Source organism: Paramormyrops kingsleyae, chromosome 25 (assembly GCF_048594095.1).
Source record: "Paramormyrops kingsleyae isolate MSU_618 chromosome 25, PKINGS_0.4, whole genome shotgun sequence".
NCBI lineage: Eukaryota > Metazoa > Chordata > Actinopteri > Osteoglossiformes > Mormyridae > Paramormyrops > Paramormyrops kingsleyae.
The window spans coordinates 26,312,251-26,381,480 of NC_132821.1; the positions used below are offsets into that span (position 1 = coordinate 26,312,251).

At 43.2% G+C, this 69,230-nt stretch overlaps 1 protein-coding gene and 1 long non-coding RNA gene across 3 annotated transcripts; one reads left to right on the forward strand and one right to left on the reverse strand.

The window, feature by feature from the left end:
* The first annotated feature begins 2,454 nt into the window (after positions 1 to 2,454).
* Positions 2,455 to 56,915, forward strand: tll1 (tolloid-like 1). 2 transcript variants are annotated; one of them, XM_072706931.1, is made up of 22 exons: positions 2,455 to 3,093; positions 3,268 to 3,714; positions 19,208 to 19,312; positions 20,552 to 20,632; positions 21,021 to 21,173; positions 23,137 to 23,254; positions 26,400 to 26,578; positions 27,279 to 27,384; positions 27,662 to 27,786; positions 32,717 to 32,832; positions 35,145 to 35,247; positions 35,465 to 35,581; positions 35,824 to 35,969; positions 37,561 to 37,756; positions 38,440 to 38,565; positions 39,304 to 39,464; positions 40,140 to 40,320; positions 45,212 to 45,337; positions 49,266 to 49,393; positions 52,216 to 52,429; positions 54,413 to 54,663; positions 54,792 to 56,915. In XM_072706931.1, the coding sequence occupies exons 2-22, from the start codon at positions 3,570 to 3,572 to the stop codon at positions 54,924 to 54,926; spliced, it is 3,012 nt and encodes a 1,003-aa protein (XP_072563032.1). In that variant the 5' UTR covers positions 2,455 to 3,093; positions 3,268 to 3,569; the 3' UTR covers positions 54,927 to 56,915. The 2 variants fall into 2 exon arrangements, with proteins under 2 accessions (XP_072563032.1, XP_072563033.1); XM_072706932.1 differs by lacking the exons at positions 2,455 to 3,093; positions 3,268 to 3,714 and adding an exon at positions 16,721 to 16,926.
* LOC111837396 (uncharacterized) lies at positions 15,083 to 16,611 on the reverse strand. The gene is made up of 3 exons (XR_002836649.2): positions 16,357 to 16,611; positions 15,362 to 15,507; positions 15,083 to 15,239 (listed from the first exon to the last, which is right to left on the reverse strand). It is a non-coding gene; the product is annotated as an uncharacterized lncRNA (long non-coding RNA).
* Positions 56,916 to 69,230: the final 12,315 nt, after the last annotated feature.

The following is a 69,230-nucleotide window of genomic DNA, read 5'->3' on the forward strand; positions in this document are numbered from 1 at the left end:
GTGAGGAAAGAACAAAATTTGGAAGACTTTAAGTTTAAATAACACAATAGAAATGGTTATTATGATTAACCAAACAAAGGCAAAATAGCCTGACCAGTCACTCAAAACAAAGTGCTACTATTTAGTGTAGTGATTTCTCAGCAAGCATGTTGCATTTTCTTTCCACCTTTTGTTCACCTTTCTTAATCGCTTGTACAGTACAGGGTCGTGGTGAGCCTATCCCAGAATGCACTGCGCACCCAGCGCTTCCAGAGTCTCAACCTCGTATTATCAGAGATGCTGACAGAGATTGTTGCTCAGAATATATAACATGTATTCAAAAGATAAACACATTCTTGAGAAAAATAACAAATAAACAGTCACGCTGCCTTAATATTAAAGTGATAGCAAGTTTCAACTGGCTCACTGATAGGAGCTGAGGAATTTCAAGCATTTCAGGGTAATTGTATTAGTTCATGAAGAGATCAAGAGTGAGCGTGTTAATTAAGCTAAACCAATCAACTAGCGAGTTTAATTTGCTGAGAGGTGGCAAATATGGCACTTTCATATCTATTAGGCCCGGGGGGCTGATAGTGGAAAAAAAAAGTAACAGAAAACTAATTACGTATAGTAATTTATATTCTAAACAGATATACATTTTCAGGCATGTTTTCATAATTAGTGCTAACCCTAATTCATTCCCTTATTCGTACAATTTCTAGTAATTTAAACAACTCAGTATTTTACAGGAATAATTCAGGTTAAGTGCATTTTCTTTAACAGCATTTATATATACTGTGTGTGTATATATGTATATGTGTGTGTGTGTGTGTGTGTATGTAGGCCTATATGTGTATGTGTGGGGTATGTGTGTATACATATACACACACACTTATTTTCACACAGGGGAAAGTACGATTTTGATAACAAACTAATTCATTATTTCATTGGGCCACAAACCCCTTAAAGGAAATTCAACTTCTTAGCGAACGGTTTATGTTTTAAGTACTATTTACTCACGAATTATTTCCGGACGCAGTTTTAGTGTATTTCAAAACCTGAAACACTTGCCTCTGAAACGTATACAAGCCGGAGAAATGGTATCACATCATTCAAATAGCTAATTAATGCAATGTTTATCTGTTTTTTTCTTCTTCTAAGAATCTAGTATAGGATATATATTCAACTGATGACCCTTTAACAAAGACAATCGCCTTTAATTTGTTTCATCATTTTCCACAGAAAGATAATCTCACTCTGAGGATTCGGAACCAACGCACTTTTAAATAAGGACGCCCGATCTCTCTTGCAAACTGTAAAGCTCTAACTAGTGGAGTAATGTAGCCATGATACTTCTCCATTGTCAGCTCTGTCTAACCCCGAAGAAACCAGTCGGAATTTACATTTGCATTCGTGTTTTCACTGAATGAAGCTGGTCTGTATGAATACCGCTGCCTGATCTCCCGCGGTAGATTTACTCAGCAGGTTAAAGTCGATGAAGTTTGGGGCGGCTTGATGGATGGATGGATGGATGGATGGATGGAGTGGCGCAAGCGCGTGCCTTGCCTAGGGAATTAATCTCTGCGGAAGGGGAGCTTATAATCTCACATGGGAAATGGTCACGTTTGGAATAACATGTACGAGTCAGCAACTGCGTACAAATATACAAATATTATCATTTCGAACTATAGTTAAAGGTTTGAAAAAAATGCGGCCGCTTAAATTCAAGATAATATTCTGTGAAAAAGTATAAAGCCTTATAGGCACATGGAAGGTATGTGCATTCAATTGTATACTGGATTTTAAGCGAATAACGATGCATATAATTTTATGTACAACTGTTCCGTTAAATGTACTTTATTATTTCAAAATATTTGGATTTTCGATGTCCCGCAAATATAATTTTTGGTCATGGGTCTTCCTTGGAACCCCGTATTGTCTATCTTTTAGGAGCTGTTGTCCAACAGCGTTCATTGGGACGCTGAGCAAGTATTTATATATAAAGCCGGCAGATTAGGAAGGCCGTGCTTAGCGAAACTAACCTATCTATGTAGGGATGGACAGTTCCGTCGATATAAAGAAAGCAAATGAAAATCCAAGGACATATCTTCACACATGCATAGCTACAATCGCAGCCGATCACGCAACTTTAAACTGCCCTATATATCAGTTAAATATTGTACCTATTCTGTAGGCTGTAATTATTTAAGTTAAAATGAATTTATACCGTTCCATGCTGCGACTTTACCGGGAACCAATCCAGCGTAAACCGCACTGTATTTCTGCAAAATAAACACGAATTCGCGTATCTAATAAAGAAATGCGGTGATATTTAGTTGAATTGATACTTTCTGTACCGGGATGGTATTACAGTTCACTGTTACTTATCCTTTGTCCCGCCCACAACATGAGGCTACTACGCCTGTTTAAAGGTACACTATTTATTGTTCACCGGCACTTACCTCGGAAAATTATTGTCTTGGTCTTCTTATAGTGACTAGGGGGAATTACACAGTAAAGTGCGCCTATAGCACTGTTATAGCCTACTCTCGAACCCCACCTCTCTATAAATTTCATTTAAGAAAAAAAGGCAGTAGGAGCGCAGTTTCATTTTATTGCCAAAATCTCACCTACATGGAAGAAGCCTTTTAAAAACCCAACATCCTGCATCTCTTCACTAGCAGTTTTTTTTTCTTAATTTTTAACGATTATATCCCCCAGCCAATTTTAGCAACTGTGTTACTTTTATAACCACCGGCTTCGGTTTTTTATTCATTTCACAGGATTGCCCCAAACGCAGGAGCGCAACTACGCAACTGATCGTTATATCCTTTCAATAATATACCAAAACGTGCTCTCATTTTCTATTTTATTTTTCTCCCACAGTTCTGATCATTTCCAAGAACAAAATAGCAGTTATATTACGAGGCTTGTGTGGGATACAGTTTCTGAGGGTCGTCCGATTGCCGCTGTAAACAGAGAATAGCGTCGCTTCTGTGAAGTTACTGAATCTATTATCAAGAGAGTAGATCACAGGCGTCCCGGATCCTGACCCCTGATTGTATGAATAAGTAAGCAGGATGCTGACGATGACAGGATGCCTACAGGATTTTAGTAAGTTAGCAGAAAAAAAAGTGCTAGTCCTCGCTCACTGCCCCTACTGGGCTGCCTGTCATCAGAGACTCGCAGCCCTTTACTGCGTGTTGTTTTAAAACATTAACGTCCTGTTGTACTCCCAGGGAAGAAGCTTTTTCTAATGTTACTCTGGATCCTTTATTTTCCCGACAGGGGATTGCGTCTGTTGAAGAGAACAATCCACTGGATCCCAAAGTAGCAGGGAAGCCCCTGACGCAAGCAGGAGACAAGGGATCGCCGCCGCTACATTATAGTTGGTGAACTTGTAACGCTGTCATCAGTCAGATGAAACACGCTGCGAGCGGCAGGGACTTGGCAATGAACCTCTGAAATTTTTAGTTGCAAATACGGCTGAGACTTTCCAACGAGAATCATCTCCTTAAAGCGGCAGATGTACTTTTTCATTCATTTATAACTTCGGCTGGGAGGGCAGCGAAGCGGCACTGACACCTAAAATGCATTGGATCGCAGTCTTACTATCTGCATTGACTTTATACGGGAGACTGTTACTACGAAATTGTTTAGATTACGACGGTAGATATGATTATTATGAAGAGGAAAGAACGGAGTCTATTGACTACAAAGACCCGTGTAAAGCCGGTGAGTACTCTCAAGTTTACTTTCAGTTGCTCTAGCATTAAAATGTTTAATAATTTCACCTGCTTTATATCGTTTACATTGACAACGAAATAGGCATTAGTTTGCTTATAAATGTGTATTTCGCAGTGCGAATGACGTAGATCGAGCCCTAACGTCAGTCATATTACTTGTTTAGGCTGAAGTATTACGCACAATTAATTTTATCCAATAAAAGATACGGCGGCATTGAGAATTGCATTTATCTCGGCCATAGCGATAAACTTGCGTACAACGACTCTGAAGACTGTAGTCGATTTCGCCGTTTGAAAGGCCTGAAGTGGCAGAATATAGCTGTATTTACATCCAGGGGATACCTGCCTTGCGTAGGACGCCTCCCTCACAGATCCTCCAATGGACCAGTTTCGGTCCAGACATTAAACAGTTACTTCCGAGGGATCCATTAATGCGCAAAAGCACGTGCATTTTGCAGCTGCACTTCTGTATTTTGGTCTGCACATGGCGACTGCATTGCTGCTCTCCGGCAGCACCAAACGCGTGACTGAATTAAAATTTATGCGAAGGAATGCAACGTGGTCACGTGGTCCGCCGCGCATTTCTCTGGATATTTGAGGTCATCGGTATTTTGGAAATGCTCGTGTGTTTTTTTTTTTAAATAAATAAATATTCACAAATCCCATTATCATAAGACTGCTTGAAGCATTTGCTTTGTATTCTAACATTGCGGTCCCATTCCCACGTTGCTGACCCTAACATTTTGCATTTACTATAAAAAGAAATAAAATAGTGGTGAACTACGGTGCAAAATGCTGGTTTGTATAGCTAAATTGATAGAATGTCATCACATTCGTGGTTTAGAGAAGAGATTGGGAAGTGGGTTTAGAATAATGGAAGTATAGTCGGATTGTAGGGTTTTCTGTGTGTTTCAACGGTAGGTCGAGCCACTTACCATGGCCCAGTGCCAGTCATTACTCCTGGCAGACCGAAAGGGCACCGGTTCATTGTACCTCCCCTTCACACGTTAATCAGACAAGTCCTCTGTTTTACGAGTTTCACCAGTATATTATGAACCGTAAATGCTTTCACCTGAAGCATTAAAATTAAAGTGATATCGGTGCTTCAGACTTCCTCATTCATTAAGTCTTAGTATATGAGAATATACCGCTTTCGTGTAAAAAAATATCCGACACTCTTCAAATATTTTGTGAAACAATAGGAATGTAATTCCTACATTTTAAATCAATTCCTTCTCAACAGAGACTGCAGTAATGGGTGTAAGCAGTTCTTAATAAATCATCACGATATTATTGTTTTTTCTGTTGCTGTCATATAAAAAGTTACTTGACGGTGTCTCACATGCTGTGACTTGCCTAGGAATTTGAGAGTCTTGACCTCAGAGGCCTGAGTGCTTAACTCCAATACAACTTGTGAAATATTTATTGTGGTGTTAAGTGAATGGATAGATATTGGTTACTTTGCTTAAAAGGCTTTGTCTCCTGAGTTGTTTTTTAAAGTGACCGGCAACCCCCAACTTGTCAGTCCTTATCTGTATCTTTTGTCATTTAGATGAAGAAAGATAGTTCAACATCAGTTCTGTCATCAACAGATGTCATGATAGCAGACGTTCCCTTCAGCTCTGTGGAATATTTCTTCATTACTGGCTACTGAAGGAAGGCCAGATTTGTCTTAGCTATATACTGTATACGGATCGCCATCATCTACAATGTCTTTCAGCAGTAACTTGATATAATAAAATATATATAGTAAAAATTTTGATTAAGTTTTTTGCTTCCAAAAAAAATGCACCTACCAAGCTCCGACGGGCAGCTGTCATTTTATTGTAATGTCATCGAGTAAAATAGAAAAATTCAAAACAGTTCTATAATCAGAAAAGGTCCTGTTGTGCCTGATTTCAATAGGACAAGAACATTATGTAATGACAAATTTACTCACAGCCAGTCAATGTAACATCTGCACAAAATTGGCTTGTTCTTTTGTTTCGACGACTACAATTCTGCATGCAGATCATAATAAATACTTGACTCTTTACCAACTGTCAAGTGAGGAAAGAATATTGGATATCATCCAATCAGAGGCCAAGAAATGGGTGGACTCACTCGCATATGAAATATCTTCATATCGGACCTTTATATTTGGTCTGAGGTACAAGGCTAGTATGATATGCATAGATTGTTTATTTTTGAGGTAGGTATGTTTTTGAAAGTGCAGTTTTGTCTGCTGCATGGCTGCTTTAGCCGGCTTGCGTGTTTCCAAGGTCATGCGATGTTTTTATCCTCCTTTAGCCCAGCTGCCACGTGTCTCCACAGCGCTAACCACCTCCACCTCACAGCCAGTCATTTGGCCGGACGCTGCAGACCACAACTGTTATTGCACGTCCATTTAACTGTACAATTTCAGGCCAGCTTCCCCCTTATTATCTTATCCGCACCTGGCTTACTTCGGTGTTTGTGTGTGCTGAGCATCTGCAGCTGACACGTAAATACAAGTTAAACGCAAGTCTGTATCTAGCTCCATGTGAAAAGTGTCATGATAAATGCTCAGATGTAGCCTGTAGGCCTTGAGGAAACCTCTCCTCACGTTTTCATAAATTCACACCAGATCATTTTTGACCCAGTGCGCTGCGGAGGGGGATCTATTTACACGATATCTCCTGCAGCGTATCTCCTTGCGTTTGTTTACGTTTTGCTTTTGTGTGCGATGATATAATTTGCGGTAAGCTTTAGCCATGGTACGTCATTATTATACGCGCACACCTGGAACGCTAAGCTACGCAATTAGCACGGAGTACTGTGGACCTACCTGCCTGTTAGCAGTATACTTACCATTTATCACTTTCAACACCACATGATACTATGATTCTGCCTACGAATTATCATTAGCTAGCTTATTCTGTATTGGCGATGAATGTTTTTGTCGTTAAAGTTAACGATAATTTTTGTAAAAGTAAAACTTTTCTTAGGGTTTGAAGTCAACCAGAAGTCCAAAAAGGACTGAATGGCTATTAACAAAAAATGCTTCATAACACATGACTTGCATCGCTTCATCCTCATTGGTTTGGTGCTAATACAACGCTTAATGCAGCATTGGATGATGTGTGTGTGTGTAGGATTACTGTAAATGTTTCTGTTAAACTGAATGAGGTGACAGAATTCGTTTAGAGGATACTCCGATCCATCTTCCATGGGTGGGTTTATTTTTCAGTTTTTTTTCCCCCTTTATTTTCAAAGTCTGTTTAGTATTTCACAAAGGAACCCATTTGGGACTGGGCAGGAATTCTTTACACGGCTTAATCTGTCATGAAATATAAGATGACATCACTTTTCAGCACTATCTGCACAACTCTCTTTTTAACTAAGATGTAAAAAGAACGGCCAGGAATCAGACCTCTGACATGAAGTGTTCTTACATATCGTTTCCTCTTCCATACCGTCTCCTCTTACAATGTGACACATACAGCCATAAATGAAACATATGAAAAATTATTTTGAAAAGCACCAGTTTTGCTTCCTCCATAGTGGAATCAGTATAAATGCCATGGAAGTAGACTGTTGGATCCTTATTGTTTCTTTCATTCGCCTCCTCTGTCCCGTGTTTTTACATTCCCATCAAAGTGAGCCCTTCAGAGAGATAAAGTTGAGTGACAGAGAGGATTAGGATTTAATGGGTTTATAAACACGGCTTTATCTCTTTTGCCTGATAAAGTTCCCGCTCCTCGTCGCATGGCGAGAGGCTGCAGCACCTCTGCTCTGGCGGTTAGCGAGGTCCCACGCTACCTGCTTGCTTACCATTTTTAACGGTCACGTAATTGCCAGATCGATCGGGGTTCTCTTTGGGCGCTTTCAAGGTCCTGGTTTAAGCGATTTAAATACTCCTTTAGGGCTGTGTCAGCAGGTAATCCTGAGCGGCTTCCTGACGGCGCAATCTGAATTTCAAATGATACCAGGTAGCACATGGCCTCGGCCCGGAGTAATAGATACCATCGATTTATTGGCGTCACCCAGAATCTCATTATTACTATTCTTATTTCTCAAGAATGACCCCACTTGCATCATTTCGCCTCGCCACGTTCCAGCATCTAGCTATTGATGTCACGTGTACGTGCCGCTACATAGTTTGAAATGTACAGATGCAGACTTGAGCAGAGTCGCACACCCTCATCTCTGTGAGAGAACGTGAACTGGCAGATTCCTGGGTTCAACTTTCGGAAAAGTGCTCACTGTGCTCTTGCTCAACGTCAAATCCCGGGGCTTTACAAACCGTCAGAGAAACATTAAAGAGGAATCATTGCTGCTGAAGGGTCTGTCCAGCAAATAAATTGAAATGTTTCGTAAATGTGTAAATGCAGTATCTTTCATAAGGTCATAAACATTAACCTAACGCCACGCCAACACGCTGGATGTATGACAAACGCTCGTTTATGTGATTGTGTTTTACGAAATACTTTATACCTTCAGAGCATTGAATTATAACTTCAGAAATGCGTTAATGCAAGAATTCCCAGCCCCCTCGTACAGGCAGATATTGGACACATATATGGTGTGCTTTACATAAAGATGGATTTGCAAAGGTATGAGGATTAAATGACAGAAGGTGGGGTATAACTGTGAGGCCCACCCAAATCTGTTTATCTTTGTGTGAGGTATGAGGTGGTCTTGCTTGTTTTGTTGTTACCTCGCACATGTCGTTACCTGACAAGTGGTCTTGGTTGTGTTCATCTTGGATAATTTCACTTCCATGTTCTTCTTCTGAAGATGAAAGACATGGCTGGTACTATACAAAAATGCTTTTCCCCCCCATAATAACAATAACAACAAAATCATATTTAATAAATCTGTCTTCTGACTTTGTACTGTATAATACTTGTATTGTTTTGAGTCGATGCATATTCGTAAATCATAGGGTCATTCTTTGAGTTTGTCAATGAGATCGATTGACGTCAGCATAGTTTTATCATATTAAGTTTCCATCTATATTTTTGCAATGGATAAATTGAATACTTCTGTAGACTGTGATTATTGGCCTAAGGAAAATACAAACCTACGCAGTGTTTTTGTTGATGAGTTGAAACGTGCGTAACTTCATTTTTGGGGAGGTTACTGCCAAAACAAACGGCAAAAGCACATTAAACATGTGTAGCTTTATGAAAGATAAGAATCTGTAGACATAAATTTCCGAAAGATTATTTTTTTGGGGGTGGTAGTATTCCAGGAATGTTAACGATCTTATATTTTAAAGATTTAACCCAATTCGATTTCGTGGATTGTTAACAGTTCACAGGAATTAGGAAAACAAATTACTTACCTTCTGTTTACACCTTTTGTTTTGCATAATAGTGTTAACATAATGCAATTTACCTAATAATAAGCAAAGAATGATTGATTAAGTGTCTTTTTTAAATGAATATACCTCTTTGGTGGCAGACATATTTTAGGAAAAAAAGCCTCATTTGGGCCGAGTTCTTTCCTAAAAGCTTTCCAGACGTTCCAGGCGGCGTTGAAAAGAGTACATTTGCCATCCTTTTGTTCTCACAGTGCGATTGCTAAAAACCCGAAGGATTAAGCCTCACCCCATTCACCGCCCTCTTTTGCTCTGAGGATTACACAGGAGGGTCAAAGCTTCTATCTAAATCAGACTGTGGACTATATGTTGACACAAAAAAAAAAATCACAGAAAACTTTCCTGAGATGTCATTTTGTCTGTGATTGCACCCCCCCCCCCCACCATGCGCACACACACACACACACACAAACTATTCTTATGTTTGTGGGGACATCCATTGGCAAAACTCTAATCCCAACACGATGACCTTAACCCCTACCCAGCCCTAACCTTAACCCTTAGTAACCAAACAAAATATGAGACTTTTGGCATTTTTAGTTTTTTGATTGCAGTCACAGATTTTAATAAAATTGAGCTTCTCCTTGCGGTGAACATAGACACACATGTGCACACACACACACACACGAACACACACACAGTGTAGTAAGCTTTGCTGGAATGTGCAACATGTTATGAAGAAATTAAGAAGATTGTGAATTTCCCTTAGAAAATGTCAGGTGCAAGATAGCAACCCTGCGCATGTTTTATAAAATAACACACCTTCAAGGGAGTTTGCTCAAATAAAGTCTGAAACTCAACAGGCTGATGTCACTAGTTATCAAAAAATAAACATCATCATGCTACAACTACCATGACGTTACCTGACGTCATACAGGTACATCGTATCAGCACTTTAACAGCAAAAAATGTTATGGCTTTAGTTTTACATATTTTTGAGCCTCTTGCAGTTTCCAAATCTGCAGTCGCCGAGCCGGTTCAATAGTTTTAAAGGAGCAAATAAAATGTTTCACATTAGTCAACGTCATCAGGAACCATAAATCACTCCATCACTGTCCAGTTTAGGTCAATGGGAACCACTTAGCTAATGTAATGTTGATTAAACTTGTCTGTGATTTAAGGCATCCAATGCAAACTGGGAGTTGACGGCGCATTTCCCATCACAACTTGTAGGTGAGCTACTGAGACGGAGTGATGGATTTTAGAGATCTTACGTCCCTATGGTCAACGGAGTCAGGGACCTCTGAAGGAGGAGCAGGACTTTGTTCTGGAGCTACCAAACAGATGTGGCCCAGATTTAGCTAAACGTCTGTAGGCTGCTAACCACAGTGCCTTCGTAAGCTTACTGCGTTCCAGCACTCACTGGTGAAAAATGGTGGGGTTTGATTTAATTAGGTGCTCAGTGGTTATGTGGTTCACATGCAAAGAATCCTTCTGGAAGGACAAGATCTTTGCAAACTCAGTAACAATTCGACAGGATGCAGCAGCCGTTGCAATACATACCTGCAGTTCAAATGGGGCTTTAAATGTTAGAATCGACCCCCCTCCCCCACCCTCACCCTCAATATTCATCACCTTGTCATTTATGTGGTGTGGTAAAAACAAAGTAATGAAACACTTTCAGGAATTAAAGCTTGTTTTTTAGTAGCTGTTACCTCATTAGAAGGGACATCGGCTGAATACACACGTGCTCTTCAGGCCTATGCTGAAATATTGACAAATACCATGTTTTACTGTGCCGGTGCATATTTACAGTGTATTTCTTCAGGAATTCTAGAACTCAGGTGGCGTGTTAATATATGCATTCATGAGGACCTGTGTGCTCTTACAGTTAATAGAGTTTGCTCGGTGAGGTCACGCTGTGTGATTTTCTTTCGGCTTAGGTTTGGGTCTGTGAGGTACTTTGTAGGACTATATAGAGAGGGTGAACTTGTGGAGTCTCACGCTGAATGGATGTATACAGGAGCATTAGCAGGAAAAAATAAGATTCCAGCGGTTAGGGTTTGAGAACACAGAAGTCGTTGACTTCAGGAAGCATTTGAACATAAAAATAACTCAGTTGGCACACAGGAGGACGAACATAAGGATATCTAGCGTCCAGCCCCTAAATTTCATCTCAGGAGAGAAGAATTTGGTACAATATTTAATCCATGGCCTACTTGTTAAGGATGAGAGACCAGGTGCAGCCATTAACATGTAACGTTTCCTGGCTATCGAAGCTGACCACTGCCAAGTGAGTCATTTATGACTAATGGAGATGGCGCTCATTGATGTCAGGCAAATATGGAGTGTCTCCTTAGATCTCGGCCTAGTTACCTGGCTTCGCCCAATCTTATCCACAGAATGTTGTTTTTATGATGTTTGGCATAAATGTTCGACTTTCAGCTGTTGGATATTTGATAACATGTCGAAAGACTTGGCAAGACTGCAGATGTTTTGAGTGCTGGTGAATTTGAATGAATTGGATTTAAAGCTTTCTGTGTGAATCCAGTAGGGAGAGTGCGCTTTATGAAGTGTGTCTTGCGGCTGTAGTTTTCTACGAGCGACTGAAATCGATAATAATCTGTAAAAATCTGAAATGTATTTTGGAGGGAAAATTGTCTGGTGACACAATGTGGCGCAGGCTTTTGTTTATATAGACTGAGTGAGAGCACTATCGCCTCGCTAAGGAATTACGGGCAGTTTGACTCTCTCGCTTCGTAACCGTTCACCTGGGACTGAAATCACGAGCTCTTGTTTAGTTATTTGATGTGCTTGTGAAGCGTAGTACAAACACGACCCCGTGGAAACGCAGAGGGACAGGTAGTCCAGTGAATGTTATTGTTTGCAAAAACGTTACAGGGATATTTGGCCGGCTGCTTATCTGATACTATCTCGTCTTCTATTAGAGAGCAGAATGCACATTTCCAACCTTTGTAATCTAATTTCCCGGCTCGTATTCAGCGTCGGTCCATGCCAAGCTCCTTGGGGTTTGTCCTGCACCTCACCATGCACTCAGTTATCTCTTCCTGGTCGTCTGCATCCTGCCACTTAGCTGGGAATGTCACACATTCTCGCTCATTCATACTTCCTACAAATAACTGTTTTCATAACTGTGTACGCGAAGCTTAGCAAAAGGCAAGGTTATTTCCTATACATGACAGTGTGAAACTCGGCCATTTAAACAAAAGTGACTAACACACGCCTCTGAATTTTGATAAAAGGCAGCCTGATTCATAAAGGTTTACCTCATTAAGGTAAACGTAGTTAAAATATAGTATGGTCATATGAAATAAACAGCACCGTGCAAAAGTCTTAGGCAGTCAAAGAAAATGTTTCAGGCTACTTATGTTAGAGGAAAGTGTATTTTCTCAGGAAAAAAACACACACAATTTCACATTAGAACATATGCAAATTAACAGCAAAAAAATCTGCCGTTCTACATAAAGTCACTGATATACTCTTGGATGGCTATATGAACGCTGCTTTGGATCCCAAACCTCAGCCATTCCTGGTATTTCTTAAATTTCGCGGCCAGCTCAATTTATTAACTAACTTAATTGGTTAAATAACTCAATGAGGTTTTGATTAGCCAAACAATGCGTACTAGTGGTTGAGTCATAAAAGATGTGGTTGTATTGGACAGTTGCTGCAAATACTGGGGTGACTTTAGGTGAGGTTTTGAAATGGCTAAGCTGACATGCTTTAACCAAAAGGATCATAGTTATACACCAACATGAAGATCATTTAGACATCATTTTCTGTGACTGCCGAAGACATTTGCCCAGTACACTCTATAAGTGCAAGACCGTTGAAAGTAAACCAATAAATGGCATGAACTCTCACTAACAGACCAGGGGTCCACTGGGGAAAGTTAAAAACCAGCTTATTTCCTGGTAGAAAGGTATTGTTGAATGACACGCATTAGTTGTGAATTGCTCTAAAGCGTGAATTTAGTATTTTATCCACTTGCCACTGAGTATTGTACAAGCTGACATATTTGGATGTATGATGGCAGAATTACAACATTAGAGTTGTGGTAAAACTTGTATTTTTTAATGGGGAAAAGCGCAATTTTGTGCACAAGTAACATAAAAATGTAAAGAACAGTACTCTGTATAGTTTCTGTTTTTGTTCTTTACCATGAAGCACCTTCTTACAATGGTATTTATTTAACAGCACAAGGACTGTGTGATAATATTTTTGTTTGTCTAACAGCAACACTTTCCAATGGGAAAATATTATTTTAACACATGTCTTCATAGCTTAAAAGGTAATTATCTTGGTAATAATACATATTCACATATTTCTCTTTGACTGCATTGGGTGCATGGAAGAACTGAAGTAAAAATAGGAAAAAAGTGACACTTTGAACAATTTGGAGTGAATATATTTTTTCATTATAATTTGATGTTGTTTTTATTGAAAAAAATCCAGAAGTTTGTCCTTTAAATATACTGTGGTAGTACTTGAATATTTTACTTCAGAAAGGTCTTGGACTGTGGCCCTAGATATATAAAACAAAACGAAGTCACATTATCATTGTATCATATTAAACAGGATTTTCCAGGAGCACAGTTGCTTGACAGGGTGCTTCCGAGATATTATCCGAAATTCCAAGCTCAGCAAGAAAACCGCAAAAGGGAATGTTTGTTTTGGACTCTGCCGACGACCCCGAGAGTCCACCGCTCAGCACCGCTGTCACGTCCTCTGATAGCACTTTTGAATTATTAAGCAATCATTGGCCACACTGAGTGACGGTCTAATCGGAACCAACGGGGCGTCAGGGGTACGTTCTGAGGCGTCCTGTGCTGAGTAAATTGTAACAAGAAAACGCAAGGTGTGCTTTTTCTCTGCGATGGGTTCGCTCCCCATCCCGGGTTACTCCCTACTTTGTACTTGCTGTCGGGGTTAGGCTCCAAACCCCCCCTGCAACCCTGAATAGGACAATTGGGTACAGCAAATGGATGGACGGATGGCTTTTTGTAAATCTTCTGGAACAGCTGTGTCTGAATCTTTATTCTTACGTTGGAACACTGGAATATGAGTAATACTGACTTTCTTGGAAATATGTTGGAAAGCCTGTAGAGAAAATGACGATAAAAAAACCTCTAAAGAAACGTACATAATAGTTGAAGCAGAGGGAACTGGGCCAGAACTGCACCGGCATCCACTTACCTGCTGATTGTTGTACATCCAAGTGAACTCTTGTGCTCAGGAGGGTTGGTGAGGAGCCAGCTGACCCTGGACCTCCAGAGGTTTATTATTCTCCTTTAGTCCAAGCTAAGAGATTTTTGGTCTCCTTCCCCACGATGTTCTGGCATTTTTCTGCTTGCACAGCATGTCATGCATTTTTTTTTTTTTTACATATATGTGAAGCGATACGTGTTGAGAAGGGCATTTTATAAAAACGAATCCATTTGAACGACACTAAATTCTCCACCTTAACGTGACTTTAAGCCCATTTCTGTCGCAACGAGGTGGAAAATGTTACATAATATGCCCTCGAAGAGTGACTAACGCCTTTGAGTAAGACGTCACCCCGGGATCATGGGATCTCTGTCCGTCTGTGGAGACGTGGCCTTATGCCACAGAGCCTCCATCCGCGGGGACCCGCGAGCATCGTTAGACCCTCCTAGCATTTTGTCACAGGGCATTTAACTCCTGATGTGAGGCCCTCGTGTTTGCCGGCGTGAAGCACGTGCAGCGGGATTTTACCCCCCCCCCCCCCAGCCCGCCATGCGCCTGTCAGACTAGATAATTACACCCAGACGTCTCAGTTACGATTTTATTTGTATTCCGAGTAGAGATGAATTTCTCCCTTTGCTTATCAAACTCTCTGCTTCTGCAAGGGGAACTTCAGGAAAGCAGTGGCATGTTATTATATTAAAATTTACTTTCTGTATGTACAACCAAAAAAAAAACCCCAAATGTGATACTAGACAGACAGACAGACAGATAGATAGATAGATTGATTGATTGATTTATTAGATAATTTATTAATCCTGAAGGACATTGCAAGTATATAATTAGAACTGAGGAATGTTTTTCCTTAAATTATGTCTCCAGTTAATTTATAACCTTCTTCGCTTTCTCCTCTGGCCTCTCATTAGCAAGGTGTTGGTCCTCCAAAGTTCCACTGACTTGGATCGTCTGTTTTCGTTTGTTTAAGGCATCATCCTCTATAATCTCTAGACGCCGTGAAAATCCAGTTTAAAAGTTTTGAAAATAACAATTTTGAAAGTTGTCTAGGCTAGGTCTCATACACAATACCATGAAGATCAATGCTTTTCATTTTTGTGGGAACACCTACTGATCTTGAGAAAATCTGGCTGAGAAGAAGCCGAAGGTTGCGGTGGTTTTGGCTGGGGGGGGGTGACCGTCCATCACGGCGTGTTTATCCAACAGCTGAGCTGCGTCCACCACGATGTCTGCACCCCGAGGGTGTGCACACTCTGTCTGCCAAAACGCAAATAATACACCGTGACTTCAGCAACGCCTGGCGCCCAAAGAACGGGATTAGTCTAGTGTCCTCTGTGGCTTTTAGCGAAATTTATATTTCCTGGATGCTTCAGAATAATTTGAAACAAAATCAACAAGATATCATTTTGTTATCGCGGTGATCAGATGACTTCAAGTGCCCGTGGAATCGATGTTTTTGTTGTACACGTCCCTCTTAATTTAATCTTTGTGCCATAACGCTGCACACACGTCTTTGTGGGAGTGTTTTAAATAGACCTCTCGTTTTTCCCCACACTGTCAAGAAATAGCACTCATTCTTTCCCTTTGTATGTGCATGATTCCTGTCTGGGGTGCAGTCAGATTGACAGGGAGCGTGATACTGGGGAACAGTGAGGCACAGTGATGGCAGCCAGTGGAGGCATCTCTGGGGAGCCCAGTTAGCTGCCACAGCATATGCTAGCAACCAACGTACCAGTTACTAAAGGTTCTACCTACCAACACACAAGCTAGCTACACAGGGCGCTAGCTACCAACACGCTAGCTACCAACGCACAAGCTAGCTACACAGGGCATTAGGTACCAACATGCTAGCTACCAACGCACAAGCTAGCTACACAGGGCGCTAGCTACCAACATGCTAGCTACCAACGCACAAGCTAGCTACACAGGGCATTAGGTACCAACATGCTAGCTACCAACGCACAAGCTAGTTACACAGGGCGCTAGCTACCAACATGCTAGCTACCAACGCACAAGCTAGCTACACAGGGCGTTAGGTACCAACACGCTAGCTACCAACGCACAAGCTAGCTACACAGGGTGCTAGCTACCAACACGCACTCTCACCTATTTTAGGTTCCCCTCAATTTTGTGTTATCAATCATGGGTACCTTCTGAAAAAAGGCTTGTATTTCTTGTGGCACCCCACCCCCTCCCCCTTCATGACATCAAATTTTATGACTTCATGTGGTCAGAGGGTCAGTTTGGGACAAAGAGGCTGGCTGAACTTAAACCAAATCCCGAAATTTCTGCCTGAGACATAAATTCAGCGACGCGGGTTATCTTTGAAAGTAACACATGCGTCAGATTTACAGCCGACAGTTTGTGCCACGGAAAGTAAACAGTGCAAATGTGTTCTCTATAATGTTAATTAGGTAATGTATAGTTGAAAAGGGGGTATATTTACAACCTTCCAACTTTGTGGCAGAACTTAAGTTACACACAGCCTGTTACCAGGATTTACCATCTGCTATATATTTTATTTTTTTTAAAAAAGAAAGATTCAAGCTGTTTATCAAACTCTGGAGTTAGGTTATGGGGGAGTTTTAGATGCAGTACTCAAAATTCACAGACAGAGGCCTGGATCGCTAAAACTGAACTTCAAGTAATTGAAATGCAACCACCTGAAGTTTACAGGTGAGATGTGAATGTGATGGAACAGTCCTTTTATAGAATGCCGGAAAATTCCGGTGTGCTGTTGTTACCCAAGGGTGGCCAGTTTTAATCTGGCCATAGCTAAATTGTAGCTTTGTTCGGGGTGAACCAGGAGAAGCAGATCGAGGTCAGATGGATATTGTCCATTGTGTTATGTGGCATCCAGCACTAACTAAGACGTATTTTTCAACTTTTGGCATTTGCATGACATCAAAACAATATAAACTGTAATTCCATGAATTTGTAGTAAGATATTTTATAGGGCATTAAGTTCTTTGATTAACTACTCTTCAGTCTGTCTGATACAGAGCAGATTCTTTGCGTAATAAATCACTGTACAATCCGTCCAGGCTGCAGGTCTCATGGGAATGAATGAATTGCTCAAAACTGCATTTATGATAAAAAGCATAACAAACAGAACACGCCCTCTGAGGCAGAGCTTTTCGAAAAATATACTGGAAAAGTAGGTACCCTGGAAGGTACAGTTACAAGGAATAGAAATAGTGTTTCTGGCATGTAAAGAAGTCTTGCATACCTCCAGAGTCCAACAGGATTGTTAAGTACTGAGTCGAGGTAAAGCGCATTAATTTCACATGACAAGATAATGCAGGTTCCAAAAGTGTGAGGAGAATCAGACTTTCTCCGGTGTTGCACGGAATGGATTCTCCAACATTTCCTGAATCCTTTGAGACTCAATAAACCCTAAAAACAGCGAGCAATCACCTTAAACACTGTAAATTGCAGAATAAAGTGCAATCAGTGTTTGGGCTTATGCTCACAACCAACAAAGACTAGTGATGGACCAAAGCATTATGTCGAAGTTAGCGGTTAGCAATCCAGTTAGTGGTTAGTGGTCCAGTTAGCAGTTTGGTTTATTTATGGAAGCATTTGATGCTTTTAAAGCTCAAGTCAGCAGGAATAGTCATGCCCCTGGATCAATCTCCTTATGGGCTGCATGCCGCATTAAGCTCGTGTAGTGCTGCACCCCTGCAGATTGCGACTCTATTTATATAACAATGCGTTTACTAAAAAGCCAAATCAATGGGCTGCCTGACACTGGAGAATGCATCAGTTGCTTGAGAGTAGGTTCCTTCACCCACTGTGCCTTAAAAACACGCATTATTGTCCTCTGCAGGAAAAGTTCAATATACCTCTAAAGTCCGGTATGTAAAATCAGTAAAATATTATCGATTTTATCTTTTACATGCAGGTGACGCGAGCGTTTTGTTCTTTAACGTCGGGCATTACAGAGATGGTTAGAATTAGGGGTGCAGTTGGGGCTTGGAGACCCTGGCAGATTCAGGAGGCCCAGCAATTTACGGGGGCCTTCGAAGATGTTAAATTGGGTGGGGGGCAAGGTGACATTTTGCCAGGGACCCCAGAATATCTAGCTACGCCTCTGGTTAGAACATATCTTGTGAATGACTTATACTATCGCTGGTCACTTTAGTAGATACATCTGCTCATTAGTGTCAACAGTCTAATCCTACAAACAGAAAATCCTTTGGCTGCATTTCAGTACATATACAGACGGGATCAAGAGGTTCAGTCACTGTTCGCCAGAGCTTCAGAATGGCCGACACGTGTGATCTGAGCGATTTAGCGTGCTGTGATTACTGGTGCCAGACGGGGTGGTCCCAGCATCTCAAAGGCACCCACCATCCTGTATCGTGAGGAGCTTACAGAGGATGGTCTGATATGCAAAAACTTTCCAGTTAATGGAACTTCGGAGGATGAACAAAAGAGAAAAACTATAAGCGTTGAAATGTCATGGTCCAAACTCCATCAGGGAGGTCTTCAGCACCTCATTGAATCCATTCATTGAAGGATTCAAGCCAAATTAGGTCTTATTTATTGTGTCATGTATATTTTTGCATGTTAATTGCTGTTTTATTTAGATTGTCTCTCCAAACACTAAGATTAAAATCGATGATATTTCCTTATGAGTGCGGCATTTTTCAGTGCAGTTTGATGCAGTTAATGTACAGTATGTAACTTATTGAATTGGATTAGTTTTATTACATATTGTGTTTAAAACGATGCTGTGAAAGAGAGTATAAATTTTGTTCTGAGGTAACTAAGTTCTTTGCAGCTTTTGTAGCACATCTGCTACCAGAATCAGCCTTTCAAGGCTGTTTCTGCAGTGAGTGTTTGGATTATTGTAGCTTGCGAACTGCATTTTTGCTAGGTTAACTCTTCAAGGACGTAATGATGGATAATTATGATGGGTTTGGGAACTAAAGTTGGTTAATTTTCTTTACAGCTGTCTTTTGGGGAGACATTGCATTAGATGAAGAAGATTTAAGAATGTTTCATGTCGACAGAACGATAGACCTCACACAACATACACACTCAAGACACACGTCAGGTAAGCTCAAGTCGCCCTCTGGAGACTTAATTCGCTTTTCTCTAACTTTTGAACCATATTATATATTTATCATTACTGACATCCATAATTCCTGGCACTCACACAAGCTAAAAACGCAACATTGTGCAACGGGTCACCAGCTGACACCTGAATTTGAAAGTTGGAGTCAAATATGGTGCATATTATCGGGAAAAAAATTCTGAGTACAACAACATTGCTTGCCAATTTGTAGCTTAATATTATAGCTGAAACCCTTTGTTGAAGTCTCTGGAAATTATTGAGATTTTTTAATATGATTAGACTGTGCCATTTCCACTGGGACAATATAAAGATAGGAATAATTTAGCATAGCACTTAATGATCACAAATGTACCACAGATATTTTACAGACTGTTTAGTTTATAGAAGGTGTTAATTGCGGCCATCTTTAACTGGATATGTGAGACACCAACGAGGGTATTGGATGAACCAGGGTGAGTCAGCGTTCCGGGCGAGGTGAGCCAAGGGGGGCCAAACACACACACACACACACACACACACACACACACACATACTCCTTGTAGACCCCTTCCCATTAGACCTGGTTGCGTGTGTGTGCATGTGTCTTTGTGTGTGTGTTTGCGTGCATGTGTATGTGTGTGTGTGTGTGTGTGTGTGTTCCCTGACTTCCTGTCAGCTTCAACATTCCGTTCCTTCAGAGGAAAAGGATGACAAAAAAAAGGAAAGAGAGGAGTCCCTGGCCGTCCTCCAAGGAGCCATGCTAGACATCAATAAATGGGAAATGCAGTATTTCACACCTCAGTTACTGGCTGACTCAGCCAAACCTGGCACAGCTCCAGCCGTCAATAACGGGCCGTCCGGACCCTGCAGCTCTCACAGCACGTTAAGTTCCCCCCAGAAGTGGGGAGCGAGGCGACGCCGGGAGAACGAGAGCGGGGCAAAGCTGGGCGCCAATTTTGCCGGCAAGTCCTGCCGAGACACAGGCAATAGGATGATTAGCGGTTTCGCTAATGCCGCTGCAGATTAAACGAATGACATGGATAATGATTCGTTCCGATGAACACAGATTTTCGGTCCACCTTTAATTGTTATGGGCTGACATGAATCGTGAGACAGACAATTGAGAAACGGAGGGGAAAAAATGCTGGGCTCTGCTTCACGCCCATACGTGCAAAAAGGCAGCGAGCCGCTGGCACGTTTAATAGAGTTAAACGATCATGTACGCTGGTGTCTTTTCAGGTGGTTTAGGGGAGCATGACATCATGAAGAGGAAAGGATCACTATTTATGCTTTTAGACAGGATACGGAGGCTTGCGTTTGGTGCGTATAACATTTTATTATTATTATTATTATTTTAAAAGAATACATCTTTCATTCTCCTGAATAAACACAGATTTTTTTTTAGAATTTTTAATGTATATTTCTTACTGGATATTTTATTAGATTGACAAGCAGTTGCAATATAATCTGTTAGTGTTGTATGATCAGTTATGTATCAGAAATATCCTAACTTAACAGGAATAATATTAATTCAGACACTTTCACATAGGAAATTTAAGTGAATAAACACTAAACCTGCAAGCATTAGTATTTATAAATAAAGTCCTTTTTCTATTCAGTTGAGAATCATCTTGCACTGGTGCCCACATTAAAGCGATTAAAGAACTATTTCCTTTGACAATTAAAGCGCCTCTCCATCCCTTTTCAGACAATGGGCAGAAAAACACAAGCAGAGAAACAGGGGGCCCGAAATCCGCAGGGCGGATGCTGAGGAGCAGAGTCCCACGGGCGGCCACCTCCAGGGCCGAGCGCATCTGGCCTGGGGGCGTCATCCCATACGCCATCGGGGGTAATTTCACCGGTGAGGGGCCTCGCTTTTGATTTCCAGGAGCGAACGCAGGACACGACGCAGGCTAAAGCTATTAACACGCTGAACTCCACCCCCAGCTCCGCCCCCATCTACTATTAAAGTGCCCCCCCACTACACAAACCCTCCCCTCCTTGGCACACTTCTGCTTGCTTGCTGAATTCTGCCTGTTCAGGCTCCACCTTTGCTGGAGCGCTTCAGATCCTAGGATCTCCTTACAGTAAGCCGCAGAGGTCCGGAGGCCTGTTACTGTAATCCTGTGTTGAAGACCTGCCGAGACATGTCAGCAGGCCTGCTGTGCGGTATATCCCAGGCCCGTGACAAAATTACATCAACTGGGCCTCCTGACTCGCAGCCCCTCCCACCTGGGCCCTCTCTTGTCCCTCCCCCACACCCAGGATCACTTCATCAGTCATCTACCTAAGACGGCGGACCTGGGTGTTAGAATTTTGGGGGGGGGATGTTGGAGATAGTCCTTCTGAGTAAGGGCCGGAAGGTGCTCATTATTTCGGGTAAGAGGCCCGCAATGCACTACTTCATTCCTGTTTAACCGGTGACTCCCCATGAACGCGGTGTGTGAATGCGTCTGCCATTCTCTAGCGGTAACCGCGGGTCATGCATAAGCAGCACAGCCAGGGTGATGTTAACCGCACTCTCCACCCTGCAGACGGCCGGGTGCTGCGTGACTGTGGCTTCAGAATCCCGTGGCTGACTGAGCACTGTTACGCAGCGTTCCGTGTCCCTGGGAAGTCGGAGCTGGGAATGACATCACACCCGAGCTAACTGTGTTCCGGTACAGGAAGGCAGAAAGCCGTTTAGCGATATCGGTTCTAGCCAGATTCATTGTTAGCATTATCAGTTGATAACCGTAGCAACACGTCCGCATATAGCGGTCCGACAGCACTGTGTGCAACTAATTAAATGAGCCAGTGCTAATAAGCAGTGTGTAACCAGAGCCTTAGCTTCTGTTGATGAAGGGCGCAACCATCTTGAATTCTGAGGTCGGGGTTGCAGAGGTTCCTCCGACCTTCCGAATTGGAATTCTGACTTCAGGGGGCGTTCCAGTTGAAATTTCAGACTAGGACCACGAAAATCCCGACTTCCGAGTTCCAATGGAACGCAGAATTACGGTCGGGTCCAGGGACTGATTAATGCATAAGCTATCCTAGGGTATAAGCCTGGGGATTCTGCAAACATCAGCCCCCCCCCCCTACTTTGGGAAAATTGGCGCAGTCAGTTAAATTGGTAACACCTGAGTGTCCATACTGATGTCAGCCTGGGGCCCCCATATAAGTTAATCTGCCTCTGTTTGGCCCCTTAATAAGGGCCCTTAAAAGGCAAAACTGTGGCAATAGAGCTATTGTACATAACTGCAAGTACAATGTAATCGAGAGGATGGCGAAGAATTTGCTTTGTGGTTAATTAGTGCATTAAATCTGTTCACAGGCTGTCTATCAGAGTAACAATATTTATAAATCAACAACAAAACAAAACATCATTAACTTGCTGCCTTTGCTTAACTTGCTGTCGTCTGTGCAAATGTGTAAGTAACACTTTTGCCAAACGAGCCTTTCTAATGACTTCAGCACAGGGCAGATGTGGACTAGGTGATAATTTTGTCTTTCTTAGTCCAAATGAAGAAAGAAGCCTTTAATATTTGAAGTGAGACCAGACTGAGAGTGGACGGCACATTAACTAACATTCTTTGGCGGTAACGAAAGAGTTCAGCCATTTTTAGTGCATCCTGTAAATAAATAAAGATATCCGTAAATAGGAAAATTCTGTCAAGGCATGCAATGTCCACGGCGGGAATTCCTCTGTGACAGCGGCGCGTGAAAAATGAGCGAGCGCGCACCAGAGAATCCCATTAGCCGGGCATCGATCGTTTTTCACCCGACGGAGGAGAGCGGCGGACTGTGTTTCCGGAAGGTTCCGACGTGCGCTGTAACCCCCGCAGGTACCCAGCGCGCCATGTTCAAGCAGGCAATGAGGCACTGGGAGAAGCAGACGTGCGTCACGTTCATCGAGAGGACGGACGAGGAGAGCTACATTATCTTCACGTACAGGCCTTGTGGGTAAGCCGCTGGGGGGGGGGGGGGGGATTGGGGGGAGGGTAGCTTTCTTCTAGCAAAGTCATTAAACAAGCTGAGGTAATTAGGTTTTAAAGGAGGCCACTCCGTTGCAGATTAAAGCCTCGTTTTATTGTGCACCGTCACACTTTGAACTGAAATCGCCTCAGCGCCTGTCCAGCTTCCCGACGCCACACCAGCATCCGTTTCTCTAATGTACCTTTTTATAAAGCCATTTTGCTATAGCTCACCAAGTACAGTATTGCATTAATAGCCCAAAGGTCATGGGTTCAAATCCCCGCTAATGTACATAAATTGTTAACCCTTCCTTGTACTCTAAGTTAAAAGCATCAGTGAATGTTTAGCAAGGGCCTCTAAAACGTCTCCTCTAAAAGGGTCTTTCTTATCATGGGGACTGGTTAATTCGGCTAAAAAACTTCCGGTTTCATTCAAACGCCAAGGTTTTGATGCTTTTATTGCCTGTAAAAACATGCTTGAAACATTTCTATCTACGCTTCATCGACTAATGAAGACAGCCCAAAGCTTTGAACGGTCCCCAAATATAAGTATTTGATTTCAGATCTCAGAAATCTGCCAAACCATCAACCTGTGAGGAACATAGAATCTCCTGGGTATGTCGAGTTTTGAAGACCTCACCAGTAGACGACTTATTCTTTTGTGGGCAGACATTTTTTTTTGTGAGTGTGTGTGTCACACAGGACTTGGCGTGGCCAAGGTGACAAAGCGCGAAGGAGAATGAACGGCTTTTCCTTCCTGCTGCCATTCCACTTCTGTTTTTTTTTTTTCCTTTTTTTTGCGGTTTATTGTTTGGGGGAAAGGCATCCCAGCACTGGCGCATTGTACTGGCCAGCTGGAGCAGAGCACGCCCCTTACTGGGGTGCCTCTTGTACCCTTTGGCAGACAAGACCCAGGCCTTGAGTGGAAACCCCAACTGGGAGACCTTCCTCTCATTGGCTCACGTGGATGTCAGTCATCAAGCCGGATTTCATTCCAAATTTCTCATTGGCTGCTTGCCTCTCCCTCTTTGCTTTTCACACTCACAAATGGAATCTGCCATGCCTGTAATCTGCAAGCCCTCTTCATCTGTCGATGGCACCAGCCCGTCTGACTTGCGTTTTCGTCTGCGGCCTGATGTAATTGCTCGCCCCTGATTGTCGCTAACGATACGACAATTGGCCAGTCGGCGCGAAAAAGCCCGTTGGCGAATTAGCGGTGATGAAAGAGAGGGCACTCCTCTCAGGGACGGATGCTGTAAACCTGAATGGATCGCTTCCCACAGACCGCAAGGATTCAGATTGAATTAGAGGGCGCGTGGTTAACCAGAGGAAGGATCATCTGGTGGTGTGGATGTAACAGAAGTCGCTAAATCCATATATCAAAACATCAGGGCTGATGAATATGACGCAGAAAGCAGGGTTTTAGAGTGGCAGACTGTCTAATACTGTAGGTATAAATATTGTCCATTCATCTGCCATAACTGCAATCAGGGTAGCAATCAAGGGTGTAGATTTAGGTATGGACTGTAGCGACATCTCCCTGCCAATATTGTGGGAGTACCCTGTGTGTATGGGGGGGGGTGTCCCTATCAATGTTGAAACCAAACCTACGCCTTTGGTAGCAATACTTGATTATTTACATCATTGTTTTTCTGTACGAATTCTGATATGTTGGTATTTAATTTGTTTTGTACATCTACCTGCATGACTGCATGTAGATCGGTTTCACATACAGCACATCAGTCAGACATCAGTCAGACAATCCCCAGGCTGATCAGCAGGTTACAATGGATAAGCAGTTACAGATAAGGGATGGATGTCTTTGATGTCAAAGTCTTCAATTCCAAGCATCAAAGATAACAACGATTAGGGATTAACAATTAGATACCTATACTGATGTCTGACACGGCCATGGGGTCAGATAACAGGAGGGCGGGGCCACAGCAGCACTGGCCCCTGCTAAAAGCTGATTGGCTCCCAGAGTGCACCTCCCTGTCACTCACCATTGCAAAACATATCATTGGCTAATGATAAGGCTGGCCCCTCTGTATGAATTTCGGCCCGTCTTTGGCCCCCCAACTATTTAAAAAATCCTGACAGATGTTGCCACAAACCTCGAGGTTTTGCATGTGAACTAGGACCAGAGTAATTAAAATCAGATCCTATCAATCCTGCACCGAAGACAAACAGTGTGGCGCCTAAGCGAGTCGGGCCCCCATGAAGAGGCAAACATCAATCAGTTCTCTGTCGCCGTTCCAGCGTAAGGAAATGCTCGATTTCGCATGCTGCGGTACAAGCTACAAATCTTAATGAGCGATCCTTCCGCACTCAGCTTTGCAGCGTTAAACGCCGAGCTGACACTTTCGACGCGACCTAGTCGCTCGTGGACATATTTAACCAAACAGATGCGTAACAAAAACAAAACTTCAGCTGAAGTGCAGAGGGACGTGTAGCTGTTATTTTTCCCCTCGAAGTGGGCTAGGTGTTGATTTTAATGCATAAAATCTCAAATTATATTATATTAAACCCGTCAGTGGGTGGTGTTATGTCTCCAGGGGTCATATTTACCCCCCTTACTCGCAAAGTGCAAGCAGAGTTCAATCTGAAAAGGGCCCAAAGGCTGTAAACAAGTTGTCGTCAGCTGTGTGGAAGCGTTTTTATTATACATATTTTTTTTTTGTCATTAGCAAAACAAAGCGCCTGGGCAATCTTACAGAAGGAAACAAAACCACAGGCTTGATAGGATGATGTCACTCAGCCAATAAGGAGCTCCCTGCACCTCCGTCGTCATCACACGACGGGCCGCAAACAGCAATTTTAATAAATCTCGCAGCTGGACGCGCGGAAAGCCCTCGTTTCGGGCCGATCTCTGGCGGGGCCTGGTGAGAGAGACTCTTTCTCTGCTCTAAGACTGCATTCACTGGGCTGTGTTGACTTCACTTGGCAATGAATCAGTGACAAACAATTGTTTATTCTTAGCTAGAGACCCCCAAGGCTCCACGTCTCAGTCTAACGAGATGAGGCCCTCTCTCTCTTCCTCCTGCTCCTTTGTCGTGGGGAAAGTGGGACACTAGAAGGACGGGAAAAAGAGTTAACCCCCCCCCCCCCTCCTCCTTTGTCTCCCTGTGTGGCAGGTGCTGCTCTTACGTGGGACGGCGGGGGAACGGTCCCCAAGCTATCTCCATCGGCAAGAACTGCGACAAGTTCGGCATCGTGGTGCACGAGCTGGGTCACGTGATCGGCTTCTGGCACGAACACACGCGGCCCGACCGGGACGATCATGTGACCATCATCCGAGACAACATCCAGCCAGGTGCGGGGGCCCTCCCTGTGTCTCTCCCAGGCCTCTGGTGGGGGCCGCCTTCCTCTGCCCGGCTCTTTGTTCTCCCCTGGAGAGCAACGCACCCCACACATCCTTTCTGGAACCTTCCTCACTGGATGGTGTTCAGCTGGATTTTTCCCCTCTCCTTATGGCCGTTCCGCATTGTCATGGCCGGAAAATAAGGCCACATTTTACATTAGTTATATCTCGCTCTGCGCATTCCAGCTTATGTTTCCTATCCTACTGTGATGTATTTTTATTCGTTATGTTCCTTTGACTGGTGGGAGACTGGCCAGAAACGAGTCCCTACAATTCACCGCCTCCCAAAGAAGTGTGACAAGCCTAAGTAAACCTATAAAACTTCTCCGTGCCGCAAACAGAAATGCCGATGATAGATACAGCTGAAATAAATTAGCTCAAGCCTTGAACCGGCTTTAGAAAAATGCATTACAATTCCCACCTGATAATGTCCGAAATTAATAATCCAACCTGCACGGTCAGATGTTTTCAATCTGAACTGAGGAAGAGATCATAGTCTCTCAGACATCCGTAAACACGTGGGCTTGCCGTGATTTCATTGGAAGATTAATGACGGTCCTCGTTTTGCGATTCGCTGCAGGTCAGTAGTACAGGGCATGCCGTGATTTCATTGGAAGATTAATGACGGTCCTCGTTTTGCGATTCGCTGCAGGTCAGGAGTATAACTTCCTGAAGATGGAACCGGGAGAAGTGAATTCCCTCGGGGAGCCATATGACTTTGACAGCATTATGCACTACGCCAGGAACACCTTCTCAAGGTTGGAGTCTAAGGTTACTTATCTCTCAACGTTCTTTTATCGTGCCCTGCCGGTGCCGGCTCTCGGCGGGCATCTGCGTGGGTGCTTTGTTCCGGAAGCTTTGCCATCTCATGCAATTACATATGATTCAAAATTTCCTCTAATTAAACATCCGTCTGATCCTCCTCGAGAACCTGACTTGTCTGGAGTTGGCGAATGAGTTCCTGTCTTTGTATAGGAATGATGGCATGAACTTCGTGTGCTTACAATTGACATTGGTTGCCAATCATGTCCTCAGGGGTATGTTCCTGGACACCATTCTCCCCTCCCGTGATGAAAATGGAATAAGGCCAGCGATTGGTCAACGGACTAGGCTCAGCAAAGGTGACATCGCCCAGGCCAAGAAGCTGTACAGATGTCCAGGTGCTGCCGCACACCTCCCTGACCGTATGAGTGCCGCTGTCTTCAGAGTTTGACTGCAATTTAGTATTGATATCGCTCTAAATATAGATTTACAGCTTTGGAAATGGGAATTGGGAAATATGATTAGGAAATGAAGAACCACGAGAAAATTGTGAAAGTACGGCGGGCCAATGACATTGTAGAGACAAAATCATTTAGCTGGTTGGGTAATTTCTTGAAACAAATCGAAATCTAGTCATCTCGATAACAGTGTCCTTTAATTTTATGACCAGTACATAATGGGTGGATTATATGCACCATATTAAGAGGACAAAAATAAGTAATGAACAGTCATATGGGCTGCATGTGTAATCAGAATTCAGAATTTTGCCTCTCATGTTCAAGTCACAAGTTATATCTTCTTTAATTATGTTTCGCAACACAAGTACGAGTTCTGAGAATCTTCTCACACTGCCTGGGACAGACGATGAGATCCTGAGGTCTTGCAGGGTGTTGGGGCTCCACCTCGTCAACGCTGGGTGTCTTCAACCCACATGGATCGATTCCGAATCGCGTTCCGAGATTCAGAGGCTAATTTACGCTTGGGGTGTAAATCGGCTCCCTGGCACCACCGTATCCACATGCACCCCCCCCCCCCCAAACTGCAGATCAGATAAGAGGAGATATACTTTGTCGTTGAGTCTCAACCTGTGGTGTATGTGTACACACACGCTGTATGTAAAATGTTATTGGTTGACCTCTGACCTGTATTGTAATTGGCTGAGGTGGGTTGGTATATGGGATACGAGTGAACAGAGTGCGGGAGAGAGAACTGGAGAGAATTTGTGTTGGAGAGCGGAAGTTGCCTGAGTTAGCGCTTTGCAAAGTAATAAAAGGACAGTTTGTTTCGAACCCATGGCTCGGGGTAATTACTTCTCATTTAAAGTAGATGCATGATGCTACACAACCAACCAGCAATAGACATCTTTCATATTGGAGGAAATATTTGGGAAACACGTATATTCACAGTTCGATATCGCTGCCCTTTCATTGGTTATATCTCCTCTTTATCTCATGACCTTTGAGTGACCTCCTCCCCAATTCTTTGCCATCCACAGTCTCTGTGGCACAAGAACAGCAGTGATGTCACCCCCCCGCACCCCCCCGTGTTATATAGTGATACAGTTCAAATGGAATGTTCTCAACGGCTGAATTCTACAATTAAAAAAAAAAAGATATATATTTTTTTTAATATGGCGACTTAAGAGAGCAGTACTCGAAAGCAGCCAGTGTGTATTTAGATGGATCGTTAACGGGGGTAACAGGCTTGCTTTTTATAGTCGAGTGTTGTCATTGAGACTGTCCTTAAAAAGGAGGCCAGGAATAGCTTTGCGGGATGCCCACATTTTGTGACAGACCTCCCCTGAAGCAGTCGAGCACCGAAAAAGAATGCGGCGACATGACAGAAGCCCTGCCCCCCCCCCCTTTGAACATTACTCAAGTTCACTCAGCGGACAGGACATCAGATTATTCAGCTTTGGACACGCCAATCGCCACTGACCTCACCTCCGCTGAAAGGAGGGGGCGACGGAGGACGTATCACTGCGAATAAATGGCGCCGTTCTGTTTAGAAAGATCCCATTTCGTACGAATTGTTTTTCTTTTCCGACGACTTGGAGAACAGAAGCCTCGAAAATCTTGTACCGTCCCCGAGGCTAGATGTATATTCAGTGGAGTCAAACGCCATTACATCCCGAAATGCTGAGGTCTGATGGAGAAAGATCCTCTGAAGGGCTCGTGTTTCAGAGCTAACACCGGCATGTTTGGGCAGTGTGGCAAATAAACTTCTGTGATATAACTACAATTCCTCTGACATTACTGTGGATGTAACAGTACATTCCTGCCGTGCAGGGGGAGTCCGGCCTACTTGCTAACTTAAGATTTCGACTCCTTTGTTTGTGTGTCCTGACTTGGATCGTTTAGTTTTCATCCTTTTGGGGGGGGGGGGGGGGGACGTTATGTGCCTCAGTGGGTTAGGACTCTGCGTCTGTGATCAGAAGGTTGCTAGTTTAAATCCCAGGCTCGGCAGAGTGATGTCATCATTGGGCGCCCGAGCAAGGCCCTTATCTCCCAATCGCTCCAGGGGCTGCCTGGTCCTGCTTTCTCAAAAAAAAAAAAAGGATGTCACTTTGGATAAAAGCTTTTGTTAAATGTAATGTAATGTTTTGACTGGAAGGTGCTCTGAGGATGAGCCATCTGTCCTCGTTCACTCTTCTCCCTCACTGAGTCTAAGCCCCCCCGACAGCGGAATTGTTCAACCCTCCTCCGCATCCTTTTCACCCCCATTCTCAGCAATTCCCAGGTTCCCCCTCTTCCCGTCTGGCTCCATATGGCCCCCACAGTATGCGTCTCCTGCATTTTGACTATGCCCCGCCCTTTAGTGCACACTGGGCAGGTCTCCTGTCCTCCTGGATGTGGTCAGGAGGCTGCAAAGAGCTGGTGCCAAACCTGCGACCAGAAGAATGCGACGGGGGTCTTCTAGTCGTACCTTTAAAAACACCGACCATACATTCACCTGTCTCTCTGGAAACAGGGTGGAATTTCATCCTCGTTTTTAATCGTTTTTAAGAATCTGATTACAGTGATAGTCGACACGGTTGTTTTTATTCTTCGTTTCCGTTTCTCCAGGCCTCTCCCTTAATGTATGGTGATTTAATGCGATTAGTGTATTAATTAAGCAACCCAATCACTATCTAGCCGTGAGGCAATTCATTTTTTGAAATCGTCGAAAGGATATTTTGTGAACATTTATTTATTTTTTACCTTCCAGATGCAGTTCTAAAGCTCATTGGGCATTAAAGCCCTTTAATGTACCAGTACTTATTATTTATTTATTTATTTATTTATTTATTTATTTATTTATTGTGATTTATATTGAATGATTAAGAGTGATGGACAGTGTCCTGATAATAAGTGGTATTCTGTGAGAAGAAAATCGAGAATTTAGTTTAAATAGTGAAATGTGCAAGATTTGGCAAATTGCCAGTTATACCTGGCATTGCATCTAGATTCTTCCCCTGCCTTGTGCTCTGTTCTTCCTGGAATGGGCTGTACCTTCTTGTCCTGGAAAAGTGGCCAGAAGATGGATGGATGATGTTAAATGTGCAGTGTGTTATATATCAAAATAAGTCTCTTCTCTGCTGTAAATTTTGCATATCTGTGTACTTTCATGAATAGTGATTTCCTAGTGTAAGTACACTTTATAATAAGATGGAACTTATTTATTTATTTACTTGTAAAGGGAATCTGGAGTGTTGCAGTCCTTGATTTAATTCAGTAACCTTGAATTTACATAATGCATACAGATATGTATATCGTGAGGTATATACAGCCACAGTCGCCGAGCTGCTACCTTTTAAAATTCCCACTTTTCAAATGAGCAGGCTGGCATTTTGAATGAGGCTCCGCCCCACTGTGGGTGTGTCTCGCCCTGGTCGTCGGATCTGATTGGCTGGCAGGGGTGGACTTCTGCTGACTGGGAGGAAGTGGTTGCCGCACACCTGGGGTTGTGTGTGTGTGTGTGTGGGGGGTGCTATCGGGGGTGGGAAGTGTATTGTGAGCGACAATGGTTGCCGTGGGGATGAGTTACCAGCGATGGCTTTCGTTGCTGGGGGAAATACGGCTTCTTGGCGTGACGAATCAGTGCATCCTGTAGCTTTCTGAACCGGAACTGGAAATGATAATGCGATTAATCGCGTGGAACCGCAGGAGGTGCGTCAGGGCCTGGATAAGGAGCCCCAATGATTTTTTCAATCATTTAACGAGTAAGGATATTAATCATATTAATCTGCCTTGCTTACTGACAAGGTTTTTTAAGCCACAAGCTGTATGTTGTGAATTTTGAATTATGAAATGCATCACGGCGTTTCAATCAATCAATCAATCAAAACGATAGTGTGGTTCAGATTAAATTGTGTGTCAGTCCACAGTCCATCAGTTAAATACCCCCGATATACTCGGTAGATTTATCTTTACATGGGAGACAATTATGCAGAACAATTGGGGATGGTATATTTTCAAAGCGGTTGGTTTTCGTCATTGTTTTCCCACAGGGGGGGCACAATTAAAGCAAGAGAGAGTAGCCAGTGTGATGCATGACATCAAACAAACCGAAGGCAAATGACAATTGGAACAAAAACAGAATAAAAAGCTGTAAGAAAGGCATAAGAGAGCCAGACACGAGAATTACAGTTGAAGACAAAAGACCCAGTGAAAGAGATGATGGAAAGTAAAGTTCACAGAAAGCCTGAGAGGAGAGATGGGATTTCAATCTGGACTTAAAAGTGATCATAGTGGGTACAGCTAGGCTTGGGCAGTATTATGGTAATCAGAGATGGAAAGATCAGGTCCGGAATGTAGAAACCAAGGTTTTGTTTCAACCAACCAGTTGAGCGTAAAGGTCACAGTCACAATGTATTCTACTGGTTGGTTGAAATGAAACCTTGGTCTGGATTTGAACTTTCCACCTGATGGTAATACAGTATACCGTGGTATTTTGTGTAATCCGTGGTATTTTCGAAATTGGCAGAATGTAATGTGGCAAATTTTATCTCCAAATTGTAAACATTTTAGAATAGCGCTGCTTTCGAAAATACCGTTGAAATACCGTATGACGGCGGGTAATGTCTAATTTATGTGATGGTATGAAAGTGAAGGGGTCGGCTGTCCGGAAGCTTAGGAGCAGCTAGCGTGAAAGTGTGAGTTTTGAGTTAAATGAAAGGCACTCTTTGACCTGCAGGGACTCGCAAATCCTCACACAGCTGACCCTTATGACCGTAAGCTATTGCAGGTAATGAGCTTCGCCTCGTATGCGTGAACCTGGAAAATAAACAAACAAACAAAAAAAAACTCCAAACTAAGATACTGTCCATTATGCATGTTCCTACCGCAGCCTGCGGACAGACGCTACAAGATTCCACCGGCAACTTCACATCTCCTGGATACCCCAACGGATACCCATCCTACACGCACTGCGTTTGGAGAGTATCGGTGACGCCTGGGGAGAAGGTACGGCTTCATTGGATTTCGGCATTTGTTACGAGAGGGACGTTTGAGCTAAGCTTGGCAGGACGCCCCGGAAGGAGCCTTGAGGACGTGAGCGATGTGATTAGCGTGACCGGTGTTGGTGCTATAGTAGGCTGCGTAAATCAATAAAGTGTGCAACTGCGAACTCTGCAAGTCCGCCTGGATCTGTTTTAGCTACGTCAGTCTCTTCGGATAAAACCCCTATTGAAAATCCCCACTAAGCCATAGGGCGATGACATCAAGATGTGCGGTAATATCGTAACGCGTTTTACGGTAGTATGATAATGCCAGGCATACATGTATTTAATGAAAGACAGGTCCTTTTTGTCTTTATGAAAAAGAACGTAAAAAAAAAATTGCCTAGCTGGGAGGAATCACTCCACAATTTATTTTACCCTGCTGTGGTTATTTTAAAAACAAATAAAGAATGAAATGAAACAGTAATGAGGAAATTCCAGAACTTTCCACCTATATTACTAGTGGGCAGAAACTTCTTGCAAAAGCTGAAGTTACCTCCTTAATAACCACCCCCCCTCCCCCCCCCCCGTTCATTTTTTTCTCCACTGTGAGTCCCCCATCCGAAAGTGTTACGAAACTCGGGTCACTGCCGGCCCTTGGCGATCGCTCACGCCACCCCCCGTGCCCCAGCCGCCCCAAGCCAGGCCAAACCGGCTAAACTGATGCGCGGCCCGCATCCCTCCCGCTGTGGCGTTGCGGAATGCGCTGGCGTAGCCAATAAGCCCTCCGGATCCTGCTGACACTCATCCATCGATCCCCCTCCATGGGGACACTGGGCCACACTGTCCCCTTGAACTATACGATGTCTGGTCTGTCCGGCTGCCGAAATCTGCAGTGTTGCAGAACACGCTCTCTCAACGAGGACTGCTCTTATTCAATAACTTAGGCCATCAGTCCTCCCTCCCTCGCCCCCCCCCCCCCCCCAATGCTGCTGTAGATGCGGCGTCGCATATTTGCATTTCTCTGAGCGCTGCATTTTTCGGACAGCCGGCGGAAAGGCCTCTGGCGTGCCCGGGAATTGCAGGTGCATTGTGGGTATTGGCAGCCCGCGTTCTGCGTTCTCTATACAAGGCTTTTAGGCATATTATACATGCACAGACTGCGGGCTGTGTGATTAGGCCTCAGCCGAATCCGCAACGTTGTTGTGTCCATCCATCCGTCCATCCATCCATCCATCCATCCATCAATCCATCCATCCAGTTATTTAGTACAGGGTTGCACAAAGGGCACAAAGCAGAGGACACCCAGGAAAGGTACAGTATAGGCTTGTGCCCCATGAAAGCATATTATTTTGGGACTCCAACCCAGACCAATCCAGTCATGTTCCAAATTTTTAAGGTCCCTGTCACTCACCCTTGGAATCGTCCTAAATTTTCCCTCCCTTCACAGAGCCCCTGAATACAGGATGCCAGTCCATCTTAGGGAAATATTCTTAATGTATCCGGGCTTAATATTAACACATGTTCTTATATACGCTATTTGCAGTGAATTAGCATCAATTTGGGTAATATTCCTAAACTAAACTAACAACAGTTGAGTCCTTGGCAGCTGCATATGGCGTGAGGCTGTGATCGTTTCTGTTAAATTAAAGCAAAGTTAAATGTCTTTGCAGGAGCACAGCATGTGTAAACAGAGAACGATTGTGCCAGAGAGGTCCAGAGTGAAATCCAGCTATTTCACACAAAAAGCCCCAGGATAATTCCATCTCTTACATAAGCGTGTTGCTTAACAGATAAGCAATAAAATACAGCTCTAGTGCAACAATGATGCTGTAACAGTAATGAAGGGGATACTGACAAAGAATTACTTGTGGCGTTTATAAAATATGTAACAATTCTAAGAATGCAGAAATGCTAAGTGTGATATTCAGTCGTGCTCTCTTTTTCAGGTGGTATTGTATAGTAATATTATTGTTTCAGGTATTGTATAATAATATTGTTTCAGGTAGTATTGTACAGTAATATTGTTTCAGGTTGTATTGTATAGTAATACTATTGTTTCAGGTAGTATTCTATAGTAATATTGTTTCAGGTATTGTTGTATAATAATATTTCACCATTATTCTTACTTTTTTCACCACCAGAATCATTTCATATGCACTTATGACAATTAAGGATATAGCTAGGAATTCTGCAACCAATAAAGTGTCACCTTCTCCCCCCAGCAATTTTATATTTAATATATTTGCCATATGTAAACTGTCGGGTCTTCTGAGTCTGCCAGGGTGCCGATGCCCCCACCATACCCCCTGACTGCATTATTGTTGCATTTTCTAGATCGTTCTGAACTTCACCACAATGGACCTGTATAAAAGCAGCTTGTGCTGGTATGACTACATCGAAGTCCGAGACGGATACTGGAGGAAAGCTCCGCTTCTCGGTAAGACTCCTCACGCCGATAGCACCAGAGTTTCCGTAATGATGCGTTCCGGATCTTTCTGTGTGAACGGGAGACCGAAGACGATATTTTTTTCACACCGCGTCAGTTTCGCTTGGCCTAGCGTAAACACTTCATGCTCACTCTCGCTGTAATAACAGTGGATCCGCGCCAAGCGGCAGCCGTTCTTCGGGCGGGATTCAGCTCGTTTGCTTTGCAGGCAGGTTCTGTGGCGACAAGGTGCCTGAGGTTCTGGTGTCCACCGAGAGCCGGATGTGGATCGAGTTTCGCAGCAGCAGTAACTGGGTGGGGAGGGGATTTGCGGCCATGTACGAAGGTACACCTCTCCTTATACCCTGTCACGTCTTAAAGAAACAGCGCGAGTCCTGATTTCAAACCTGTAAACCGCATCAATATCCTCCTCATCCTCTCGCGCCTTTGCAGAAATAAGCTATCCTCCATTTACAGTGCTGAGCCACTGGCTTATTTTGACGAGGTTTTTCTGTCAGATGGTCCGGCAGAGTTAATTCTGGCCCCGAGACTGCTGCTATTTTAAAATCCATCTTCCCCCTTATCTAGCCATCTGCGGAGGTGAGATCAACAAAGACGCCGGTCAAATCCAGTCGCCCAACTACCCCGACGACTACAGGCCGACGAAGGAGTGCATCTGGAAGATAACGGTTTCTGAGAACTACAACGTGGGCTTGATCTTTCAGGCTTTCGAGGTGATTTCTTTGGACGCCTCGCTTTCAAAGGGGGGTGGGTGCTGGAGCAAAGAGTTATCATCAGACGATCACGACTGAGACGCCTCAGACATTGGCTCTGGAAATTATGTCATGACACTCCAACATTCTTACGTATTTATGCACAAAAGAATTGAAAAGATTCACTAACATTTATGACAGGGGGTATCAAGGTGCTCCGGCATGTCTAGAAATACTTCAGGAAGGTCTCAGGTTGGATTTCTTAAATTGCTGAATTTCTGCTGTGTCTGGAAGTCTGAAAGGTCAAAGCAAGACCTTGGTTTTAAAAAAAAAAACAGACACACACGCACCCACACAATGGGTTTCCGCAGGAGTTGCCATTGACGACCACCAATAAACATGATATATTTTCCCCATTTTCCCTGAATGCAGAGTTCAAAGTAACTAGGACCTCTCAGAGTGGCAAAAGCAATAAATAAACTCAGTGGAAGCACTTTCTTTGAGTTATTTCCTGTTTAATTAACTTTAAAGAAGCCCGGCATTTCTCAGGGAAGTGTCAAATAGATTACGGTGTAAATACGAGCCGTATATCCACCGTCTTGGAGGAAATTATGGGTCAAATATTGTCAAGTAATAACAATATAGTTGTCAAGTAATAACAATAATGTAAAAGATAACGATTGGCCTGTTTAGCACGTGGGGATTGGCAGTAGTCGACTGAAGATTAATAGCACCTTGTCACAGCGCCTTGGCCCGAGGTGCTAATTTAAATGCTACGGTCGTCCCTGCGATTGATTTTTCAATTAAGAAAAATGCTGCATCCTTCACACACATGCTGAATGCCCCCCCGCACTCTCAAAAGCAAAGCTTTGTGGGCTCTCCAGACTTTGCAGAAGGAAAAGGCTCCCTCACACCAACATAGTAAATGTTTAACAAGGAGAGGAGCCGGAGAATCCGGTGCCCAAACCTCAGCCAGCTTTCACAGGCACTTCAAGGGCAGCTCCATGCTGCCAGTTGCATCCATGTGACCTCAGGCCCCCCCCTGAAAACCCCACGCAACCACACAACTCGATCCATCGATCCCTTCGATCCCAAACGACGTTTCCCGAAGGCCCCGGCACTGGAATGGCCTCAGAAATCCTGTGAAATCCTGTTTATCTTGGCCTAGATCCGGCCATTAGAAGTACAAGGCGATTGTTTGCATAAGGTATTGTTAATATAATGAAGAAAACACATGTGGCGGCTGTATTATCTACCCCCCCCCCCCCCCAGGCCCCCATGTCCTCAGTCACGTCTTTTCAGAAGAGCGTCCATAAACTGGTCCTTTCTTCTTCCTTCTTGGTTTATTGATGTAACCTTTTGGTGACCAGAGTGTTACCAAGTAGATCAAAGCAGGCGATGAATGATTTGGCCTATCACATGAACAGTAATATTGCAGTGCTGTTTTTGTGCAGAATAATAGTTTAATTTCCTCTGGCGGAAACTCCTTCGTATGTCAGGCAAGACACGTCTGTAATGGCAGAAGTGGACTAATTTTTAAATTCATTTTCCAGCATTATTTTGCATTGTGTCACTTGTATGATGTTACTTAATCCCTGTGCCGTTGTGACAGATCGAGAGGCACGACAGCTGCGCCTACGATTACCTGGAGGTCCGAGATGGGCGCTCAGAGAACAGCCCCCTGATTGGACGCTTCTGTGGCTATGATAAACCACAAGACATCTGCTCTACCTCCAATCACTTATGGATGAAATTTGTTTCTGATGGCACAGTCAACAAGGCTGGATTTGCTGCTAATTTTTTAAAAGGTGATATGTTTCGCATACTCGTTTTAGATACTTTTTCAATGCATTGAATAAGTACAGTACAGGATTATGTATTGTTGAAATGTTACTGGTTCCATTAGTGGCTAGAATCATATATTTCGTAATTTTATATTCATATCCATCCATCTTCCATTTTGTCTAACTCCAGTATCAAACTGGGTAGTAAAATGTAATGGCTTATGTAGGAGCCATAAAGAATCAAACAAATAAGGAGAGAGGGTGCAAAGATGACTTGTGATTCGTTTTAAAACCCCCCTTATGGGGTTTGGAATACGTACATGTGATAAACATTGCATGACATTTTAATTACCGTAGTAATAAGTAATTTAAGTAACAACAAAGACCAGAGGATTCCTCAGGCAAGACCCTTGTGTGTAGAGAGATGCCGCGCGGTGTTCGGTCTTGACAAGTACTTCAGATCTTTAATCTATTCATGCTGCTTGACCAAATGTGACCCGGTCGGCAATAAGGAACAAGTGCGAGGCACTCGACATAAGATGGGTCGGCCTATTAGCCCTTGTCTTAGAGACCCCCACCTGCTCCCGGCGGGGGTCTTAGAGTCCCATGTCCTCGTGGGAAAGCGGAAGACACCCCCTCCCCCCTCCACCACACACACACACACACATAAAAGCCTGTGTCTGTATTCCCCCCCCCCCCCCACCCAGAGGAAGATGAATGTGGCAAAGTCGGCAACGGGGGCTGCGAGCAGCGGTGCGTGAACACGCTGGGGGGCTATAGGTGCGCCTGTGACCCGGGCTACGAGCTGGCGCCGGATAAGAGAAGCTGCGAAGGTACCGTCCCCGTCTCGGGGGCGACGGTGTGTGACTCACTGGGTTATAGTGCCATGCTTGTAATCAGAAGGTCGTTGGTTCAAATCCCGCCCTCATCTGAATTCTTTCACCACTGGACCTGTAAGCAAGACCCTTAATCCCCAGTTGCTCCAGGGACGGTCCGACCCTGTTTCATTTACACGTCAATATGAATGCATGTATCTTCTAAACCAGGGGTGTCAAACTCCAGTCCTGGGGGGCCGGAGCCCTGTGTAGCTTAGTTCTTTCCCTGTTCCACCACTAATGATTCAGCTCAAGAGCTCTGTGGTAATTAGCACAAGGAGTTGAATCAGGTGTGTTAAATGAGGGGAAACCCAAAAATGTGCAGGGCTCCGGCCCCCCAGGACTGGAGTTTGACACCCATGTTCTAATGTTCTAAACTGTAAATGGTATCTGCTACGTCTGTGTCTCACCCACTAGTCTGACTTTCTGTTCTTCTGCTCTGCTGATAATTTAAAAAGGTTTGTTAATGGAGGCGTTAAATCATTTCTGAACCTTATGTGCTTGTACGCCATAGGAAATAAGTGGATATTTGCCCGGAAGATCTGAGGCCGGTATGTGTCGGTACTGAATGAGAGTCAGCGTCTGCTGATCCAGGGTTCGACGCCCCCCCAGGAGTTGGGCTGACAGGCTCTGCCATTCATCACCTCCTTCCGCCCCTCTGCAGCCTCCTCAGCTTTCTGTGCACCTCTCTTTCAGCCGCCTGCGGGGGCCTCCTATCAAAGCTGAACGGGACCATCACCACGCCCGGCTGGCCCAAGGAGTACCCCCCCAACAAGAACTGCGTGTGGCAGCTCGTGGCCCCCGCACAGTACCGCATCTCCATGCAGTTTGAGTTCTTTGAGCTGGAGGGAAATGAAGTAAGCAGAAGCCATACGAGACCCACCATAAACAAATCATATACTCATTGTACTCATATACCCAAGAGTATAATCATATGCTCTTAAAGGGGTCGATATAAGGTAAACTCTGTTGCATGAGTATGTACTCCTATATGTATATGTAGTTCATGTAGTGAGTAAAAAAAATCTGGCTATTCTTCCAGCAAGGGGTATACTCAGAAATATTAAAATGAAATGTAGAAATATAAAAATGCAGTGAATTAATATTTAATACATAGGTGACAATACTCTAAAATAATTTTTAATGATATAAATATGCATTTTAAAATAAGATTAGTTGATATGTATGTGTTCTATTTACGGGAGTGCTGTCTTGCTCAGTGCATGTTAGGACACTACCCGTGATCAGAAGGTTGCTGGTTCAAATCCCAGTTATCTCTCTTTTGGGCTTTGGATCAATGCCCCGATGGATGGTTTTGCGTCCACAAAAAAAAAAAAATTGTGTCGCTTCGGAAACGAAAGCTTCTGGTAAACAAATAAACCGCAAATTTCACACGAATACATTTCAAAACGCAGCGCTAAAGGTTAGCTGAGTGGCGGCTATGCTAACAGGTACGGCGCAGCGATGCTGTCCGGCTGACCGAGGGGACACGCTCCTCCTGTGACGACCCCTTCTCTCTCTTTCCACTCGAGGTGTGCAAATACGACTACGTGGAAGTGCGCAGCGGCCTCTCGTCCGACTCCAAGCTGCACGGGAAGTACTGCGGCACGGACGTACCCGAAGTCATCACCTCCCAGTTCAACAACATGAGAATCGAGTTCAAATCCGACAACACAGTGTCCAAGAAAGGGTTCAAGGCTTACTTCCTTTCAGGTATAAGTGGGTTGTTTTCCTGCCCAGTTTCATTGTGTTATGCAGGAGCGCATAACATTTTACAGTTGTTATTTTCATCTGACACATGCATTCTTTTCTTGTTGCCTATTTTAACCCGAAATGAAAGGCTGTCGATGAGCCATTTGATGTCTTTGATGTCTCTCACTTACTTAGAGGCTAACTTTGGATGCTTTTTTTTATCCTGTTAGGCTTATTTCCAGGGCATGGGCTGTGTCTGGCATTCTCTAAATTGAGCATGCTCTCTGGTACTGATCTCACTCCTGCTCCCTCAATGTAAACAAATACTCCATTATAAATTCAGCCAATCCCTTTCAGTTAATTGGTCCGTCGTCTTTGATTGTCCTTTATATCTGTGTGGTTCAGTGAATAATACAATATATTAATACAGTATACCTCATTACATGACAATATATGCCAGTTTTCCATGCACTCAGTATGTTTCGATCCCCAAGTATCAAGCCGTTTATATGTTTTTTGACAAGCTGGTCGTACAAAGTTTTGTGAAACTGTTCAGTTTATGCTCTAGGAGGATGAGTGTGTGCATGTGTGTGTGAGAGAGAGAGAGAGAGAGAGAGAGAGTGTGTGTGCAGGTATATCCTACTGTATGGGGGCACAATGTCCCCAAAACGTGATGAATACCTGTTTTTTTCCCCTTATGGGGACCAGTTTCCTGGGGGGGGGGACTCAATTTAATAAAAATCTGTGACTGCAATGAAAAAACTAAAAATGTATTTCTCTTAGTTACTTATGGTTATGGCTAGGACTGGGTAGGGGTTAAGGTTGTCATAATTAGCGTTAGCATTTTTCCCATAGAAATGAATGAGCGTAACCCAAAAAGATATGAATACATTACTGTGTGTGTGTGTGTGTGTGTGTGTGACTGACGTGCTGCTGTAGGTACGGACACAATGTCCAAAATGTCTCTGAAGCACCTTTAAGGGTGGATGAAAGAGCAGGTGCTTGCTGGAGATAACGTTCACTGTGGGTACAGACTGCAGGTTCATAGCTCTCTAATAATGAAGATTCAGGTGAAGCTTTTTTTTGGAGGACCTTACTGAAGCCTTCTGAAAAATATTTTTAGTTAATATGAGCAATGACGTAATTTCAAAATAAAAGCCTCTCAGCGTTAATGGGGCCTGAATGGAACCTGCTATCCATGCAGGACGTGATGAACGGAATTTATGAAACACATATGAATCACAAGTTTTTTTTGTTGCCATCTTGATTGGACTTGAATTCTGTAGCCCAGGAAGACCATCCTTTGCTGCTTGTTCAGTCATAGGGGGTGAGGCTGAGGCGAATCACGGAAAGCTAAGTGGAAATGGGGCGACGCTCTCTTCTGCCCCCTGCTGGGGAGGCCTCTGCATTGTTTTTTTCTCGAGCGGTCGCTGACAGAATGGCAGTGTGTCTGTGATGCCGAAATGCTGTTTTCTGATGTTTTTAGTAGAGCTTTAACCATTGGCTCAAACGGTGGTCGCACAGTTTATGTCTTGTATGTGATTACTTGGGATTCGCACCCGTGTTTGACGTGTGCGTGTCGACACAGGGTTCACGGCTGGTGCCCACGCTGGCACACTTCTCTCCCACAGACAAGGATGCTTCCTGCAAAGAGAGAATTTTTGTTTTTCGATCGTGCAAGGACGTGACACGCTTTGCCCTCTCTGGTCTGGTGCGTAAAACGGAGAAAGCGGCTGCCTCTGACGCGGTCAGAGGTACGAGGACACGCCCCCGCTGGGCCCCAAATCAAGTATCTGCCACTGGTAATGGATCTTCCCCGCCGATGGACTGAAAAGAATCCATTCGCACCTGGGGAAGATGGATTCTTTTTCCTGCCTGCAACAAATGGATCACTTTTCCAGCGAGGATGCATTTGTTGGCCATCAACATCGCGGCAGGTCGCGATGGCATAAACTGACGCTTGCCTCTTTTTAGCGGAATATTTAATAACCAGCAAAACGGCGTGCCGTTTCCAGCAGCTTAGCGTTTTCGTACAGTAACATTGCGATCTGAAACACCTTTTTTTCCCAGTACTTTATAACATAATAAATATAATTACATCTGATTTAATTATGTTAACACAGCTAACCATTTAATTTAATGTTAATGAAACGTGAAACGTGAATTTGTTACGATATTGACTTGACATGGCATCTGCGATTAACAGCGGTAGAACGCAAATGTAGCTCTGTACAGGTAACTACCAAATGGAGGCCAATAGAAAGGGCTTTAAAAGGGTCAGCCACTAAAAACTGCTAGTGCACTGGATCTCAGGACAGAATCCATTAAGGCCCTGAACTTCACTAGAAGAATGCCTTAGTATTTTTGGTAGCACTTTACTTAGGGGGTACAAGTAACTTAGTAACTCAGTTACTACTCAAGTACAAATCATGAACAGATACAGTAACTGCATGAAATACATGAACCGTTATGATTGATTAATGATGAAAGAACATGTGATCATGTATGTAAATAACACAGTTATTTAGTTAATTAATTGGTTAATTAATACATTAAGATTGTAACTACTACATATAAAGTGCTACCCTATTTTTCAGTGGGGCAATCTATCTTTTCTATAAAAATCCCGCGTATGTTTTTCAGAGCATTCATTGATCCCTGTTCCCCTGTGGATGGGAACTTTGAGAGAGAGTGGAAGGTCCCACTCAATCAGGATTAAACATTTCGCCATAACTTGGAACAGCTTTATGTTTCTTGGCATCTACCTTTCCCACAAAGGACGGAGTAGAACTAAACCAGGCCAGGAACATGCACCCGGCAGTGTGGAAGATCTGTACCCCATCAAGGACTCCTTTCTCATAGTCACAGAGACTCTCCTTCTAAAACTGATTTCCAAATTATTGTTAAAGAGACCAGCTTTGCTTGTTGGCATTTACTCTTCCCTCTACGGGGTTGAGTAGACCAAACTTTTGCCAGGAAAATATGCCCCGCAGCACAACAGAGCTGTGCAACTATAACAACCTCCTTCTCAGTCGCAAAGATCCTTATTCTAGCCATGTTGTCCATTGTATTTTTATACATTCCCCTGTGCATGATGGGATTTTACTCGCTTAATTACCTGAAGAGGCACACCTGAGTTCAATATTGCTTGCCTCCACCAGCATTGTCCCATCTGGGATGTTTATACTTGTCAGGTGTAGAGAAGGTGCTAATCCAATAATATACTGGCAGACTAATGAGTCAGAGAAGGAACGATGAGCATCAGGGATTGTCAGTGTATGGGTTGGAGCAAATGGATCCATTCGCTGTCAGACAGGCTTTTAGAAAGATGAGGCTTTTACTGTTCGCCTCCAATAAGGAGATGGCCAGTTTGAACACACTGTCCAGAAACATCAGTGTGATGAAATTATATTTAAAAGTCACTTTTGTCTAAAGCGACATACAAGTGAGGATCAGGGAGCAGGATGCCGGGAGGAATTTGGGACTAAGGGATATACTCAAGGAACCAAACGTGAAATAATTCTGCCAGACAAGGGACTGGAACCAGCAACCTTCTGAGCATAGGCGCTGAGTTTTAATCCACAGACTTACACAACACCCTCTCTAATAGCTCCTTCGTGGCCTCCACGGGAAAAGGGTCATACTGACTCAGCGTCATCTTCACTCAGGACATCCAAGGGACGGCACCTTGTTGGCCGAAGGCCGGCGGGCTCGAACCCGGTCCTGTCAGCACGTGCTGTTGATCCCCAGGCTTATGAATAAACATTTCAGCTGGCTTCAGCTTCGCCGGGTCAAGAGAAAAGTGCTGGATGTGCAATACTCGTTTATACACAATACAGCTGCGGAGGCATTAGGACACAGTGTGTACTGTATACAGTATTCACAGGAGAAATGCAGTAAGCAAAAGAGTCGCGCAAGTTCGTCAAGAACTACAGAGTTACCGAGAGGTTTTGCAGTTGCTGCAGGATTCAGCCAAAAAGTCAACTCTCTTCGCACTGTGAAAAAGCCCTCAGGAGTAGCTTTAGGCTGGTTCCACCGCCATGATGGCTACGATTATGCGAAACACCCTTTTTAAACTCCGAATGTATGCTGATGTGTAACAGGCACTGCTTCTGAGACGACACAACAACTAACATACTAGGGCTACCCCCTTCTTGGGGGGTTCAGTGGGTCTCCCACACCGACCTTCCCCAGTTAACTCTCACTTCTTTTAACAGACTGAAAGACTCACTGAAAGACTCAGTATTCTTGACTCTACATGCTGTCTTTCAGTGGGTTCTGCTTAATGTGTTACATTGATTTGTTTGTAATACATTTGCTGTTTTTTTGCGGTCTTTAGTAAGAATTTATCCACGTTGATCACTGAATACATAAGTAATTGATTTATAATTTGTCCCATCTTACTAATAATAATAATAGCTAGCCCCCAATATCATAATAATAGACTTTTATTTTGTTAAAGCATTCATGCTGCTTTTTTTCTGTTATCATGTTACCATATGACTAAACCAACATATCCTCCTGATACCCAATGAAAAAAGTGTCCTTCAATTTTAGGTTATTTGTCTTTGGAGGAAATAAAACATCTTACAATTTATTTTAATTTTTAATTTCACAGCATGTCCTCTTTAGTGTACAAGAGGAATAAATATGTCTCCTTACATCAGTGAAAAGATAGATGCAAAAACAAAATGTCCACTGCAATGGACATAAATGAATGGGTGGGGTCTCAGGAGGATATATTGATATACCCAGTTATTACTTAATGTTTCAAGGCTATTGCAGGAGAGGGTTTATTGAGTTGAGTACGAGTGTGTTGATGAGCTCTTTTTCCCATAAGCACATGTTCCAGTCCTACTCTGCTCTACACCGCTGTGGAGCCATTGACACTCGTCTCCCACAATCCCCGCAGACAAGGACGAGTGCGCCAAGGACAACGGGGGCTGTCAGCACGAGTGCGTCAACACCGTAGGAAGCTACGCGTGCCAGTGCCGCAATGGATTCGTGCTGCACGAAAACAAACACGACTGCAAAGAAGGTATGTATCTGGGGGATGGGGATGGGGATTCAAGCTGGTCATCAGACAAACGTCTGTTTGGCATCTGTGCTACAGGACCTACATCCATTATACCACAGTCAGGAATAAACAGGAAGTAATTTTAGCACAAATACAATCACGCATAATACAGTCGAGATTCAACGTTAGCGGAAAATGAGCTGAAATTGCATAAAACTCCAAAGTGTTTTATGCAATTGGAGTTTTCATGAAAACTCCAATGTGTTTTTATTCTGATTTTGAGATGGTTTCTCTGATGACCAGGAGAGACGAACCACAAACTACTTTAGCTCCCTGCTGTCATTGCAGAATGAGTTTGATTTGAAACATCTGGCCATTCCTGAGGCTTCAAAGCAGCTGTCCTGTGGTCTCAGTACGATTCTGTTGTCTCTGTCGCTTCCCTCTATTAGACAAAGAAGCAGATACCAGCACTCCAGTGATGTATGCTGGTTCAGTTACAGGACTGTTTTTTTTACAGTCTTTCACATACCAATGACTAGTCTTTCTGGGCGTGGAATTTCTCACAAAGCATACATAATGTATGATTCTCAAGGTTTATACGTCACACCCAAATGTGATTTTGTGTTGATGACAGATGGAAGTCATTTGTATCAGTCTCCAGGACAACAAAAGGACGTTTGTCAGTGGTCTGCCGAAGGGGGAACTCCATCGCATGGAGGGTGATGCCTTTTTCAACATTCGAAGCGTTCAGAATATCTGGTTCATTGGACCTTTCGGAGTTAATGGAATCAACAGGGTCACCGTTGCTCTGGAGAAAGTGAGATCTGCTGATGTATATTCAGCAGGATATGATTTCACATTGTTCTGTTACATCTGCACATTTGAGGCAAGGTGTCATATTGGGGACGCAATGGATTTTAGTGTGCGAATGCAGACTTTAACATAATATCTGGCATTCTGCGGCCATACAAAAGCATACTTATGCAGATGGATTCCAAAGAAAACATAATTCAGGCTCCCAATGCTGTACTGCACTGTTTACTACTCAGATAGGGGTTGGCCTAATGGCACAGGCCCTCGTGAGGCGTGGTTTACGTCTGCTTTGATGCTGAGTTTTCAGCACGCTGTGATGTGCTACGTTACATCTTTGAACAGTGGAACTGTATGAATCATTTGCAGGTGCAGAACAAAACAGCCAATAGCCTTCCAGATACAAAGGACCCATAGAGTACTGTGCCACATCTGCCACTTTATAGGCAAAAGGAACCGTTCCTGTGGACCTTCAGCATCAGGAATAATAGAATTATCAAGGCTATCATACCTAAGTCAGATGGAAATTTCTCACTGCATAGGATAGGAAGTCACAGGAGTTAAGAGTGCTAAATTGGCGTAAAAATATTAATTATGGGTGTCACAATGACAGTTAAAGTTTTTTGAACTGTCTAGAAATTGAGTCGAACATGTGTAGAAGTAAACAATAAACAAATCATTTACTGTTATAAACTCTATACGGCTAGATGCAGGATGATTATACACAACAGTAACAGTGGCTTAGGAGATACCTAAAATATCTGATGCTCGCACATTAATATTCTCTCCAGCAAATTAAATTGACTTCCTACTCTTACTTTAATAGCTCATGCATTTTACTGCCAGAGGGAGATCGCGGCTGTCTGATTAAGGGGCTAATTAAGGGAGAACAGAGCTATCAGCTTGTCATTAAAGCACATATCAACAATCGCTGCTCCAGCCTCCGCAGCTCGTGCAGCTCCGGTCGCTCGTCTCCCGTTTAACCTGTCTGGCTGCTTTACGTTCTGATCAGTGAGATAATCTGAAACACATTCACCCTTCACACTTCTATGAACTTCCGGCAAGAGGGAGGGGGAAAGAAACGGACACACGTAGAAAATAAAAGTCTTGTCCCTGACGTGCTTGATGCTATTTGGCAGACTACAAAAGGGTAGGAGAAAAGCAAGAATTTCAAAATAAAAGTCTTGTCCCAACCATTTGGATGCAATGCTACTTCACAGACATGCGAGAGAGTGGGGAAAAGTAAGGATTTCAAAATAAAAGTCTAGCCCCAGCCATTCAGACTTAATGCTATATGACAGACATGCAAAAGAGTGGGAAAAAGTTTGAATTTCAAAATTAAAGTCTTACCCCAGACATGTAGACTTAATGCTATTTGACAGACTTGTACATTACCTTTTTTAATTAACCAAAATACACCCTGTTTTTTGCCACCTAAACTGTTCTCTTCACTGATAAAAAAACAGTATTGTTGGGCTGTTTTGTGGGAAGCAAACAACCAGTAGTAATTAGAGAGGCTGTATGGAGGGAACTGGGACGCCAAACATTCTTTGGATTTGTCCATAGTTTAAGACCCTTAGAAGGTTTCAGAAGTAACAAGAGGGAGTGAGTTGAGGTTTTAGTCACCGATTGATGCTCTTCCTTGAAAAGCTCTGGCCAACTGTTACACAGTAGGCGGGGAGTAAAATACGTCTGGCAGTCGATTCGCTCGTCCGGGAAACATAGACGAGGAAAGACCATGCCACTTGCCAGCATCAATATTTTAGCGAGAGATCTATTGCATGAATGTTGTTCATACTTCTGCTAAGGTATGCCGGCTACCACCTGACGCTGAGTTATTGTGCTGGTGCCAGAATTAAAATGCATCCATCCATCCATCTTTCTCCCAAGCTCTTGTCCAGTATAAGGTGAAGGGTTGTTCACTAGATGCACTTTACCAATTTGTCATAAACATGGATTCCATTGTAAATCTTTACAGTTCAGTGAATGGAAAATATTATGTATAATAATTTAAGCATTTAATAACATCTCAATTTAAGCATAGTTCTTTGACTTACCCGTGACAAAGAAAGCAAACATTTACAAAATAATGATGTCAAACTTCAAAGCTATTTGAAAAACATGCAACGACAGTCTCACGTCTTGTGTTTACTTAGTAAGCAGGGTTACCTGATATGCAGTGTTGGGCATGTCAGGTCCAGAAAAAAAAATCCAGACCAAGGTTTTGTTTCTACCAACCAACTAAGCATAAAGAAACACAGTCACAGAGAACTCAACAGGTCGGTAGAAACAAAACCTTGGTGTGGATTTGTAGTTTCTGAACATGAAATGCCCAACACTGGTGATATGTGTTTATATATGCCCACAAACGTTTCATAACTGACAGCATTTGTAGATTATGAATTGCAAACATCCCTTATTAAGGAAGTACGTGATCTTTGCTTTATGTTTGTTGTATGCTAAGCAATGCTAGTTAGCAAGGAGCAGTAAGCTGATTGACTGGGTAGTGGCCGAGCATGCTCAGTGTGGTAAATACATTCACTTTACTCATATATTGCTTGAAAGTCTATTTTTGACATCTGTTACAGTAAGATGGTAAGACAAATATTAATAGTTCCATACAGTACACTTTTTTCAGGAAATGCAATTTGATAGTAGCATGCTGTCTATAATAATATAATGACATAATAATAGCATCTTAGTACATATTTTGTTATATTTTGGTATCAGTTCCATATAATTGCTTTGGTTATGTTTACTTTCTGTAGATTTTAATGTTTCACTCAGCAATATTCCACAGGATGAAATCCATCCTTATCTTTTGGCTGCCAACGTCTTTCAGGAAATTCATACTGAATGATTTTTTTTTTCCAATTCAGGATGAATTTCAGCTGCGTGTCAGATTTTTCTGCCGTGAGCAGAAAAAAAATGAGGGTAATATCTTTGAGAAATTCACCTGAATGACAGGATAATGACCTATATGCGCGGGAAGGTAATTTGGTGAAATATGACTTCACAGTTCGCCATTAAACGGAAGCGCTTATCCGTCAGAGCAGACGAGGCATGAGGTCGTTCCGGGACGTGGCCTAGTTTCTCTATTTGTGTGTCCAAACTCGGTTGCTTTATCTTGTGGTTTCAGCGGAATGCGAGCACAAAATCCACAGCCCCAGTGGGACCATCAGCAGCCCTAACTGGCCTGACAAGTACCCCAGCCGCAAGGAGTGCATCTGGGACATCACCGCCACACCCGGCCACCGTGTCAAGATTGTGAGTGCTCCTTAACCCCCCCGAAACATCTCGCATTCCCCTTTCAGCCGTCACAAAAGGGACTACAAATCTGGCCGTGGCTCCAGTGTATACTATATGTAAAAACTGTAACTGACATCTGCAGCATAATATCACTTCCTGGACTCACTGGGAGAGGACAGAGTCTCCTGCTTGCCAGTGGGACAGACACCGCTTTGGACAATACCAACAATATAGGGGTGTGTGTGTGTGTGTGCGTGATATATATCTGATCTGGACTATACCAATGGAAGACAGGGTACAAGTACTCATATAGCAGTCCTGACATTGCAGGGCCTGGATTTATGAAATTTTATTTATGTTTGTTTTATTCAAATTAACTGGCGTGCCATCCAGGGTGTACCCATGCCTTGGGAGCTGTTCTGTCTGGGAAAGTACCCCCCCCCCCCCACTTGTGACCCTGATTAGGATGACCAGTTAGAAGATGGATGGATGGATCTATCAGATGACATACAAGACAGGCTAGGACTCCATATGTTATGCACTCTTACATCAGTGTTTCCCAAATCAGGTCCTTGGGGACCCCCAGCCAGTCCATGATTTTGCTCCCTGGGAGCATAAATGTGGACTGTCTGACAGGGAGCTGAGAGGGAGCATAAATGTGGACTGTCTGACAGGGAGCTGAAAGGGAGCATAAATGTGGACTGTCTGACAGGGAGCTGAAAGGGAGCATAAATGTGGACTGTCTGACAGGGAGCTGAAAGGGAGCATAAATGTGGACTATCTGACAGGGAGCTGAAAGGGAGCATAAATGTGGACTGTTTGACAGGGAGCTGAGAAGGAGCATAAACATGGACTGTCTGTGGGTACCCAAGGACCAGGTTACTCAATATAACAATGTATTAGCAAAAATCATTTAACAAATGACAATATTTGCATAAACTATTTGTACACAATTTCCACAAAATGACTGTAATTTGCCATTTCTGCCAGCACATTTTCCCTTCAGAGTGATATGTCATAATATAAGCAGCTAGCTGTAGTCTGGTTAAAAGGCTCAATGCACAGTAAATCCTAATAAGATCATGAAACACAAAGACAGCAAGACAATTCTCGCAAAAGACAAAACAGATAATGGCTGTTACCGGATTAATCGTTTTGTCGTATTTTGTCGAGAGTGTGCTCTCTTAAACGGTCAGTTCCTGCTTTTTCATACATGTGTTCTTTTAATCTTTCTGGTTTATATAGGCTGCCCTTCAAGGACAGCTGTCGGTGTCTAGTGCTGCTTTGGCGAGATTACAGTAGCTTTGTTGTCGCGGTACACTATTATTTTGCGCGACGGGGGGCTCTGTTTTCTAGGATTTCATCACCGAATTGCACCTTCCTCCGTCCCACATAGACTGAGAATTAAATTCCAAGGATTTTAGCTAGGAAGCATGAACTTCCTTGGAAAAACTAAACAAAGTCTTTGCAAACAGTTCTGGGTCTTCAGATCTGGAATGGGGGATGTGGTGAGATTGCTTTTTCACCAGCTAGATATAAGAGAGCCGTGTGAAAAAGTGAAAACAGCACCCCCCCCAGTCTAGAAATGGCCTCTGCTATTCGCACAGAAGACCCATGAAGCTGCAGTCTGTCTGAAATGGATCCACGTATGACCTTTTAATATCTTTGGCGGGGGTTATGCATAGCATGGCTGTCTGAAAATGGAAAGGTGCTTCAAAAAGTTGCTCTGAAGACTGGGGTTGGGGGGGGGGGGCAAACAGATGGCGGGGCACATTTAAATCTGCCCCAGCCTGAACCTGCACAGGGTTAGCTGCTTAGGAGAGAGTATCCCCCGTGCCTGATGATGACAGCGGGAGGGGGAGGGGGGAGTAATCCTCCCAGAGCCTGTTCATGTTTCTCTGCAAAGGCCAGCGAGGGGAGTGGCATGGCGGTGCAGCGGTTAACACTGTCACCCCCCCCCCTCTCAGGGGCTGGGGTTCGAGTCTCCGCTCTGGCACTACATGTGTGGGGAACGCATGTCTTTAGCTCACTTGCCAAAGTGAAACAGACTCGCCAAACTGTCAATGGCTGGTGTACGCTTGAATGAAGATAAACATTAAATCCTTCCTACACAGTTGCCATCTGTATACAGCCCAGTCATGCACATTGACTGAGAAGTGGTTCCCCCCACCTAAATATGATGGTGATAATGTGTAGGATACTAAGACCTACAGAGAACAGAAGTGATTTCAAACTGTAACTGTAAGATTGTTCATCACACACACAATGGTCCCCACAATGTAATATAAATATAACACACACACACAGAGGTTTGTAATTATATCTTTCTATGGGGAAAACTCTAATCCCAACACGATGACCTTAACCCCTACCCAGCCCTAATCTTAACCATAAGTAACCAAACAAAATAAAAACAAATACATTATTGTATACAGCTTTGAATCTTTGTCTTAGAAGGATTACATGTCTGGAAGCGACACAGCTACTTTTAAAAACTTTAAACTGTATTTTATTTAATCCTGGGCAAATCATTTTTACTCATACACCTAACTTGAATTCAGAGTTTTTTTTATTCAGATCTAGTTTAACTGAAGATTCAGAAATCAATGAAGCCACACGAAAGCCTCTCCTCGGCCTACAAGAGGCAGGCAGACACACAGCAAGCGAAATCTGTAGATCCCCCAGGGCTTCTGAGTAAATTCCACTCCCTCCTCCCTGTTTAATTTGTTATTTCCGTTAGATTCAAAGAACCATTGTGAGATAATGCTGTCCACACAGTCGACGAGTGAACTCTGAAACGCTGAAGGCCCTCCGTCTCTCCCCCTCTCCCCCTCTTTCAGTCCTTCAGCGAGTTCGAGATCGAGCAGCACCAGGAGTGCGCTTATGACCACCTGGAGGCTTTCGACGGCAACAGCAACAAGGCAGCCATCCTCGGGCGCCTGTGCGGCAGTAAACTCCCGGAGCCCCTGATCTCCACGGGCAGCAGGATGTACCTCAGGTTCATCTCCGACGCCTCCGTGCAGAGGCTTGGCTTTCAGGCCACTCATTCCACAGGTCAGCCTTGCCGCGGGTGAGGGTGGCCCGTGCCCTTACCGCACTTCCCACAATGCCCCTGTCCACCTATCGTTATTCCCCTTCACCTCTGACTCTACCTCTGCAATTCAATTTACAGTAAGGTTTTTCATCGCTCCCATTTTTTTTAGCTAGTAAATTTCCCAAGAACGCTTAAATATTCTAGTGCCATCTAGTGGCTGTGCCGTTATTAATTCAATTTAGGAATAATGACAATGTTAATCAGCTTTTTTCTATTTAGGCAGACATTAATTTTACAATACCAAATAAAATAATTACATGCAGCAAATCACTGTTGCATTACAGACCAGTAGATTTAACATTATTATCATTTTTTACCGAATTTTGATCTCATAAAAAAAAAATGCAGCTAAATAAGAGTAGAAACCAGCGTTAATACTGTATAACAGGGTTATTCAAATCACTCGAGGTCCGAGCCCTGCTGATTTTCCAGCCTTCCTTTACCCGCGAGCCAGGCGTGAAGCCTCTGACCAATCAGAATCAGTAATTATTTAACTAACTACCTGGGAGACCTGAAAACACGGCCTGGATTTGGAATCGAGGTGCAGATTTGAAGAATCCTGCTGTATATCGTAGAATATGTTCACTTAGATTATATTAGATTGAGTTTTATTGCTATTGTGCCGAGTTCTGGTACAGAGCCAATGAGATGCAGTTAGCATCTGACCAGGTGCAAATATAATACAGCTCTGAAAAAATGAAGAGACCATTGCAACGTTTTAAGTTTCCCTTATTTCTCAATGTATAGGTATGCGGCTGTGTAAGATATAGCAGGGCTTCTTCCTTGCTTTATGGATATTCAGTCCTGCTTCTAGGAGCCTGATATGAACTGTCCTAGCAGTGCACTTCACACCTGCACTTAATGCTTCCCATTCTTTTTGAAGGTCACTTAAGGTCGTCGTCCGATTTATGAGGCACTGCCTGATAAGCTGACAGTCATTTCTGGCATTAGAAAGTCACTCCTGCCCTCTGCCAGGCTGGTTTTTGGTTTTTGCCAGTGTCTCCTGCTTCACCTTATTCTTCTGTACTGCTGTCTTAGGAACTTAGAGCCTGGAAGCAGCCTGCCTCACAGTGTAGCCTCTGCCAGCAGAACCAGCATTAAACCAGGATTTATAAATGCAAATAAAAAAAATATATAGAGAGTGGGCTCAATGTATTCCAGAGCACAATAAATACAATTAAGTATAAATAAATTATAGATAAATTATGAATATACATTCTGTGCAAAATATGCATGAGATAGTCTGTAACATAAGGTGCAGACAGGACGCAGAGAGAGTATGGTTATAAACACATATAATTATCATTTTTTTTCATAAGCATTGTTGTCTATTGTTGTTTGTCTGAAAACTGAGCAGCGGTATTTATGAAGCATAACAGGCAGCAAGCACCACTATCGCATAGGCTGCCTTTCAAAGGACACTGTGCTTGGGGTCCGGCTCATGAACAGCCTTTGGTCTCGCCGTCTCCCGGCTGCGTAATGGACAGGACAGGGTCCCGATCGCCGCCTCTGACGTTGCCTGTTCCAGGAAGCCTGGGGTTGCTCTTGGCAGCCGCTCCTTATTGTGCGCTTTTTAGTAACAGGCTCGGTTAATAGCTGCAGCCTCAGTCGAAATGACTTTGCTCCTAAAAATGGAGGAAACGGCGTTATCTCTCGGAAATCTCTTACCTTAAATCAGATTTTTTTCCACCATTTTTAGTATGTCTAGAACTGTTGGATTACAATTAGCTTTTAATTTGATAGATACAGTGGCTACTGCAGAGGGCAAGGTTATGTGTAGACATTTCTGAACAGCAACACAAACGTATAGGGACAATATAAGCAATATTTGTATGCAATATACAGAAAGTTGTCTTATATAGAACCATCTGCATTAATACAGCGTGGCAGGATTCGGGGGCTGGTTCTTGTTTGGTCATGTGACCACGTTGCCTGTCCCGTAGAGTGCGGTGGAAGACTGAGGGCGGAGCCCAGGCAGAAGAACCTGTACTCCCACTCTCAGTTTGGGGATAACAACTACCCAGGACACATGGACTGCGAGTGGAGGATAACGACTGAGAAGGGCTACAGCATTGAGCTGACCTTCACCACGTTCGAGGTCGAGGAGGAAGCGGAGTGCGGCTATGATTACATCGAGCTGTTCGATGGTTACGACAGCTCGGCCCAGAGGCTGGGCCGCTTCTGTGGATCAGGGGTAAGCAGTGCTGGTGTTTACCACCACTAAAACCACATATTTGTGTGGCGCCCCCTTTTGGTCACAAATGGTCACTACATTAAGGGGGCCCAAAAGTTACTGTTTTCTTCTTCCTGTTCCGCTTCCAGCCCCGAGAGGAGATCTATTCTGTCGGTGACACCATGCTGCTGCTTTTCCATAGTGATGACACCATTAGCAAGAAGGGCTTCCATATACGATACACCAGCACCAAGTTCCAGGAAGCCCTGCATACCAAAAAATAACAATTTAAATCCAAGAACCTCAAAGCACCCCAAGTTTTTTTATAGGCTGAATGAAACGCCCCCTCTGCTGGTGGGGGAGGAGAAGGCAGTTGACGATAAACCAAAATAAAACTGTTGTATCCTTCATAGGAGAGACTAGCGGTGATTGACAGACGTCAAGTAGTGATGTCCATGCTTCACCATGATGGACGCTGGGAAAGGGTCATGTGACTTGACTGAGGCCCTTGCGGTACCCTATCTGCACCAGGCTGTCATATCGATATGATGAATCTGACTCAGCTGATGCGACACGGACCCGCGGCAGAAGCAGCGTTACATTTATGAGCATATAAAAATAAAGCGGAAAAGGGCCTTTATTTTTTTGTGCTGTATTTGTAATATTTCTTGCCTTGATCTAAAGTATTGCGCTTCGGCACGCACTCTAACATGAAAAACCCGACAACGTGCCCATGTAAAAAGTTGGCTGAATACCTGCGCGTCCGTTCTTCAGCTTTAGTATTATGAATTAAAGACCCTCGTAGAGAGACGTGGATCAAGACTGCAGCAGGAGATCCCTGCTACTGCGTACCTCTGCCGTGCTTAAACGCCACTGGGCGCGTCGAGAAACCGAAGAACGTCGGCCAACGAAAACGGCGTCCGGAGATTCCGTCTGATGACAACTTTAATCTTCACAGATGCTACAAGCCAAAATGTACTTCAGGTGTGAAGCCAAAAGGTCCCATTAAGAGTGCACACGTTGTGATCAATTCCAAATGCCTTCGATGCCCACAGACTTGTTAGCTAAATCAGCATTTTACATCTCAAAACTGTCTCGATGATTATTGGGTTTTTTTGTTTGTTGTTGTCTTAAATGACATTATAAGTTCATGCATGAGGATGGATAGGGAGGAAGCTTCGCTGCTTCTTTTGCTATTAGCTGTGGCACATGTCCATCAAAAAAAATGTTTAGGGGAAAAAAACATATTAGTGGAGCCGTGCATATTGTATTTTCCATCTGTGTCCACTTTGTGTTCTGCTACTGCAGTACTGTGCTCTTGTTGCGCACTTATTGCACATCATAAAGGAAATTCACTACAGGCTCCTGGTATGACGAATTTGTGCCGTGTTGATTTAGTTCAAAGCAGATAAATGCGTTTTCTCGACGATGACGGATGAATTCGGATCAGACTCCACGTCAGCAGACCTGGTTCTCCCTGCACGGCTACATTCAACGGTCCTGGTTTTTGACCAAAAAAGGGATTTCTTTTTTTGTTTGTTTGTTTCTTTGTGTTATTTTTTACATCTACGCTGATAATAATGGTAAACGACGGAGAAGACGTCATTCAGGCCTTTGACCGGATACCGCCTCTGCAGTTCGGAATACACGCGGAAGGGAAGGACAGGCAGAAGGGAACTACAATGGTGCTATAAATTGTATACAGGACTTCTGAAATTCAATGAGCCAACAACCCGTCGTGTGAATGTGGAACAGCATCTGGCTGAACATCGAGAATAACGAAACAGCTTCACAGCGTTGGTCCTGTGGAATTACAACTATTGCCTTAGTACCAAATGTATATTCTTGCACATGTCTCTGTAGATACATTTGTTGTTGTTTTTTTATTATTATTTTATTTGATAAGTTTAAAGAACTTGAACGTTTTATTGTAAAAATGAACAAAAATGTGCTGATCCACACCCCAGCTCTCTGGGGAACCTCCTCTAATGTATATTGTGACACAAAGTGGTATTTCGACAAAGAACTGTGTGTGTTATGTGAAATGGGCCGTACCTGAGCCACAGTAAAAGCGTCTGCTGTCTATGCATTATATGTGTTGTCAGAAGAATGGGAGATGGACTTGTGGTATGGTCAAAGTCTCATCATTACAGTGTGTGCCAAGATCCACTTTAACCTAATTCTCAGTAGTTTATGTTAATTTTCTCAAATGTTTGTAGCCCGATGACGGTGGCTTCTACAGTCATTAAAAGGGTCTGGTGGAAAAAGGTAAACGTGCGGGTGTCTCATGTTGTTTTCCTGGTGCTGGGTGCTTCCAGTTGTACATCAGTCCTTCCAAAAATAGTGCTCTAAAGTCACATGACTCTTGCTGGAGTCACCTGACTTTGTTTACACCTATGTAGATACCCCGAACGCGTGTTTACTTTCCTGCCGCATCAGTAGCTAATGTCTGCTTCTCGAATGCACTCAATGTTTCTTCTGTTCCGTGACCCCTCTGTCCTCCTACATTTGCGGGCCACAACTTAAAGCCGCCGACGTACGTTTTAATAAAACCGAGACCGATAAATCTCTCCTATCAAGCAAGTGAGTCTTTTTTGTAAGGACAGTAGGTAATTCACAAACGACCCATGCTATTACTAACGTTAGTGTGAAATACGAGGATGCGAACGTTTATTTTAATTCCTTACAAAATGGAAGCATAGCAACTAAAGCGCTGAATACATAACAAAAATGTTTTTCATTTTTATTGAAGTGCACTGGGAATAATCTAGACTGAAGCCATGAACCTTCGTAGGGAGAGTGACTCTGCACTCTGTAGGGGGGTGGATGACATTGTCAGTGGCAATCAGCAGAAACGGAGAGCTCCCGGGGGCGGGGATGGCCAAAGCTGCCCGGGGAGCTGTGATTAGCCCCGCATGACGGACGGCTCCTCCTGATTGGCCGCCATCAGGCGCCGTCTTGTGACTCATAAGGTGATTTCGCTGCCTCGTTCTGTTAAAAAAAAAACGAAGCCATATGAAATAATACACATATCCTACTTATTAAAAAAAAAAAATTGACATAGCTAGATGCAAGACTGCTACATGATGGAAAGTACCAGTCCCTTCTATGACTGGTCATCAGACGTAGATATTAAATGTACAAACGTTGACCTAGAGACACTGATCTGCTCATCATGTTTCTGTATCTGTTTTCTATGCGCTTGGTGAAGGACGGTGAACATATGCATGTCGAGAACATTTCAGCACAGGCCGTACTAATTATGCAAATGTCTGCCGCCCAGGTGTTTGTGACCCTGATATATTTCACACACACGAGATCGACGGCTTTAACGCTAGCTTCCTCTCAGTGCCAGGGTCCTCCTGCAAATCCTAGTTCAAAAGAACAAAATGGCAGTGTGGTGCTCTTTCGCGTGCCACCACTAGATGTCACTACGGCACCTGCCACAAGCGACCCGCAGTTCTCGATTCCACACAGCTCGAACAACCATATAGCCTTCCTGCTACCATTCAGATTTCAGCCGCAGTTCTTTTCGAAGAATGATATTCTCGTCAGACTATGCAAAAGCTAATATGATTACAGGCTGACTGTTAAAAAATAATTTTAAATATACGCACTATGTAATCATAAAATGCCCACAAAATATAGGCATTAAGAAAATATCGGGATTACATACACTGCTCTTTGATTTGGGCAATCAGCACGGGTACTGCATGTAGGAGATTAAACTGATTCATTCAAGTGCAATCAATTACAGAGGCTTTCCATTTACTCTCGAGCAAACCTGGATTAATTTGCTGGCTGAGAGGTATACATGGCACGCCAAGGTACCCCTGAACTGCTGAAACTTAAGACGAATGAATATAAAAAATCGACTGCTATAAATGGAATTTCTAGAAAGTAGCAACTTTTACAGAGATTTCCTGGAAAGACGTGCATATGAGGTTACCGAGCTGAAAAACATTATTATAGCCATTTTCAATAGCTTTTAATAGAGAATAATACTAGATGTGGCTCTGTTAGTCAGCATTTGATTGATACTCTTTTACTCATACTATCAGCACATGATTAGACAACTAGCTCAGGAAGAGCATCACTGTAACATTTCTTGGCTGCGCTATGCTGTACAAGGTCTCCTGCACTGGTTTTTAAAAGGCCGATTGTCTAGTCTCAGTGCAAAAATGTCAACTGGCTTTTCAACGGAAGTGAAAAAATAGGAAACTCTCCGCCTGATTATTTAATATGTGAGAGCTAGGCACACTACAGCCTAGTGGTGTCTGATACTGGTGAAATAATGTGTTGTTTAGTGTTTTTAAAATGGGACTTTTAATGCTAGAAATAATGCACAATAGAATGAATTAAGATTATGCTGGATTGCCGTTCGGCCTGACAGCAGCCCCAGTCAACATTCTGGCTCGACTGACATGCCCTGCTTTGTCCCGTTCTTCCGGCCAACCAACGCAATAAAAGTGTACTCCTCCCTCGACTTTATTTATTATTTAATTTGGTGTACGCCATTGATCAGAGTGACTTACAGTGCTCATATGCTGTGATTACCCATAAGATGTTAGAGGCCGTTAAATACGCGGTATATTTATTGGCTAGTGTCAGTCATGAATATGCTGAAGTAGGAAATCGCCGCGGACGCAATATATGTCTAATGTGGTAAATATACAGTGGTTATAAATTACACAAAAAGCGAGTAAGAGAAACATGGCCGTGTAGCCATGGTGAGCCTAGAGGAACATCATTATTCCGACATTATTTACTCTGCTGGCCGCTTAGGGCTGCGGCCCTGGGTAGCCGGATGTCTGATCTTTCTGCGCTTTGTGTTCTCGCTGAACAAAAATCGACCTTGTGCACATATCGCGCGCAGGAGTTCCTGGCTCGTGCGAACCCTCGCACGGTCACATCTTTGGCTGGCTGTTTTATTTTTCAATTATTTTATTTTGTATTCTTTATTTATTTTTTTTTCGTCCAGAGATTTCCTGCACTCCCAGAGGCACATTAACATGGCCATGGACCCCTGGGGTATTTGAGGTAATAGTGGTCCCCCCCCCCCCCCCCCCTATTTTTTTAGGGTAGTCGTTGACTGGAGGGTTGGGGGTAGCAACGGCCAAAGCTGTCAACCGAGCGGGTGGGGGGGGGAGGTTGGCGATGGTAAAAATCATTGTCCAGTGGCCCCCTTTCAAATGCCCCAGTATACTGCAGTAAAGGTTTGGGGAGAGGAGGAGAGATGAAGATCGCGCTACATCAATAGGTAACTCCTTAGCACTTTCTCCTGCGGGGCAGCTAAACTGTTTTATCCTCTCACAAGGGTTTTCCCCTCCCCATTCCTTTGGAGGTGAGACCGCTGTAAAGCCCACTGTACACAGGAACGTCTCTCCTGCAGTCATTCAGAGCCAGCTCCCGGTCTAATGGAGAAGGGGAGGGAAGAGGCTTCAGATCGTATGCGCAACAAATGAGCCACGGTGGACATGAGCTCAGAACAAATAGATTTCCTTTGGGCTGGGATTAGACCAGGATTGATGACTTCAGAGGCCGCCGATACCAGAGGGGGTCAGATTGCACGAGATGTTATTGACAAGCTTGAGGGGGGGCGGGTGAGGTGGGGAGGCGGGGGGGGGGGCTTAGGTAAAAGTCACCTCAGAACGCAGACCGTCTGCCGTGAGGGGAAATCCGGCAGCAAAAACGAAACGCATTGGGACAACCGACTGCAGAGTTATTTATAGTTGTACATATTATCCTATCTCAAGCCGTACATCACACAAACTGACACCTACATAACAACACATGTGTAGCCAGCGCAAGCTACTTCGTTTGCCGTATTTATTATTTTTTCATGTCGCATTTTCCTGGTACAAATGACATAGTATGTAGTTTTGTTTCATATTTCGAAAAGCTTTTTACTGAAGCATTGTGGGTTAAGTACCATGCTGACGTTGTCACCTTCTGATCAAGTGTAAGTCAGTGACCACAGCTGCACACCACTGGCTGAACTAAGCCATAGCTGTTCCGGTTATTTAAAGGAAAGCCTACTGTAACCATATCAGGGTCATCCAGGGCGAACCTCTCTCATGTGAACAGTAGGGGGCGAAGACACACCCTGAAGTCTAATGCTCGCTTAGCTAATGGCATGTTTGGTGAAAACAGTTTCAGGTGGCGTCACGCTATTGTCTGCTTGCAGCAATTCATTTCTCCGTGATCCATAAGGCAGAAGCGGAAGCTTCCGCTGTATGCTGATTATCCCGCTTTCAGTATGCTGTACAAATGATTTGGCTTACTGCCACTCTCAGGGAAAACATCACGTATCTTCATCTCAGTTTGTATACAGAGAGTGCCCCAGTAAATACATACCTCCATACACAATACGCTGTCGAGCGCCTTGAGATTGTGCGAATTCTCGCTGAGCCCTTCAGAAGAGGCGCTTGCAGCTTGCATCCGCCGTTAAAGCTAAACGCTGTCGCAGCAAATGCATCCGAGTCAATCAATCCACCTCTCACAAGCCGCTTCTTCTCTTTTTTTTTTTTTTTTAGACATCTGGCTCATTAGAAGGTTTTATTGACTTGGGGATCAGAAACACTAAGTGGTTCTAAGTTATCGACTGAAGTAGGCTTCCTTCACTTTGTTGAATCCATTTTTGATTAAAAACAAAAAATATTTAAGAGAAAAAAGTGGTCTTTGATATCCTGCAGTGAAAAAAAACAATGTTTCTTGAGGTCGTCAGTACAAAAGTGAAAAAACAAACAAATGTGATTGACACAAAAATACAAACAAAAATATTTTGGTATTTCTGTTGTTTTACATTCTGAAACAGTTACTAAAATACTAAACACAAGGCTGGTATAAAAATACGTTTTTCATCTGTTTCGAACATATACTTTCATGTTATATATGTTATATATGTCATTAAAACGAATCAAAAAACAACCCACATCCCCTCTGTGAAATAAATATGGACACAAACTTGCAGCCATTTGGAATAAATTAGGGCTATAGAAGGGAACCAATTAAGGAACCAACCTTATAGACAACTTGCAGTAAATCATCCTCACTGAGGAACAAGCTGGGTCTGCAGCAGCAGCGGCGAACGAAAGGGTTTGTGGCAAGAAGTTTTACGTGTCTTTTTTAATGCTGTGTAATTTACACCCTGAAGTCCCTCGCACTGCTGAACTCCAGCTTCTTTCCCTTCATCATTAACTAAAACGATCAAGGATAGGAATTTAGATTTAAGCCCTGGACCTTGCGGTCTCTTAACTTTCCTGCCTTACAAGGGCGGCATGGCGATTTACTAATGTGCTTGAGCCAGAAAGCTAGGTCTTTAAGCATTGGCAAAAAAAAAAAGGTTCTGACGGCGGAATCTACAGCCTTTATAACTTTATTGTGAGGTTAATGAATGGACGTTCACATTATTTTGCAGAAGTTAACATTGTATAGCTGGCAGTATTACGTAGAATTACAGGATTAATGTGGCATTAGGTAAAAAAAATGTGTATTAAAAATAATAAAAAGTATGTCATTCTAGGCACAGATTCAACTTATAGAATTACAGCCCAGGAAGTATACAAGAAAGGTTGTCCATGTACTATAGTCTCTGTGTCCACAAAAATATCCACTCATTCATCTTCTATAGCCATTTCTCTAGTACGGGGTCACGGTGAGTCTGGGGCCTATCCCATGATGCACAGGGCACGAGGCAGGGGGCAGCCATGATGGGGTGCTACTCTGTCACATGTCACACTCACTGGTGCTCCTAGGCTATAAGCATTTCAGAGATTCCAGTTCACATAAAGTTCGCGTTTTATGAGCTTAGGGAGGAAACTGGAGTATCTGTTGGAAACCTGGGCACACAGAGCCTGGGGTACGAGGATATCAGGGAGCTAAAAAGCTAATATCTGCATTATGCAAGATTTATTTGTTTCCATTATACAGTAGCAATGGAGACTCTATACTTCTATGCATTAGCAAATGGAATTTGCTGTCCATTCATGTCAACGGCCACATAGTGTGTTTATTGCACTGCTGGGCTATTTTCAAGAAGGCCTCAATACATTCCCTTATGCTCCAGCAGTGAAGCACCCCTGCGACCTTTCAATCATGGGTCCAGCTCTCCAGTGAGATGTTTCCGTTTTCATCTGCGTTCAACGTAATTTACCCGTTTCAGGACAGACACCTCAATTCACATCTTTAAATAGCCCGAGGGGCTAGTATACTTTGGCGCTACGTTTTGAGTGTTTTTTTAATATATTTAGTTAGCGTGAGCATTTTTTTCGAAGCTGCTTACAGCTACAAATGTAATCCAATTTTTGTCCAAAATGTTGCCCACCCAGTGTCCTCAGTTTTCTGAAATGGGCAACAGATAGGCAGTTAGGAAGGCCTGATGGATGGAGACATTTGAGCATTTGGCTAAGCTAATACAACAGATCATTGGACATATTCCAATAGTGACTATCATGAACGAGTTATCAAGACCAAGTGCAACAGCAGCTAACAGAAGTATATAGCAAAATATAGAGCGTAGTCATTTTACTAGTACTGTCACAAGAAGAAAGGAGCTCATGGTCAAGCTGAATACAGTCTCAAGTCATGTTACTCTTTCATTTCCACACTTGGGCAACACCAGATCTTTCATAACATACATATTCAAACTGCCTTCTTTTATAATAGTTCTGTCACCATTGTGTTACACTGGAAGAATATTAAACTAACATATTACCAGACCAACTAAACTAAGTATTTAAATCTTTAACCGATATTTTGAATCTATAAAAATTTTTCAAAGCTGTTACAATGTTTACAATTTCGAAATGCAGACAGGCCGGAAGATTTATACATGCATTAAAATGGTCGCTCGTTATTAATTATAAGGCTGGTATCTTTCCAAATGAAATACAAAGCGGATGAAGGTTATATTGAAATGTAATGACTTTTGCATTAGCTGAAAGTCATGCTGGACTTCCAATAAAAACCGAGGCTTTGCTGTCAGTGTGGCCCCATTTATCTGTATGGGAGAATTTAAAAGTAATTTAAAGCAGAACCCTGCATGGTGATGTTAAAATGAAGACACATGCATGGAATAAAGACCGGAATAAAATGCTTCTGATTGACATTTCAGGTCAAAGTGGGTAGCTAGAAATCGTACTGCTATAAATATTCTTTAATTCAATGTCGTCATCGTATGAAACTTGGCTTTTAATGTCTGCAGGTGGAAAAAAAAAAACTTTTGGTCTTTTAAAAGAAATTAAATTAAGAAAATGCTATTTTTGTGGAATACACCAGCCGAAAAATCAGTATCGAGTGAGAGGCAATTTTGTCCCTCTCAGGTTCTCGCATAATAGTTAGCGGCGAAACAAGGCTAAGCACTATGGGAATCTTCAGCGGCACATTTACATTGATTTATCGAGATCGTTAAGGAGAAAAAAAAATGAAATATGCTGATGCAAGGCTTTGTGTGTCCAAGCTAAACGGGCACAGCTCCAGCTGAGAGCACGGGACGTGATGGAAGGACCCACCCTTCGAAGGTCTAGCCCGATCTGGAGCAAAACACCACGGGATTTAGAATTGAAATTCCAGTCGCTGCAATTGATGAAGTTGAATCGCTGCACCTCCCAATGGATACGATATGGCCCCGTTTCACAGATAAATTAGGTACTTGACGAACAAACTATCACCAATGCTACTATAGATGCAGATTTATGGAGCAAATTAACTAATATTTAGTTAGCATTTAGCTACTTTTGACCCGGCTGGTTGCGAGCATGTAGAGGGTTCCATCAATAAATATTAGCAAGAACTGCACATAGAAACTCAGTACAGCTAGATGATGAAAAATTCCCAGCTCTGTTTCTGTTCGGTCCGTAACATTACAGCGCTAATTGTTGCAAATTCAGTTTGTAAATTACAGTAATCAGTTTACTGTACCATTCGCAGTTTTGTTCCATCGGCAACACACGAACAGTAATGCAATATAAATGTAATTTAAAATACTGGCAACACTTTCTATGAATACCATGCCTTAACAATTTATGAATGCATTCATAAAGCATTATAAATATGGAAATAAATATTTATAAAAAGGTATAACACATTATAGCCATGTTTATTATGCATTATGAATGCTTTATGGAGCTCTCATCTATAATGTCCTATAGATACATTCATAATGCAGTACAAAGTATCCTTAGTTCTTATACCTACCATTATAATGCATTATGAAGTATTATAATCAACACTATAATGCCCTATGACTGTCAATAGAAGATGCTGTAATACTATATTAATTCTTATAATGACCATTATAATGCATTATGAAAGTACCTACAGTATAGTGCATTACAGATGAAAGCTTCACTGGAGCTTATGAAGTATTATAATCAACACTATAATGCCTTATGACTGTCAATAGAAGATGCTGTAATACTTTATTAATTCCTATACCGACCATTATAATGCATTATGAAGGCACCTATAGTGCATTATAGATAAGAGCTTCATTGGAGCTTATGAAGCATTACAATCAACACTATAATGCCTTATGACTGTCAATAGAAGATGCTGTAATGCTTTATTAAAATTTATACTGACCATTGGAATGTATCATTTAGGTATTTATAATGCATTGTAGGTGGCCGCTTTAAGTAAAATGTTACCAAATTACTTATCCTCTGTTTCTCCATTTCTTTTTCTCATTTACGGCATGTACGGCAATGACGGAGACGTGTTCTGTAGGGTGACCTGCCGGCTGCCCATCCGGCATCACCGCTGCCAGCGATTCAGCACCACGGACAGCTGCATCGCCGATGCCTCTGTCCACCTGCCGCAGGTTCAGATGCCGTATTTCTACCCATCGCACTGTCTATCCGCAGAGCCACTCAAGCACATAACATAATGCACTGCGTGTGCGAGTTCTAAAGAAACCCACCTCAATGTTCATCACAAAAGTACTTTTTTACCCCCCTCAACCTCTGTTGTCGTATCACAGTATACATCTCTCGGGGGGGGGGGGGGGGGGATTTTAGGATTTTTTTAAGGTGGGCAGCATAAGAGGGGCCATAATTCAAAGAGAGGAGCCGACCTTAATATTAGCCAATGATATGATTTGAATTGTTGAGTGACAGGGGAGATGGCACTCTGGGGGACCAATCAGCTTGGGTTAGTCCCCTTGTGGCCCCGCCCCTGTACATACCCCAGCTCTGTCTTTTGCCACCTCTCAGGTCCAGCACACCCAAAGATCCTCCATTTGCTGTGTTAAACTGTCACCCTAGAACCAAAAGCACCATTTTCCCCCCTCTCTTCCTACCGCCACTAAAAGCTTGAAGTCATGCCGCTCTACTAATGGTCAGGGCATATGTTCACTCCGCAGCATAATTCTGCACTTTTGCACCCTGTTGTTTCATTCGATTATCCTTCTAAACACATCCTGAAGTAAGTGTCCAGAAATAGATCACAAATGGGCCACTGCTTGTTCTGCCAACTGGTACTACATGCTCCATGTAATCAAAGTCAGAACTGGACTCTCGGGACTGTGCCTTGCGAAATAAAACACGATGGATGTATTACTTCACTAATGTGTGTCGCCCTCTGTGTATTCATGTAAAGATCTTGTGCAAGAAGAACTAATGATTCTTAATGTTCTGTAAATAGCCACAAACGAACACGCTGAGACGTGGTTTGCTAATGACTCTGATCTTGACACCAAGGATATAATTCGAGAAGTCAATGGCTTCCACTCTCTCTCCCCCACTCACTGCCACTTATAATCATAAATAAGTTGTCTGTCCGTCGGTAATGGCTTCACTGCTCAAAACACAGAATTACAGCAGAGACTCTTAATATCAGTTGAATGGGTCACACATTCACTAGCATGAGGCATATAAGCTGAATTCCACTTAAAGTGATAAACTGTTAATATGACTCATATTGACTCATATTGACTCATCCTGTTAGCCCGAGGAACAGGGTGGATAAACAACACAGAACATGATAATATACGAGAGGGCATAGTCAATTATAAAGACAACATTGGGTTTAGCAGTGACTAAGGAAATACCGTGCAATGTTAATAGCTATGATTAACGGGAGTAACACAGCAGTGCTGAAAATGACTAATCAGACTGTTTTCAGAGATAGATTCACTGATTTTGCATATGCCTGTGTGTTCCTTTTATTATACAAAATCTATCACAGAGTTTTAAAATATTAATCTAAACCGGGAAAAAATAAACTCTCAAAGTGCTACACTTGCACTTATCTTTGATGAAAAAAAGTTGGCTTGTATTAGCTAAAGGGTAGCAGTTTACATATTGTTTGTAACCAGTAGGCTGACATCTACAGTCCCAGAATGCTGTGCATCTGGACTCCCCCCCCCCCCCCCCCCCCGAAACCTACATAAACCAAAGAACTCATATAAAATATTCAGCGCTATAAACTAGCAGCATTACTCTGACAATAACAGTTCAGAGTGTGTTCCTAAATGGGGCATGCTATTCTGTATCGTAATATCACTTTTTAAATAACCGTTCCTTCATTTAATGCCATTGTTTCCATATATCATACTGCTATAATTAGCCGGTACAGTAAAAGCTACGTTGCTATAATTAGAGAAACCATCACATGTAAGTACAGACATATTCATAGCCTGGAATATATGTGTCCGTAGACACTCAGTTGTCTTCTGAGTGATTTAACTCCGGGTTAATTCGAAGTTACTATGGATCCTTGTGGTGTGATTTAGACCGGATCTGTTTGGGTTGTTCCAGTTGACGCGCACGGCTTTCGGATTAAACGAAGCCCCTGTGGCTTTCTGAAGCCCAAGCTAGAAAGATGTGTGCCAGACACACACCTTATCATCCTCGCCAGCATCATGGTTCTCTCCCTTCTTCACTCCCAAATAGCTGCTCTCTCTCTCTCTCTCTCTCGATTGAAAGGTTGAGGTTTTCAAATGAAGCAAAGTGAAATCCACATCCCCCTGGTACACATTGTTCTTCTTCCACTTCATCTTAGAACGTAAGGTTCAATAGAAGTTATGTGCATGGTGAAAGCAAAGGATGGTAGGACCAAAGCGATTGTGTCTTCAAGAGATCTGTAAGTCGATGAGGATCATTAGTTATTATCTCGTTGTTTGGCCTGAGCTTTCATTTTCGAAGTAGTATACTATTTACAAAGTAATTTACCCATTTACATAGATAGATGAGATCTCAACCAGCATTGATGCTGCCGCATGACCTGTGCTTCCTGTGATATGGTTAAGAATTACAGGTGATGGTGAAAAACAGTTATAGAATTTGGATGAACATAGATGAGTATAGAGGAGTAGCCTTGGTGGTGTTAGTTAAGAGTATCAGCTAAACGGGTAAATGTAGTATAGGAAGATAATTTACTGTAGGGGTGGAGAACCTGATCCATGGAGAGCTGGTGTGGGTGCGGGTTTTTGGGATGACCTCACCATCAGCCAATAACAGTGGGTCCCCAGGACTGGAGCTGAGAATCGCTGGTTTATTATTGGCTGATTGAGAGGTCATCCCAAAAACCCGCACCGACACCGGTCCTCCGTGGATCAGGTTCCTCACCCTTGATTTACTGTAACATCTCAGGTTGAGCATCTTCCTTAGAAGTTATAAAAGAGCGCCCATCCAGGTCCTAAATCATATAATGAGCAAATGTCTTGACTTTCTGCAGACGGTTAGTTGGGAAGCTCGAAAGCAAAGCAATACTCATTTTATCTGAGACAAGGTTTGTATTGAGCTGAGGAATATTCATGTTTCTTCATGGACAGTTTCATTGTTAAATCTGATATAGGTTTGGGAGCCCTAGATGAGTTAGTCATGAGGGCATAGAGTCAAAAGCCAGAATTGTTGAGTATGGTGGCTGAAATGGCAATGCCTTTGGAGCACAGCTTTATCCTCAAGTAGGTTTTAATGAGGAAATTCAGTGAAGAGTTCCTCTGGATTGTTAGCAAACCAGGATTTCTTGCTAAGCCAGATCACTTGTCGGATTTAAGGTAGTCTGGGCTAAACAGTCTTTATCTTCGTTCACTTACATGTAGCTTAGACTACCTTAAATCAGACAATTTCTCCAGCTATGCATGAAGTCCTGAATGTGGAACACCCCCCTTGAAACCAATCTTCTGAAATATCTCAAAAGTTCAGATCTTGATAGTGTAGATAGTTTTATGATGGGTGGCCCATTGAATGGAACAGAAATAAAGACAAAAAAGAATGGATTTCTCAGGCATAACCTTTACCAGCTCTGTCAAAGTGAGAGAATCCTGACACACGGCCGAATTTCCTTATCGTTCACTTCAAGTATATTCGACCTTATTTATGGCTCCAAGCGGGGGATTTCATTACCGCGGAGTGTGCGGAGATTAAAGCTTCGAGGTTCAAAATGGACCCTTCAAAACAGCCCTCAGAAGAGCTGCAGCTTGGAAGGCCAACCTCAGCCCAGGAGTTATGAAGAACAAACCTCGGCTCAGTAAGAACCCAACAGGGCGCAAAGGAAGACGCAAGACGCTTTCTGGAAAACCGAGGCCAATGAAGTGAGGCTCCCCGTGTCATCATGGGATTTCCCCCGAGTTCTCCAGTCCCCAT

Excerpts from the sequence above, each read along its gene's own strand:
- tll1 (XM_072706931.1), top strand. The coding sequence starts at position 3,570 with ATGCATTGGATCGCAGTCTTACTATCTGCATTGACTTTATACGGGAGA. Across the intron at positions 27,385-27,661 it reads GCCAGGAACACCTTCTCAAG|GGGTATGTTCCTGGACACCA; the intron begins GTTGGAGTCTAA and ends TCATGTCCTCAG. Across the intron at positions 54,664-54,791 it reads GCCGCTTCTGTGGATCAGGG|CCCCGAGAGGAGATCTATTC; the intron begins GTAAGCAGTGCT and ends TTCCGCTTCCAG.